This window comes from Nelumbo nucifera, chromosome 5 (assembly GCF_055504915.1).
Source record: "Nelumbo nucifera cultivar China Antique chromosome 5, China Antique-T2T, whole genome shotgun sequence".
Lineage (NCBI taxonomy): Eukaryota > Viridiplantae > Streptophyta > Magnoliopsida > Proteales > Nelumbonaceae > Nelumbo > Nelumbo nucifera.
Genome location: NC_142653.1, coordinates 20,039,430 through 20,100,377, shown reverse-complemented (window position 1 = coordinate 20,100,377; position 60,948 = coordinate 20,039,430). Strand labels below are relative to the sequence as shown.

The 60,948-nt window shown below is 40.1% G+C and overlaps 3 protein-coding genes, 1 long non-coding RNA gene, 1 other non-coding gene and 1 pseudogene across 11 annotated transcripts; 4 read left to right on the top strand and 2 right to left on the bottom strand.

Moving 5' to 3' along the window:
- The first annotated feature begins 5,050 nt into the window (after window positions 1-5,050).
- Window positions 5,051-5,123, top strand: TRNAK-UUU (transfer RNA lysine (anticodon UUU)). The gene has a single exon. It is a non-coding gene; the product is annotated as a tRNA-Lys (tRNA).
- A 351-nt stretch (window positions 5,124-5,474) lies between these two features.
- Window positions 5,475-6,816, bottom strand: LOC104595934 (putative GPI-anchored protein At4g28100 pseudogene; annotated as a pseudogene).
- An 821-nt stretch (window positions 6,817-7,637) lies between these two features.
- LOC104595650 (uncharacterized) lies at window positions 7,638-12,177 on the top strand. The gene is made up of 4 exons (XR_734921.3): window positions 7,638-7,745; window positions 7,844-7,878; window positions 11,456-11,541; window positions 11,737-12,177. It is a non-coding gene; the product is annotated as an uncharacterized LOC104595650 (long non-coding RNA).
- Window positions 12,178-19,932: 7,755 nt separating this feature from the next.
- Window positions 19,933-20,325, top strand: LOC104595648 (uncharacterized). The gene has a single exon (XM_010256477.2). It carries the CDS (start codon window positions 19,933-19,935, stop codon window positions 20,323-20,325), a length of 393 nt encoding a protein of 130 aa, XP_010254779.1.
- A 4,387-nt stretch (window positions 20,326-24,712) lies between these two features.
- LOC104595647 (uncharacterized) lies at window positions 24,713-44,834 on the top strand. 4 transcript variants are annotated; one of them, XM_010256475.3, is made up of 5 exons: window positions 24,713-25,104; window positions 25,825-26,010; window positions 39,747-41,462; window positions 41,555-41,580; window positions 43,799-44,834. In XM_010256475.3, the coding sequence occupies exons 3-5, from the start codon at window positions 39,887-39,889 to the stop codon at window positions 44,576-44,578; spliced, it is 2,382 nt and encodes a 793-aa protein (XP_010254777.1). In that variant the 5' UTR covers window positions 24,713-25,104; window positions 25,825-26,010; window positions 39,747-39,886; the 3' UTR covers window positions 44,579-44,834. The 4 variants fall into 4 exon arrangements, with proteins under 4 accessions (XP_010254777.1, XP_010254778.1, XP_010254776.1 ...); XM_010256476.3 differs by having other exon boundaries at window positions 25,773-26,010; window positions 43,811-44,834; XM_010256474.3 differs by having other exon boundaries at window positions 25,773-26,010.
- Window positions 44,835-52,787: 7,953 nt separating this feature from the next.
- Window positions 52,788-59,144, bottom strand: LOC104595933 (SNF1-related protein kinase regulatory subunit gamma-1-like). 4 transcript variants are annotated; one of them, XR_016076222.1, is made up of 9 exons: window positions 58,900-59,141; window positions 58,630-58,802; window positions 58,009-58,116; window positions 57,666-57,824; window positions 56,888-56,970; window positions 56,033-56,224; window positions 55,028-55,404; window positions 54,741-54,953; window positions 54,069-54,206 (listed from the first exon to the last, which is right to left on the bottom strand). XR_016076222.1 is itself a non-coding variant. In XM_088887657.1 (8 exons), exons 1-8 carry the CDS (start codon window positions 59,078-59,080, stop codon window positions 54,004-54,006), a joined length of 1,392 nt encoding a protein of 463 aa, XP_088743783.1. In that variant the 5' UTR covers window positions 59,081-59,144; the 3' UTR covers window positions 52,788-54,003. The 4 variants fall into 4 exon arrangements, 3 of the variants coding, with proteins under 3 accessions (XP_088743783.1, XP_088743784.1, XP_088743782.1); XM_088887657.1 differs by lacking the exon at window positions 54,741-54,953 and having other exon boundaries at window positions 52,788-54,206; window positions 58,630-58,718; window positions 58,900-59,144; XM_088887658.1 differs by having other exon boundaries at window positions 52,788-54,953.
- Window positions 59,145-60,948: the final 1,804 nt, after the last annotated feature.

The following is a 60,948-nucleotide window of genomic DNA, read 5'->3' as shown; positions in this document are numbered from 1 at the left end:
TCTATTGGGATGGGACTTGGTATATAGGCTATCTCAAACCAGACCTGACCTGTTGACAACACTAAATATTGGGCTCAAGGGGAGAGAATAATTTTTTAGTAAATGATTTCTAAATAAATAAATAATTTAGTAAAATAAATAAATAAATGTTTATTGAAAACTATCTCTTAATGTCACATCTCTTTTATTCTACCGATTTATTTTATTAAAATAAATAATTTATTTAATTTTATTGAATAAATAAAATGTTTAGATAATAATAATAAAATAAATAAAAGTTGAGATAGAGAATATGAGAGAGGGAGAGAAAGAACAGGAATGGCATTTTATTTATAGGATGTCATAATCGTAAATAATTGTATGCGGCACTACTATAATTTTCGAATGACATTGAATCAATTAGATAAAGAGATTTGTCTTATATGTGGCATTACTATAATTTTTGAATATTATAGAAACAATTATATAGGAAGGTTTGTCTTATATATGAATTTTTCAAACAAAGAGAGGTGGGAGAAAAGAATAAATAAAAGATAGGAGAGAGAGACATGTGTCAATAATTTAGAGAAAAAAATTATACAAGTGTCAACCTCACAATGTTGTCGTACACCCTCCTAATGCTTTAAGCATATAGATAGATTTTCAAATTAAGTGGGTAAATTCGAAATTGAAATGTTTATTACCACTTTAATACAATTTTGACACAAACATGATTAAGGTGAACCTAAGTACACCAACTTCATGTCATAAACACCAAAGATCGCTTCAAGACTTGTTTAATGGCCAAGGTCCCAATCAAAGAACAGGTATAAATTATGAAGAGACCCTTTAACTCTGTAATCAAGCTTAGCACTATTTGATTTGTTTTCTTAAATAGGACCCACAAGTCTACTTTCAATAAGTAATGTTGCCTTTCTACACTTTCTTCTTAAACCCAAACTTTACTTTCGATGGAGGGGGTGACCACTGAAATTTTACGTCTCTTTCTACTTATCCATTACTCTTTTTTTTGGAGATTGGCTTCAACCAGGGCAAACCTGTGCCTACACCGTTCTAATAGCCTTTCCCAACCTTGCATTGGGAATATCACCCCATGAAATAAAGCACATAAGTACGAAGATATTCTCAATGTAAGGCAACAAAGGCTGCTTAGACAGACTTTGCCTTGACTGAAGCCGAATTCTTTTTTTTTTTTTTTTTTTTGTTTGAAAGGTTTCTACTTATCCATTACAAGACCTGATATTGGTGTCCTCCTTGCAAAAAAACATATCATTCGTCATCTTAAACAGACTTTGAATTTTGGGATTCATATTATCTTCATTCTTCTTTGGTTCAGCTTCATGACTTTTTTAGATGCCATACACTCACAAATGGGCTTTTGTATCTTCATAGGCCTAGATCTTTTCTCTTAGGCTCTGTTTGGTTTATGGGATGGGGATGAGAAAAAGAGAATATTCCAAAAATATTCCCTTTTCTCTTATTTATTTTGAGGGAAATAGAGGGATGGGATGAGAACAATGTGGGATGCCAGATCCCAAAATCGTGGAAATGAGGTCGCACCAAAACAGTGCGACCTCGGTGGAAAAACTCGAGAAACCACTGTTACCACTGTGCTGCTGCTACCTCCCCTTCCCCGTTTGAAACCAGAAGCGGAGCAGCGGCGGCGGCACCCCTCTCAGCCACTCCCTTCCTCCCTCTCTCCTCTCTTCTTCTCTTCTTCTTCCGTCTTTTGTTTTTCGCCCCCAAAAAAAGCATTGTTCATCATCTTCTCAACAACGAACACAGGAAATACCAGCGGCGGTGACCAGGATCATTTATCTTCTAGTACCTCTCCGTTCTTCCATTTTCTCTACTTCCATGTTCTTCCCCCTTCCTTTACATCTTCGCTTTCCATTGGCGAACTATTGTTCGTCTTCCTCTTGGTGAAATAGAGCACCCCACAAAGGCTATACTCCACCTTTCTTACAGTCTCACTAGTTTTGACTAGTTCCTCCGGTCATCCATTGTTTCTAGCTTCGTAGATATTCGTCTTCCTTCGGCTTCGTCTCACCGGAATTCCTACTCTCAGTCCTTCTTCTTATTCTTCCCTTCTTCCCTTTCTCTGATCGCCGCTGCAACTCTTGGCAGCGGCGATATGAGAATCTCAGTACTCCCATCTCCCTCTCATTCCCTCATTTTCCCTCCCTCTCTAATCGTCACTGCAATCATGGAGCTCTCTTCTTCATGAATCCGATGAAGAAGCAGCTCGTGACAGTGCTTTTCCTATTATTTCCCCATATATAAAACCAAACAATGGAAAGGTAAATTTTTACACTTTCCCATCCCATCCCACCCAAATCTTCCCACAAACCAAACGGAGCCTTAGAGTTTGCACAAACAAGCTACTATTTCTTGGTCAAGTAGCGAAGTTGAATACTAAAGTGTAGTCATTGCTAAAACTGAATTCATGTGGCTTCTCCTATTATTTTAAGCAATGTTTTTGACCCACCATTGACCTGGCCAGTCGAACTATTTGAACCGCCACCCAGTATATATATGCGATGATATGGCACGGTTTGAACTATTCGACCCGGCTGGTCAAACTAGTAACCCGTGACCCAAAGGCAAAAATGGTTTTGCCTTCGGGTTGTTTTTTAAAACATTGATTTTACGAGCTGCACATTCTAATTACTCAACCCCCCGTGCTATGATATTCCTAGTGCAATATATATCAACCATCAATCCTATTTGCTATGCTTGCATCAAATATATAGAAATTGACAACCACTTTGTTCATAAGCAAGTGGTCTCCAAGTTTCTTATTATTTGCTTCATTTGCAATTGAGGCCAACTCGCAAATATATTCACCAAAGGTCTCATGGTGGCGTGGTTTAGTTTCTTTAATATATAGTTTAAAACTTATATTATCTTTATTGATTAATTTTAGTAATTTAATATGTGGATTATCATAATATATTAATATATGGTTCAAGACTTATCATTATAATTTAAATTTTGTAAACATTACCTTTTACATTACGTATTATAGACATTCATATATTAAAATGAAAATAAATGATCAAATCACTAAGTAACTCAATGGTCAAATAAGACAATAGCCTTTGTAACCATGAATGCTTAGGTTCAAATCTTCATGTCATCAAAAAATATTTTGGGGTTTATTTCAAGGCAACTTCGGTTCCACCAAGGCCAACCAAAGTTGTTCATCAGGTCGGTTTGAGTAGGGTAAACCTCTAGACCTTGGATTTGGCCTAGGTGGGGGTTAGTTCCAAGAATTTGGAAACAAACCTTACCCTTTAATATATTGAGTAGGGTTGGTTCAAGACCAATTTGAGATAAGTTCCATTTGATTATAGGTAGAACCTATCCATTTGCTCACCCCTAATACCACTAAATAATGATTCTACCAAATCAACAACACAAAGGTTATCAATGCATTTCAAGCACATAACAAATGGAATAAAGTTGTGAACCAATATAATTATCTAATCTCTTGTAACTATTTTATCATATGTATAAATTCAAAATTCAAATTCATTGAAAAAACTATGAAACAACTCAGTGAGAAGAATTCCTTAAACATTGTCTCCATTAGGACGCGTTTGGAAATGATGCAAATGGAGTGTAAATCCTGGTTCATGATAAATTTGCACTTTGGTTCACTTTTGCTTGTGTTTGGAAACATTACATTTATGCATTGACAAATGACATTTATGCATTACATTTGTACATATTTACATTACATTTATGCATATTTACATTGATAATAAGATGTAAAAGTACATCAATAAAAAGAAGTAAATTTGCATTCAAGTGGACTTTTGATAAAAAAAAAACATAATCTTTATTGGAATTCATGTTTGCATCTATTGTAGCCTAGGATGGGCTGCAACAAGGTAATTCCGCTTTCGAGCCGAGGGTTGATTGAGGAGTCCAAGGTCTATCGTGGCCGAGGGCCAGTAGGCCAGTCCTGCAAGGAGAGAGAGGGAGAACGTCAAAGGCCTCGATGAATACTCGAGGCGGAGACTCCAACGATCAAGTTAGTACGGGTGCAACGAAGGGTGGACGAGGCTTGAGGTTAAGATGCTCAGACGAGGCCACAAAGGGAATAAGGGAGCTCTTAGTAGTCCAAAATCTAGATGTTTACCTTGAGAGGGTTCCCCCTATTTATACTTGAGGTTGTTTGGAGGTAGGTGGGCGTGGCCGGTTAGGATGTGGTCCGACCTTGAGGAGCGTGGTCATTCGAGGCCGCCACGTGCGACCGTGCTATTGGCCCCGTGTCGTGCACCGGCCTTTGCTCTATGTGTGCCCTCATTGGGTCCGCCCTACATACCGCCGTCTGCCATGCGTGTGCATGCTATTGGTCTAGGCTATGTGCGCCTACATCAGCATCCATTACAACTAAAAGTCTATTTGGTAAGAAGGTAAATTTGTCGGTATAAAACTGACTCAATTTTACAATTTATATGAACAATTTTATACTCTACATATTTGCATTCACACTTATTTGCATCGTTTCCAAACGCAGCCTTAAAATCTTTTACTTTTGGAAAACTTCGTTACAAACTTCTAAATGAATACATGGAAACACCATCCATCCATGTAAACCCACAAGTGGTGGACCAGTACCTTTGGGTGACTCCAAAAGCTTCCTTTTTCATTAAAGAAACATAACTCCATAACCATCCACTTTCCCTCTATGTGTTTTTGTGTTTCTTTTGATTATTTGTTCTCCATAAATATATACTTAAATCAGTCCAACAAAAATAAGTAGCATTCATAGTTTTCCAGGCTTTTGAGTATGTTTGATTTGATTACAGACATTAGACATCTTTTTTTTTTGATATTAAATCACTCACATTTGCCCTCACATAGCCCTATTTCAATTTTTCTTGACATAGTATAATACTTTTTCTAACAACATTAATAATTCTTTTGAAAGGTAGTGAGAACCGATAGCAGGGGATGCAGTGCTCGAAACCACAACATGATGTTGTTATTGAATAAAGTTCCTTACATTATATGTACGAACCTTCATTCTTACGTGAATGCCGTCTTAGCTCAGCTGGTAGAGCGCATGGCTTTTAACCATGTGGTCGTGGGTTCGATTCCCACAGACGGCGTGTTTTTACGCTTTTCTCCGCCACCAAATTCAGTCGAATTTCCTTCCCAATAGAAAAATGAAAAAAAAAAGAAGAAAAATCTGTGCTGCCGAAAACATTAGGAACGGGCCCCTTTCTCCAAACAAACTCCCATCAATTTTGATAAATATCACCTTATCATTTGTTTTTAGAAAATTTCTGATACATACCCTTTATTTTAGGTTAAGTATCAATTTAGTACCTAAACTTTAAAACAGGACAATTTAATCCTCAAATTTTTTAAACGCGACAATCTAATATCTAATCATTAAATGAAACGTGAAAAGACAAAACTGTCCTTAAACTATCATTTAGTTTTTTTATCAACCTATCCGTAATATGACAATATAAACGTCTCATAATCTCGAATGAACACGAGAGTTGTAGCTTTACTAGTACCTGCCGTTAACAACGGTTCATCTCGATTTCTGCTGTTGCTGGACATCAGTGGCGGAGATAGATAATCTTTAATTTTTTTCTCCTTTATTTTTTAGAGAGAGACTGGAAATTGTTTTGCTGGCTGGGATCGATCCGTAAGAGCTGAGTTAATTTTTTTGGTTCGGCTTGGGAGTTCTGGGCAGATTTGAATTTGTAGTGGTGCTTTGCAAATTTAATTTTGATGAAGCATCCTGCTTCCAGTGAGATGGAGTGTTAATTGGTTGTTATATCTCGATTTAATTGGTTGTTAATTTGTTCTTGGTATGCTTGTATGGCGCACGTTAGCAATAGGAAATATACAGAAGAGATGACAGAGCAACAGATTTTTGTTGACAATTCGATTGCCGTTCAAGTAATGACAGATGATTGGAAATTATGAAGAAAGAAAACACCAATGGGAAGAAATAAACGATAAGAAATAGTAAAAAAAAACTAACATTTTCAAGGGCGCCGAGACACTTGGTGCAGCCGGAGTAGGACGAATTCCGGCAATTCCGTTCCAAATTCTTGACGGCAGCCATAAGAGTTGCGTTCCTGTGGGAGGTAAGGTTGAATGTGGCGGGGCAACTCAGCGAGGTAATCTGATGGAGCCGAATGCCACAGAAACAGAGAATGGCGTCGCATGTGGAGTTGGGCTATGGAATGTTTATATTATGACTCTGCAACGAGCTCTAAAGTGAGTTGACGCACTTCTGGCAGTCATCTGGTACCATCACATCGTCTGACAACGTGGGCATAGCTGACGGTACCTGTAGTGCTGACCTAGCATGCACAGCGAAGAGCCAGGCGACGAGCATCGGACAACAACGGCTACGATCGAGGTTGTGCCCGCATGCCTCACTGATGCCGTCGAAAAGCTCTTCGGAGAGGTCGAGATGGCATGTTTGTACTTGCGTTTGGACGGGAAAGGTGGGAACGATGTTTGTACCAGAGAAATCACCCGGTTTGATGGGCTACTGGGGACCGCTTTGAGATTCCGATGGGATTGCAGAAAGGGATATAGAAAACAAAGAGGATAAAGCGATGAGATACATGAATCCGAATAACGAGAAGTCCATTTTATTTATGTCTAAAATGTGAAGATTCAAGGAAACTCTGCCTTTGTGAGGAGTTGTTACTCTGCTTGCTTCAAGAAAGATTCAAGATTATCTGTTTTATTTTCGTGAGAAAGAAGATAATGAACAGTGTTTTATTTTAAGGGTAATTTTGATATTTTCGAAAATAGTAAATCACACATGTGGTCACATGATGTACATAACTGAAGGTCCATTACGTATATATTAAATTGTTTCATTTCGAAAGTTGGAGTATTAGATTGTCGAATTTTAAAGTTTAGGTATTAAATTGGCACTCGACATAAAATATAGGATACCTATCAGGAATTTTCTCTTTTTTTTTTGGTTTTAAAATCAAATAAAAACCGTTTGGGTTGGAAAGAAATTGTTTTTTAAAAAAAAGGTTGTATATATGTTTTATATTTTCAATATTGAAACACAAAACATGTTATTGAACTTCTGATTTAAAAAAATATATATTTTCATCAGATTACTTAATATCATGTGATATAAATAATGTAATTTTTACATTACAAAATTTGATTTGTTTTAAAAACCATTGTTTTAATGGTTACAAAAATATGTACCAACTTGTTTTTCTCTTTTGAAAACAAAGAAAAAAGAATTTAAGAATATGTTTTATTTTATTTTTTCGTTGGAATTATAATTTCAAAAACAAATGAAAACAAAAAACATTTATGTTTTAGAAGTCCACTAAAATATATACCAAATTCATTATAGTTTAATGGATCAACCCCGTGCATTATAGTTTTTTTAGTTATAAATAAATACAACAAAATTGGTATTAACGTGTCGACAGTTCAATTGTTTGGACTTTGGATCGACAGGTTATTTATCAGGTCAGCAGTTTTTGTAATACAGTGGGTGGGTTAAACCGTTAAAGGTTGATCCAAATCGAGATTGTAACAGACCACCGGTCTGACTGGTTAGACTGACAACGGGTTGAAAACACTGTTGCATTGAATTGAAACCTGAAGCAAAAGTAAATCAGAAATTGCACTTTATACTCTTGCACCGGTCTCACTCCTTCCTTCGGCAGAAAGTTCGAATTACTGATCTGAGCCGAAACTCCGGCAACGGTGATGATGAGGTAAATCACTGTCGATTTTTTTTTTCTATCCTCTTTCCTATTCTTCTTCTTCCTCCTCTCCTCTCTCTCTGTTACTTTATTTTTTCATTCCTCCTCAGTTTTTCCGCTGCAGACCAGACCAGACCACAGCAAGGTATGTTTTCCTCGATTTTCCTTCTAGCAAAGTATTTTTTATATAGATCTTTAGTAGAAGGCCTGAAATGCATGTTAAATTTGGTTGTTTCTACTTGACCTCGAAATGCATGTTAAATTTAGCAGCTCTTCTTTCAAATATTTAAATGTGTTTTGATTTTTTTTCCCAATTTCAGTTTGGAATGCATCCTTATGTAAGTAAAGCTGTTTGGTTGTTAGTTCCGTATGGTGTTTGAATTTTTCTACATTTATTCTGTTGTTTACCTGATTCAACTCTATCTTTGTAGCTAATAAGTCTGAAAGATCTCTATCAAGTTGATTAGAGTATAATAATATTCTAATCTAATTTCAAATTAGATAGAAGTCTGATTAAATATGAATAATGACAATAGCAAGCAAGAGTTTGAAATCAACAAATCAGAAACAATAGCAAGAGTTTTATAAACCAAATCTCGTGTACTAGAGTCCAGTAATGAGCTTTCTTCAGAAAAAAAATCAAAGAAAAAAAAAAGAAAAAGAAATTAGGACCTTTTAGATTATGCTCATGTTGTGCATTTCCAATGGCAAGCAAGCACAGATCGGAGGGGGTCATGTCAAATCGGGTGCTGGTTGAAAAACTTCTGCCAAACCCCTTCATATAAGTGCTGATTTGGAGTTTGAAATCCAAGCAAAGTCAGTATTCTTATGTTGCCAATCCTAAACAGTTGTTAGAAGGTACTAGTGAGAATGACAATGGGTAGTATAGTTGGATCCATCAGCATCTCAATGATAAATTTATTGGTAATATTTAAATCTACTTTCTATTTTTGTTGCCTTTATTGTTTTGATACAGTAAACCATAAAATCTCAGAGCAAAATTATAAGACAAATTAATATGACATAAGTCAACTACTTTGTATAACTGTTGGTGAGTTCAACTCTTTTCTTTATTCCCAAGGGAAAAAAACAACAAAAAGTTTATACATAGATTGAATTAGCAAGAAGAAATTTCCATTCTTGTAACTTGATTAGAGTATTACCATTCATGATAACAACATAGTAGAACTTTAAGACGAATCAATATATAAATTAACCTTTTTTTATCATGTATCACGAAGAAGTCAACAATGTAATTTCTAGCAAGTTCTCTTTTCTTTTCTTTTTCTTATTTTTCTTAGGTTGAATTTATTTTGATATATAAGTAGGCAGAAAACTTTGTTCTCACTTTTCACCATAATAAGGGGAAGACATATGGCTGATATATTTCAAAGTGAAATTGTTTTTCACCTCATTTGTATTGAAACAAACAAAGCCAAGCAAAATATCACCAGCCAAAGTCTATATGGAGATTAATTTAGGCTATTGAAACATTTAATAAATTGCATTCTAGGTATTTAATCAGTGTACCAACAACAACTAACTAACTAAAGCTTAAGTGCATGAGATTAAGAGCATGAACTAGTCATCATACCTAGGCACTATGGTTCATCTTAAGCATCTGACCATCAGTTGATGAGCAAGTAGCATCATACATGCTACCAAAATTGTCTGTGTGGAGCTGAAGTTGGGAAACCTTGTTGGCTTCTCTTGGAGTGGTGCCTATTGCACTTAAAGTAGACACCAGATCTTGCAGAATAGATGCAGAACTAGAAACAGTTCCTTCTGACTGTGTTACAACAAGAAGACCCAATTCCATATGTCAGTTCCCTCAGCTTCTTTTCCAAAAGAATACTCAAGGCATCACCTCCTATCACATTTAAACCAAGGGAAGGCAATTTGGAACTTTTTGCTGCAGCAGGGAGATTTTTACAATGAGAATCTAAAGAAGAGCTACTACTATTTTCTACAACCTGACAAGAGGAGTGTGATCCTGGAATATATTTTATCATAGGAGAGGTGAATGTGAATGAAACCACATCCATGCCATTCCTACTATTATCTTCCATCCACTTTGGGTGTCCATCTCTTGCTGCATTGGATTGGATAGGTTTTCTCATCTTCATCAACTGAAACAGTTGATGTTGCAAAGCCATGCTAATGAGCATCACTTTCCTCAATGGATAGAAGAATGCTAAGTTGATGACCCTTTGGAAAGGATGGAGAAACAAATCAAGGGTATTTTTTTTCATGTAAATTAATTAATATGATAACTGGTAGGTCGGGGTTAGCTTTGTGGTTAACTAAAAAATATAGTGCATGTGAACACTTTATTATAATTAAAAAATATAGAACCACAGGAACTATTGTCAGCCCGATCCCTTTCCAAAGGGTTTGTAGTTCAACCCCTCCAAGGGGTCCACCTACTGTCCATCTTCCCCAACCCATTCATCCACCCAACCATCAACACCACGCCCATTGGTTTACACCAAGAAATTGCTGATTTCCCCCTTGTCACATAAGATGTTCACCATCAGAAATAACACCCAATAGCAAACATCATCCCAATTAAGAAGGATCAATTGATAAACTTGCATCCTTTGTAGCATCCTTGATTTTTTCTGTGGTCTCATGAATTGGATGTCTAGAACCACAAGTAGTAGATAGGAGATCTCTGGGATGTTATTCCATCAGGGTTTGATAAAATCCTCTGTAAGTTGCTATGCTGAGTGTTGCTATTAGTAGGTTCTCAGACTGTCAAACAGACACCAAGTAGATGCCAACTTAGCAGTGGCACACAACAGTAATCTACTGCATCAATTAATTGCTGAAAGCATTTCCTTTCTTCTTGTTCAGTCAACTTCTTGAGGTAAGACTGGCAAATACTGCAGACTTACAATCTAGAACCAATAATGAACAAATTGGAAATCCTACAATCTAGAACCAAATTATTCTATTGAGGCCTTTAAGTTTTCTTTAAGGTCCACTTGTACAATTGTGGAAATCCTGCAAAATAACAACTGGACCTTATGTAGGAGCTAAAATGTCAAATTGGAAATTTCTCGATTTTTATGATTTTTTGTATTTTTAGACAGTGGGGTATTTTGGTTACGCTATTGTCTATGGGTTCTATCATATTATGCTTATGGTGAGTGATATCCTTAAACCTTAGAGTGATTCTAGCTGCTCATTGAATGATTTTGGGTTTTCTTTCTCTTTCTTTTTTAAAGGTAAAAATAAAATTTTATTAAAGTGAAAAAGGAGAGTACAAGAAAGATGACCAGCAGTATGGCTGACTGTTCATCTAGTTTTCAAGGTTTGCCAATGCCTTAATGCCCTTAAGAGAAATACAAAAATCCTAGTTATTGAATAGGGAGCCTTATTTTTTCTTTGGGGGAATCATAGAGTTTAGCTGATTGTTCTCTTTGATCTATTGCTGATATCAATAGGCCTTCATCCAAATGTTGACATGGTTATGGGTAAAATGTAATGAAGGTTGACTTGGAAGAGTCAATGTGACTTGGGTAGGAGTCAAAAGGAATTGTTGGAATCAAACACTTGATTGATTCAGGTACTGAAGGATCAAGGATCCACAATGACTTGGTTCCGTATGCTTGAGAGTGGAACCAATTTGGGAGGGAGTTGCGCATAACACAGACAAATAAGACTGGTATATTCCTATTTTTTTTCTAACATACGGCTTCATTTACCTGGTTATGCAGGCTCATCCAAGTGTGTGCAAGGGAGCTTATATGTCCAGCTTATCATGAACCATGTAACACCATATCAGCACCAAATTATGAACTATGTAAGTTCAGTCCTTATTTCTTCTTCATTTTTTTTTCTTGAAATTTCTTCAAAACATTTGAACCATTAATCCAATAATTATATAGTAGATTAAAAACATGAAACATCAATTTTGCCTTTTTAAGTTGAGATGGGCTTGAAACTATCTAATTTCAAAATTTTTCTAGTCAACTAATACATATCTTATATCTCACAGGGACCATTATAAACAGAAGCAATTAATCCCTGCAATTGGATCCAATACCAATATGTCTCATATCCAAGGAACTGTTATTTGTTCCAGAAAAGTAGGTCTGCAACCTAGAGGCCGAAGTGGTGGCCACGACTACAAGGGACTTTCATATGTATCTGATGTTCCATTCATCATTGTTGACCTGCTAAATTTTCGATCTATTGATGTTGATATAGAAGATAACAGTGCATAGATCCAAGCTGGATCAATTCTTGGCAAAGTTTATGGTGGAGAATGATTTTTTTTTTTGTAATTTTTGTTTGTTTATGTGTTTTTCTTTTCATATTTTCTCCATATATGCACTTGTTAGCAAGTTGCCAATGTGTGTATATGTTGAAAAATATATAATAAGTGGCTGTTTTTGAGGTTTTTTTTAAGAAGGGCAGAAATGAAAATTTTGGCTGATTCCGATTCCAGTTGAACCAAACAGTAACAATCGGAATCCGATTCCAATTCCTGACTGAACCAAACAAGTACCAGGAATAGGTGATTCCGATTCCGATTCCAATCCTGTCCATGAACCAAACACACCCTAAATTGCAATTGGTTTCAGTGCAAATTTTAACCATGTCCAAAATTAATTTGTACTTGGTTCAGTTTTGTTTTCAATTATTTGTGATTATGATTTGCATTCCTACCTGGTAAAAAATTTATACTTTTTGTCCTTTTTGCACTCACTGGTAATGCAAATGTTGCACTCCAAAAAATTGATGCAAAATTTGCACCACCTTCCTCCTATCTCAATTTTTTATTATATAAAGTGGGGACTACATCTTGCATCAAACCTTATTCTTAGACAGATAACCCTCCACCTCTTTTCTCTTTCATTTAAAGTAGAGGTAACCTTATTTTGATTTTCACAAACAAATAAGGCAAAGTCAAATTTTTAGCAAAGGTAAACCAGAACTTGTAGTTTTATACAGCCCTTTTGAACTACCATACATTTATATCAGTGCAAATGAAAATTGTACTGCAACCAATGCAATTTGTAGTATTTTAAACCCTCAAATTTCTCATATTTTACAATTTACATGAATTTGAAATTTTGAATGGGGCTAGTCGTTTGAATTCTGCAGAATTGAGGCGAGAGCATAAATCCACAGTACCACACAACCGATTGCAGCAACTACTAGTAAAATCGCAGGAACATGCTAAAGGAAAATTTCCCAAGTATTCTTGATTGAAGACATTTGCAGTGCTGGTCCATTAGGTATCCAAGCCCATCTGACCATCGGATAGGTTTGGGCTGTGGGCCAAATCCAAGCTTGAGGAGTGAGGACTATGGGTTGTTAGCCCGTTGAGCCATGGTAAGTGTGTATATTTTAATTCACGATGTATATACAGTTGGTCTAAATAGTGGCCTGGTGTAGACTTCTTCTCAGTCTGGTAGACATTTGATTTTGTTTGATGGATGAAAGATTGAGGGCCCCTTTGGTTTATACAGTTGAAATCAGAATTGGAATTGAAATCCTTTAAAATTGGAATCAAAATCTGTTTGGTTAATGGAAATTGGAATCAGCTGGAATATGATTTTATTTTTGGAGGAAATACCTATTACCTCAAATGGGGGAATATCATTCCACCAGGAATTGAAATAAGATTTTGATTCTGTCCAACCAAATAGTTGGAATAAAAATAATTCATTCCAATTCCAATTCCAGACCCCTATTCCTGCAAATCAAACAGGCCCTGAAAATTAATAGTATGACCTAACATGAAATCAAAACATTTGGTCAATGTGATCTACAACATGATTTTGAAAATTGGACCAAATCAGATGGTCAAACCAATTGACCTAGGAATCAGTCATGGGTTCAGGGCAGGTTTTGGACTCCAAAACCATCCAACACAGTTTTGGACCGGAAGGTCAAACCGTTTGATCCGGGAACCGGTGGCAAAGCGGTTCCATTTTCGATCAGGTTTTCAAAACAATGATCCGCAGGCTAACGTACCCAACCGGTCATTTTAATACGCTGCAGAGCTCGAAATTGTTCTAACAGGTTTCATCATACTCTAGCTGTGGATGCTCCTGAATATATGAAGACAACAGGTTTAACGGTCGGGGCTTTCTTGCATGATCTAATTACGTACATTCGGAATGCTATTGATTTTTTTTTTTTTTTGTAGGAAAAAACGTATCATTAAAACTTTAAAACGGGTGAAGAGCCTCATAGTCCAGGTTTACAATGATGCTTAGCCAATTAAGCATTACATTGGGGAAACTGTGTAGTGAAAGCTTTCAGTCCTGGCCCGATTGGCTAAGTCACGAACAGCCAGCCCTATTTGCAGAGCTGTTGACATATCGATAGAGTTGTGATGACAAGAAGACAACAGATGCCTGAGATCGGAGATAATGTTCCCTTCCTTGGATACTATCGTCATGATCTTCTATCGGTTTGTGTAGATGTTTTCTGTGCTAGAGATATTCTCCTTGATCTTCTGACCTATCAAAATTTTCGTCTAAAATCCCAAGTGTGAATTTAAGATGAAGGGCTCTTCTCTCTTTCTTTCGGATGCTATCGTCATGGAACAGTTAGATCCACTGTTTTCAAAACCGGACTGGACCGGATGGTCGGATTGGAAAAACCGGGAACCAGTCACCTGACCAGTTGCGTTTTCCTCTAAAATCGTTTTTTTCCTCAAAACTGTTGATTTTGGTCAGCAAATTGCTGAATCGGCTGGTTAACCGTTCGAACCGTTTTGACCGTTTTCCAATTTTTTATTTTATTTTTATTTTTTTGTCAGAATGGGCCGGTCGTTCAGGTCGAATAGTCGGACCGTTCGTACCGGTAATGGACCCCTGACCGGTTCGTTTTTAAAAACCATGGTTAGACCCTTTTGAAGTATTGGATTGAGGTTTGTGGCTCGGCGATGCAAGTCACAATGGAGAGAGAACATATCCCATTCAAGTAAAATATCACTCGGTAATTAATGGGATTGGATCTAGTAAGCACAACATAGAAATCATGTTCAATGAGCACTTGATAAATATTCTGACAATTGTCAAAAGGTGTCTTTACTCTTTTTCAAGGGTAGGTTGGGGGTATTTTAAGGAACAAGTGTCAAAAAACTTCTGAAATGCTCATTGAATGTGGTTACAATGCTGTGCCTACCTTATCAGGACTCACATATAATTATACTCTAGGAATGACCCCGTACTAAGTATGAGACCATTAATCTGAATTATTTCAACTTTTTAAATTATTTATATTAGATATTTAGGTTAGGCTTTTTATTTGATTTAAGAGACTTGCCATATTTTATCTAGAGAATGACCCCATACAAAGGGGCAACTACAATATCATTTAATTTGAAACTAGTGAATAACCTCCTACTAAGTACGGGAAATCAGTAATGTTAAATTTGCATTATGGAATCAATAATGTTAAATTTATATTTATTAATATTTTAAATAATTATTAAAATTTTAAGGAATATTTATTTCAAAAAATAGTTTTTCAATAATTATTAGAATATGGATAGTTTTCTTTTGTTATGATACGTAGAAGGTTAATGATTAACTGAGATTGATAGAATGTAGGTAGAAGTGGTTGTGGATAACCACTTTTGCATTTTTTTAGGAATGGATTGAAAATGGTGGTAGTGGGTTGTGGGTTTTAATAGCAACTTCTCAGAAAATGCCACATGTCTAACCTTCCAGAATGGTCGGAGGCTTTAGCCTACTAGTGGGTTGTGGGATTTAGCAGGAATTTCTTATAAAATGCTACGTGTATAGCTTTCTAGAAAATGAGAAGCCTACTTGTCTGAATGATGGTATTAGACTGTGGGCTTTCACAACAACTCCTCAGAAAATGCCATGTGTCTAAATTTCCAAAAAAAATGAAAAGCCACGTGTATGAATGGTGGGGGCTATAGCCTCATGGGTCTTACATCTTTGTAATTGACAATCTATTCTGGCCTACTTTGTTTGAAAATAACTTTTAATTTATGTTGTTTTTAATATAATTTAAAAGATTAAATGAGGTCTTATTTGTAAGCAGTAACCCACTTTAATTGGTATTTACTATTTATTCGATAAATTTATTTTTAAAAGCTAAATCAGGTTATGCTTCCAAAAAAAAGTTAAATATGTTTTGCAATTAATAAACTATTTCATCTAAAAGAATGAAACTAATACCATTTGTATTAATCGTTTAGTCATTTTTATGAATTTTATTTATTTTTATCCATTTAATATTTTGAATATTTTTAAGTTAAATTATTTGTTTAATTGTTACTTTTGAAGTGGGTGCGTTTGAATAAAATTTAGTTACTACTATGACATTTGAAGTGGCTACTTTTTAGGGATTAGGATGCTGTGTGTGTACATTTTCGAAGTGGAATTATCACTTTTTTGTGAGTTGATAGACTTTTTTAAGAGTGAGAGTTTAACCTCTTCTAAGATTCTATCTATTGAAATTTTGCAATGCCACATGCCTGAAGGGTGGGGGTTGTTGCCTATATATATTATGGGTGTGTCCTTGGATGTGTTTGCATTCCACCCATCTGCTTCATAAACACAATTATATTCTAATTTTTTAAATGATATTTTGATTTTTTTATTGGTTCTAAAACTAGCAAATCGTGATTTCAAAACCATCAAATTAAATGGGTGTTTTATAGTGTAGATGAAAAATTGGTTGGTGTGTTGTCAACCACATCACACATAACACATCATGTCTCATCAAGATAATTGTTATGTATTGTGGACAAAAATGTGTGGATTGAATTTTAGGCAATAATGTTTTGAACATTATGAAAGACACCTTTTTGAACATAACCACATGGTTAAAAAAGAAGGCTGATGCAACCATGTGATTCTTCATTTTGGACAATATTCCTATATTGCATAAAAGGCAACCTATATTTTTACATGTAACAATATATATCTTTGAGCTTATGATAAATAAATGGATGTATGATCAAAGCTGAATAGTGATATATAAATTGCTGAAGTGTGGGCTGCTTGGGAAGCCCACAATCTTGCTCTCAATTTCAATGGAAAATCCGTCATCATTAAGGGTGATTCCAAGTTAGTTATTAATAGTTTGAAAAAACAAGTGAACCCTTCGTGAAGACTGAGGAGGATCATTGAAGGCTGCAGGACTTTGATTGAGAGGATGGATGACGTCGTTGAATATGAGCACACTTATTGGGAAGAGAATCGAGTTGCTGATTGACTTGCAAATTGTGCTCATTCTAACCTTTCTTCTCTTGCTTGTTTTCCTTTATCTTTAAAATGTATTTCTTGTGCTGACATTTGGGAATGAATTACCCCCGCTGTGTGTAGCCTCTTCTTCGTTTTATTATTGATTTCTTGCTTCTTATTAAAATAATAATAATAATAATAATAATAATAATTTAATATTCTTCATAACGCTTCTTCATTTGCAGCCACTTTGACATTAATTAAGCTTGAACAAGTATGGTGTTAGGTGGTATAATTAAAACTATATTTTGACCTTGTAGCGGAATTAAATTATTTCTGAGATGAAATGGTCTTACACTCTTACTCTTTAGGCCTTAGCACGAGTCCCGTCATAGCTTTTGTGGTTGACTCGGTCAAATTTAAATCTAACCGAGCTTGGCCACATGAACTAGTATTGTATAAGTTAATAATAAATGAATAAATTGATGTCTTGATAAAATTAAGGGTAAATTATAAAGATCCCCTATATTATGACCGTGAGACAAAGACCTTCTTTTGTTAGTTTTTCGTTGAACTCCGCTGTTATAATATTTTTTAATTCCTAATTATTTTCGTAATAATTATTGAACAATTGAAGAAAAATACTATTCATCTTTCCCGATTTTATGATACACGAACAGCGGCGGCAACAGACTTCCGTTGAAGTCCTCTCTCTCTCCCTCTCTCTCCCCTATCTCTCTTCTTCCCCTTCCCCTTTCTTCTTTGAGATTTTCTTTGTTTTCCGTTCCTTGCAAATGGAGAAAAATCGGACTGGACACACCAAAACAAAATTTCTGGGTGAACATCGACACCGGAAGCAGCTTGAGTTGGGTCCGATGCCAACCCTGTACTAACTGCTCCAAAATTATAGTTCATCTGATGATTATATAGAGTTACAACAACAACAACTATGATCTAAGTTCATTATGATACTAACCCATCTCTGATTTGTGACTATGAGATGAGGAGACAAACGTTCACAAATTTATAAAAGGTTTTGGCTGATTGGCTCATGGCTGTGACTCCAAGCGATGGGCAGTAGTTAGATTGTTGGAAAGATTCTCTGGCTCTCATCTTCTCCTCACCAGTCACCCCTTTACACACTCCATGATTACTATGTCTATGTAAGTCAAAAAAGAGTCACAAGAGAGAGACAGAGAATATATATGTATTGTTTGAACATGACAACTGATCCATCCATTCAATTTCCAAGTAGCCCTTAAAAACTTTACCTCCATTGATACCCATCTCCCTATCCAGCTATCCTCCGCACCTTGCTTTATTCTTCCCTTCCTGAGTCCCAACATAGCCAAATAATCATGCTAGCGAAAGAAACTGGATTCTTGTAATTAATCTGTCATCATCGTTGTTTGGTATAGATTGAGCTTGATTGGAACAATACTAGACAAACGAACATGGCTAGTGTAGGAGGATGGAACAGAGAGGAGGAGAAGGCATTCTAGACCACAATTGCGATGCACTGGGCTGCTAACAACTCAAAAGACCGATGGGAGAAGATTGCTTCCATGGTTCCAAGTAAGACTGTAGCTGAACTGAAGAAACACTACGAGGTTTTGGTCGAGGATGTAGATGCAATTTAGTCGGGCCAAATCCCGATTCCCACTTACGTCAAGGAGGAGGCTGCCAGCAGCAAAGATCAACACCTCTTTCCTGCTTCTGCTTCTGGGGCTGCTGATAAGAGGTTGAGCTGTAATTTTGAAACTGGGTTTTCTGGGTTGGGCATTGATTCAAGCGGGGTTGGCATCGGACCCAACTCAGGCGGATCAAATAGGTTTTAAGAGAAAAGGGGCACAAAAAGAAAATAAAAAAAGTTTAATAGGATATTTTGATAATTTAACCATTTTATCATTTGACTTAAGGGAGTCTTTGTTGCAAAACAAAGTACAGCGGTTTTTGTCAGAAACCCTATAATAGGGATGTCTTTGTAATTTACCCTAAAATTAAATCAAACTTTAGTATTAATTTTACACAGAAGATGATTTGATTGTTTAATATATAGAGTAGCAAATCTCAACCGGATCTTAAGTCATTAACAACCCCAACGCAAAAAGTATGGACTTTTTGAGTTCAAGCTCAACACGCAATGATGATTATTCTTGGAATTCTGTTCACATCTTGTGCCGGATTAAAGAGCTTTAGTACAAAGAATGAGTATTAGGTGGACCCATGCCTTACCATAGGCAAATTCTTGTACTGATCTCTCAACTAACAAATGAATTGATCAAAGATGCTTGCTTAAGGTGATGGATGGTAATTTTTAAATTCCTAAAGATTTGGCTTACCTGTTCTTAAAATTAATTATTATTTTTTATTAGATTTCCTTGCTTTGTTTTTATTTTATTATTAGATAGGCCTAGCATTGTGGGGGCAAGGCGGGCTAAATCTTCTCCTATTATTACAAATTTTTCTTTTAAAAATGATTAATAAAATTTAAGATAGCGGCCCCTCCACACTTGCAAGGCCAACACGTAATGACAATTGGGTAGAGTACCGAGTCAATCAAAATATGGTTCGAAATAATAGGTAACCATCACTTGGGATGGGAGGTACAGAGGTACGGGGTACCATCATCTTTCCCATGTTGTTTGATATTAGATACAATAAAGCTAATTAATTTGCTGGTATATTTCCCCAAGTCAATCAAGATCAGGTATTTGAATTACATTTAATTTTATTATCTTCTTTCTACAAAGACTGCAATAGCCAAAAGAGAAGCATTCAAATTTCAAATCATGCATTCTCTACAATATGCAAGAAATAAAGATATATAACAAGTAATCGAACAGAATATATATGACCATTTCAACCAAACTAATATTTAAAGCTACCAATTAGAATTTAGACCGACATTCCTGCACAATATATAATATCATCATCTTCTACTCTCAAGTTGTTCTTCATCATTTAATTTACTTGTGATGACTTGTCTTCAGTTGCGCGCGGTGACATCGATGTTGTCTTCAGATAATCTAGCTGCCGATCAGGTTTTCGTCTACGGATCAGGTTTACATACCAAAAGAAGTCACCGTGGCTATGAGAAGCTACATAATGAGCACTCTACTGATGTGTCTACGTCCAAATTGATCAAGGTTGCAGCAAATTTGCTTGTAAAATTGTTTCGATCATCTACGAAGAAACATATACAGGAGGTAACAACCGTAGCTCATCACCAGGCAAAGCAAAATACAAAGCTTAGCAAGATTCACCCGCTCTTTAATATTCTTGATCCCCAACGAAGCAAGAAAGCCATGGCAAAGCCGGAGTTCTTGAGGTATCTGGAGTATATGAAGGAGGCTGGGACATGGGACCCTGATTCAGATGGGCCTGTTTTATATTTCAAATGACGTGTTTTTTTTTTTATTTATTTATTTGTAATCTTCTTCTCCTTTGTTTTAACTTTGTTCCCCTTGTGTGGACATTTTAGAATTCAGTGAGTCTTTGATTTGGGCTTGGTCGGGTGCAGCAAGAGAAAAGATCGAATATTTAGCTTTTGTTTTTAACCGTTTGGATTTTGGAAAAAGTTTTCCTCAGCAATTAATTTTGCATCTTTCTTAATACCGAAAAAAATTTTTTGCACCTTTCTTGCAGAAAATTGGACTTCAATTATATTTATATGGATGCACATGCACTACCTAATTAATTAAGGTTGAGATGGTTTGAACCGTGAGTAAGGGTGTCAATGGACCGATTTTGCCGTCCGATCCAAAATCAATTTGAACGGATTGGACGGACTAACAAGATATATTGGACTGGACGAATCCAGTCCAAAATATTTATTAGATTGGATTGGACCTGGTCTGTCTGTAATAAATTTATATTGTATTGAGTTGGATTAAGCTAATATCTGGTCCATTGATATAAGATAAGAAAATATGTGTTAATAAATTGGGTTTGGGTTGAAACCAATCTAAATCAAAATAAATTTAAACAGATTGAACGGTCCAAACATTGAATTAGACCGATTGATCCAAAACATTCATTGGATTGGATTGGACCTGATCCATTTATAATAAACTCACATTGGACTGGAGCAGCTGCTGCAGCTTCAATCGACGAAAAACTTGCATCTATTTTATAGAAGTGATAGTATATAATATACTCTGTGAAACTGTGGACGTTTGGAAGTGGCCAACCTTCCTCTTGTTCTGGATCGGTCACAGTGCAAGCATGTCCTGCTGCAATGAAATCATTATTTGGGGGTTGGAGCAACAAAACGGAGGGCATCTTTGTAGGATGATAAATATGGACCATCAACAAAGATCTTATGCATATTTTGTTTCAGATGGTCATGCAAAGTAAACGATAGATATGCATATCAACAATTGAATTGCTAGATTTCAGAATGTGTAAGCAGCCATATTCATCAACAACTGCATTAAATTTATGAACTAATCTAATGTAGTCCAGTTGCTGTGTTTTGGATGAATTCACTTTTAACGACATCTAACATGGTCTTTGGAAGTGTGGGCATTTTTCAAGAAAAAATGTCTATGCTTCTAAAATCTATTTTTCACAAAAAACGTTTCTGTCACGTAGGTATTGAGTAAACCTGTTTATGGGCTGGGTAGCCTGACGGGCTGGCCCGGCCCAGCCTGACCCCTGAATGGGCTTGAGCATGTGTTTTAGCCCATGGGCTTGACCTCGGGCCTAAAAGCCCGAGCCCGACTATTTTACAGGCCGAGCTCGAGATTTATTAAAAAAGCCCGACCCGACTTTTCCTAAACTGCCTAACCCTAACCCTAAGTACTTAAAACTTTTTCTTTTCATTCTTCTTTCTCACTCTCACTCTCAGAAGTGGCTCTCATTTCTCCCTCTCAACTCTCAGAACCGACGAACCCAGTTGCACCTGTGAACTCAGTCACCGGTGGCCGACATCACCAGAAGTAGTCATCTCTCTCTTCGACGATGATCTCTTTCTCTCTCCAGCCAGCACCGCTTTCATCTTCTTTCTTCTCATTCTTAGTTCTCTTTCTTCTTAGAACTAGGTCTTCCATCTTCTCAGTTCTCTCTCCAGTTGGTGCCTCCAGAACCCAAGTGCACTGTTTTCATTCTACGAACTCAGGCACCGGCGACTGGTGCCACCAGATCTAGATTCTCTCTCTCTCTCTCTCGAGCGGTTAGTTCTCTTTCCCTCTCTCTCTCTGGCCGACATTGTTGTCATCTTCTATCTTCTCACTTTCTCAATTTCTATTCTCACTCTCAGACTCCTAGGAATCGGCGAACTCGGTAGGCACCGTTCTCTCAATCCTCAGAGGGCATTGGCACTCAGACTCCTAGGTCGGGCTTCAAACTCGGGCCGGGCTTCATGCTTTTTATGAGGGCTGGGCTCGGGCCCAAGTTTTATACCCATTGGTCAGGCCGGGCTCGGGCTCAGACCTGAAAAATTTATGTTAATAAAGAGCAAAATCCTGGCCCGACCTATGAACAGGTCTAGTAGTGAGCAATACTATGTTGTTTGGTAGGGTGATTTTCATCATTGTTTTTCATGTATGTGCTGGCTGACAAATAAGCACCACATAGGATACACATCAATCAACAATTGGGGGAAATGGTTCACCGGGCGTTTCATGCATCAATGGGGTTCCAATTTTCGAGGCATGCCCTATTTTTTAATAATTGGTTGAACCAAACAATAAAATACATGAGCATTTATTAAAATGCCTATATAAATCCAACTTGACACCATTTTTTTGAAAAACAACCAGGGTTCCAAACATCTCGCGGGAGTGTTGGGCAATGATTAATACTAAAATAACTTACGGATTTGGGATAGTTTTATGACACCGGGTGATCCGGGTCCAACGGATCCCATCAAATAGAGGCTGTTCTTTTTTAGAAAAAAGGAATTAAATTTTTTTGGTTACTTAATTATGGGCAGTTAACTAGTTAAGTCAGCTGATCTACTCACATACAAGTTCCAGACTGACTCTTTAAATGTTTTGAGATCACATTGGCGCCTACAGAGCGCGCCCCACTGACGTCTCACGCCTCATGGAGTCATAGAACATTTAAACAGTACATTGGAAACATCTCCCAATAATAAGTACGGGAGATATTCTCAATGGACGCTCAGATGTCTATGCGGGGGCGCAGATGAATTCAAATGTTTTACTTGCCATTCCTTGTCATCCTCGAGGAGTTCGGATTACTCCTCACAGGTGCACCTCACTCCAATTTCAAAGCACATTTCAGCATACATCTAGAACATTTCTTATGAATTAAAAATTTACAAATACGAGATGTTTAAAATGCAGGGCTGATATGTCCTGTGAGGCTGTGAGATTGTCTTCGAGAGGTTATGGCCATGTTTAATTCATTGCTCTGGACTTTATTTTTTTAATTCTTGCTCATTCTAGGTAAGAATGAATAACATTAGAGTGTTTGGTTATAAAATTCTTGCTAAGAGTCGCATTCTTTTTAGAATGAAAAATTAAGTCTATAGCACAAAAATTGACTAACCTGCAATATGAAAAATAATAATGTCACATCTTGCTCATTTCATTCTTTAAGGAAACTCTACTTATAAAACTGTTGCCATATATTTTTACTTTTGTGAAAGTACTTTTATAAAAGCATTTTTATAAAAGCACTTTTATGAAAACATTTTTATGAAAGTACTTTTATGAAAGTACTTTTATAAAAATACTTTTATTAAAATACAAAAACACTTTTAGGAAAACATTTTTGCAAAAATATTTTTATAAAAGCATTTTTATAAAAGTACTTTTATAAAACATCTATGCCAATTGATAAACATTGATTACTGAGACCTAAGCCAGTGGTTTGTGAATATGGGTACATTTTTTTTTAAGAATAAAAATGAACAATATATGACACTTGTCGGTCTAAAAAAAATTTATTTTTAAGAAAAAAATGTTTGATTCATACCAATATTTTACCGTGTATGCTGTCGGACCAATTAACCCAGATGTGGGTCCCATGCTGAGATGTAGCTGCCCTACCACCAGTTTGTAAGTAGCACCTAGCACGTGGTTTTCGCGGATTTGTAAAGACAGTTTACGCTAGCTAGATATTTATCTCAGATATTTTCAGGATTTTAACAATTATTTCCTTCAGCCGCCAGTCTCTGACTCCAGATTTTCGGTTGACATGTTTCGGGAATAAGATTAGGGCGGTGTTTAGCATGGTGTCGTTTTCTGAAAAAGCAATGTCATTATTAGAAAATGCGGTGATTCAGAAAATAGTCGTCTCTTCAAAACAAATATTGTTTGAGATGAGATGAAGTGTGGTTAGAAGAAATGTTTTTCGTATTAAATAAAATCATTATTATTTTCTTAAAAAACAATTCCATACAACCTTTCCCTTTCATGATGTATTATTTTTCTTCACCCACAAACGAGGAAAAGAAAGGGAAAAGACAACGAGGAACAAAAAGATGAAATGCAGAGATAAAAGCATGGGCTTACATACATTAGCAATGTTTGTTCTCATATGATGTCCTCCTTTAACCGTTTTATTGCTGTGTAATATTATTATTATGGGTGTTACTCCAGTTCCAATCCCTTGGATTTGAATCTTTGTGATTTGAACCCGCAAATGGATACAAGGAATGGTAGGTGGGGGCCGCGTGAATGTGGACGTTTGTTTTTGGACCACCATTCATTATTTAATGGTTTGTGGTTGTTGTTGACATCGTCTTTCCACTGCTTTACGTGGCTCAGGCCATAAAGAAAAAAGGCATCGGCCGTTCATACTTCATATTTTATAGTTTATACCAAATTATCAACTAGACTACTAGAGGGTAGAGCCGTAGAGGCTGCTCTCTCCATCCCTTTGACCCTTCGCTTTATGATTTCCCTCTCTCTCTCTCTCTCGTACAAGCCTCATCCACTCCTAAAATTCCCAGTTCGCACCACAAATTGTCTTCGAAATAAAAAGCTGTAGCAGTAGTAGCAGCAGAACTTGTATTCCACTCTTCCTCTATCAAATCTCATCTGCAACAGATCTTCCAATTCTCTTCTTCTTCATCATCACTCGTCTCTCTGTCTCTCTCTCTCTCCCTTTGTGTGTATCTGGATCGGTTGCTAATTGGTCAGACGGTTTATCCTGACTGTATCTGTTTAGCTCTCGAGCTCTGCATCTTGTTGCTTTCGTTGATGGAGGTCAGTTTTATTTTATAGCATTTTGTGATCTTGATGCTGAATCTTCTCTTTTAGTTTTCTTCTTTGATTTACCTCTTCTCTTCTGCGTGACGGCCCTTGATGTTGTTTTCTCCCTGTGAAACTTTAACTATGGCTTGATGTATCTTCATTTCTCTTTTCTTTTAGAAGTTGGAACAAAAAAAACTTTATTTTTCTAAGTCAATCCATGGCGGAATTTTGTGCCTTTCTTCTCGATTCGATTTTCTTTGGAAACACCTGTTTCGGAGCCGAACTTCCGTCTCGCTGAGCACATACACTTACTCGTTTCTACTGCTAAGAGTAATCATTGCTGCTGCTAATTGTGCTAATTCTGCCACTTTTTGTTTGGGTTTCGGTGGCGAACTGGTTGATTTAGATTTTTGACCTTTCTGTAGAACAAACACAAAGAAAAGAAAGAACTGTGTTTTCAGTTCAAAGTGTTATACAAAATTTCTCCTTAAAAAAAAGAACCGTGCTTTCAGATATTAGAAGTACGCTCTATTTTCATCTACTCACTTCAATGTTCAAAATTGTTTTGTTGAAACACCATCACCATTTAACTTTAATAATTCTGCCTAAAAAAGAGAAAGACAGGTATTTCAGCCTTTTTCCTTTTTCGATTTCTCACATCACTCGATCCTCTAATGCAGCTTGTTCACTCGTACGTTTTCCTTTCTAATTGAGGTTCGTTCTGTGTTCGAGGTTCGCCAAATTTTCACAATCTCATGAATACCATCAAAAGATTACCACCAAGTATCAGATCAGCTCCTCCAAAAGTAGGGGTGCAAGTCGGGCGGATTGAAGGTCAACCCAGCCCAACCCTAAAGGTGTAAACCTCAGGTTCTGGCCTGGCTCAATCGGAGAGGTGGTCGAGCCTGGCTTACTCAGGTTGGTTGGGTTTGAAAGAATTTATGAATACATTTTATATGATCATCTTGCATTGGGTTTTATTGTCCAATTTAAGAGTAAATTTATTGAAAATATGTACAGTTTCATTTACAAATATATGTATAGATGTTTTATACATACATACGTGTATATATAATTAGGAAAAAATATAGTTTTCTATAGATATAATGCATGCATGTATATATATATGTTTGGGCAAGCTCGGGTTGGATTGGGCTGGGCTAGGGTCAGGCAAGGCTACCCAAAGCCTCAACCCAAGCTCAACTGAAGTTTAGGCTAGGCCCAAGTTTTTTAGCCCAAGCCCAGTCTTTATCCTGAAAATGCAGGCCCAACCCATGCAAGAACTCAAGTTGGGTCAGGTCAGTCTTGGGTTAGGCCTGCCCAAGTTGCACCCCTATCCAAAAGTGGAGAAACCTCTAAGCAGGGCAGCAGAGGACCTTATCTTAAGACACTATTGCCCACTTTTTAGTAGGGGTGCAATTTGAATGGGCTTGGGTTGGGCTTTTGTCAAATTTTGAATGGGCTCGGCCCGAGGCAGTGTAAAATTCTAACTCGGGCCAACCCAAGTTGCACCTGTACTTTTTAGATCCTTTTATGTGACTATTTATGAAGACAATCTATGCTTTTGTCACCATTTATAACAAAAATTAAGAGTCCTGTTCTTTCAAGGAATTCCAACTGCAAAATAACATTAACTGTTTAACTATGAACCTACTAAAAACACTCAAAATTAATAGATTTAAGCCTTTTCTTTCTTTCCTCAACCAGAATTATCTTGGAAATTCTATAGCTAGCTATGAGCAAGTAGTGAAACAATTTCTTGATTATCAGGTTCATTTTTCATAGAAGTTGATTTACTTAATTTAGAAAGATAGGATTGAGGCATGGATTGTGGCAAGACTTTCTCAATATTGGGGGGCTGAGTTTGAGTTTTTTGCACTAGTTTGTCATGGTGACTGGTGGACTATTGAAGCTTGGAGTGGCTAAGATCTGTATCTACACATGGGCTATGATGCCTAGATATGGGTACATATATGGAGATAGGTATTGGGAAATGGAGATATGACTCCAATTCTTATGATCTTGGACTTGGATATGATTATGGTTATGCACATCTCATGCTCCTATGTCTAGTCTTTATAGCTAATTGCTGTTTCTCAATACTTATATCTCACCAAATTCATTTAAACTCAGAACATATAAAGATTCTTTTTCAAGTATGACATTGTTAAAACATACAATTTTACATATTTTGAAAGTGTTGATGCTATAAAATGTATTCTAGAAGTTTCCATTAAGTATCTTCCTAACAGTATCCTGTATCTTATCAAGTCAAATTGTGTCCCAAAGGTGAGGCTCATTCTGTGGGTGTGTGCCTTGGCTGAACAGAGGTGCACCTCACCTGGCTTATTGCTAGGTTTTTATAAATTAACCTTTAATTTAATGCTGAATAGATAATTAACTATATTGTAAATTCTACCTATGATGTTTAATTTAAAGAGTTTAGCCTATGGAGGATTAATGTACAATACAACATTCTTTTGAAAAACACTATTGATGTAGCACAATCCGGTCACTCCTAGCTGGTGCTCGCGTGGCTCCTGAGAGGTACCTGAAATGAGAGGAAAGAGGAAGAACTCCCGGGGGGTTTCCCGGCAGGAACGCTCCGATGCTTAAGTTAGTATTGTGTGCAAGAAGCTGAAGGAGAACGAAAACTAAGAGTGCAGGTTGCGCTAGTCATTCAAGATACCTTGTTCCTTGAGAATAAGCTCCTTATAACTGAATTCCGTTGCTTCAGGCCCTCTGACTTCTGACAGGGCAGGTATAACTGCCACTGTCAGCCTGCCACACCCGTTACAGGCAGGGCTGAGGTGGCACACGCGGGGCCGTCGTGCAGGGTACGTGTCTGTCAGGTGTGGGACGCCTTTCTAAAGGTGGCAGGCGCGGCGAGGGGACATTCCTGCTGTTCGCAGGTTTGTCGGGTACGGTGGTCGGGCAGGAAGCCCTCCTGTGGTATACCGAACTGTTCTCTTGCGAATTACCCTGAGTTGGGCTGTCTTTTGAGTGACGGGCTGCCTGTAGCTGGTTATGCCGAGCTAGCCGACCCGAGGTCATTGCGCCTTGGGGCGTCCGAAGAAGAATCGGTGCGTTCTTGCTTGGGGGTGGCCCGAGGTCCATTGGGAGGAGCTCGGGTCTCAAAAGGGGTCAGGGTGCCCCGAACTCGGGACCCCCCGAAGTGCCTTAACCCCGGGGAGGAGGTGCGGGCAAGGCGGCTTTCGGCGAGAAGTTTACTTGTCGAGTTGCCGTGCTGAACTCGATGGGACTTCCCCTCCGAGTTGTGCTCACGTCCGTTGCGCTGTCATGCTGAGTCACTGTTTGAGCAAGGTCACGCCCACCTGTACCTGAGCTACGAGGTTGGGCCAAATCACCCTCCATCAATTGCCCCCCACTCCCTGCGCTGGTGGCGGTGACCCAGCGCGGGGAGGTCATGACGCGCCGGGTTGATTCGGCGTCGGTGTTTATGCTGCGTTGTCGCATGTTCCGTCCAGCTGTACCAGTCTAGCGCCCGGCTCGACCGAAAAGAGATTCGAGTCGCGTCCAGATTACGTGCGGACTTCACGCGACTTGGACTTCGCGGACATCAAAAACTCGCTAAATTGTTTTCGCCTTGAAGAACCCGTAGTCGTGGCTATAAATAGGGGGTCCCTTGGCCATTTTCTTCGCCACAAAGCTTTCGTCGTTAGTGTTTGAGATCGCGCCAGGGGTCTCTTAGCTCGGGTCCTCCAGGTCGTTCTGTTCTTCCAGTCTGGTTGCGTTTCTTTGGTGAGTCCTCCCGAGCTTCCTTTTCCCTTCTAGTTCGTTTCTTTCTTTTAGTTCGGTATGTTGTCTAGTGTAGACAGTCTCATCGATGAGCCCGAGGTAGGTACCTCGGCTCGGGATGTCCCCTCCGCTGCCCAGCCGTCCGAAGTACGGGTGGCTTCGGGTCATCTGGCGTCCACCTTCCACCGAGGTCGGGAACCAGATCAGTTCGGGCCTTCCATAATGACCTCGGAGAGGCTTCATGACCTCATACAGAGGTTCCGCCTCCCTAGCGAGTACTCATATAGTCTTCCCACCGGCAACTTCCCATGGGAGCACGGTCCCAACGAGATCGTGATCTTCAGGGAGCAACTGATAGCCGGGCTCAGACTTCCACTTCACCCTTTGATCGTTGAGGTGTTGGTACACTTTAACATCACCCTGGATCAACTCCACCCGAACTCCATACGGAATGTAGTGGGGTCCATTTCTCTTTGTTTTGACCGTTCCCTCTCCATAGATTTAGATGTTCTCAGTACGATTTTGGCTATAAAGAAGAGCGCTTCGGGCGCTCTCCCCGGGCATAGGCGGTCTTACTACATGTCCCCCCGCCCGGGTTTTAAACTCATGCACAAGCTCCCGAGCAAAGTTCCAGCTTGGAAGCGGGATTACTTCGTAGTCCGGAGCAGTACGGGGTGGCCCTTCCCCACCGATTGGAGGATAGCCGTTCAAGACCCTGGTATCATCCTGGACGGGAAGACCAAGAAGGAGCTCCAGTCACTGGCTCAACTCGGGTTGCATTATAAAGACTTCACTTCTGAGGAGAAGCTCGTCTGAGCGAGCTTGAGTCCGGGTAGATTTTCCCCACTTTGGCTTTCTGCTCATATATTTGCTTCGGGTTACTGATGTCGTGTTTCACCGCAGGTCCCATGGAGGCGGAAAAAATAGACAACCAGAAGCTCTTCCACCAGATGAAGAGGAAGAAACGCGTGGCAAAGAAGGCGCACGTTGGGTCCCCGCAAGCTTCAGCCAAGCCTCCACTTCCGCAGACTTCAGCCTCGGGGCCCGAGGTGGTAGCCGCGCCCGTCATCGACTTGGAAGAGGGGGCTGTGCCTAAGGGACCCGAGGTGATGGCGGAACCTGCCGCTAAGCCCGCCGAGCCTGCTGCCGAGCACACTAGACTTGCCAGAGAAAGCGTTGTCGAGGCCAACGCTGCTGCTGCCGGGGCTCATCTTGCTGAAGCTGCTGCCGAGGTCTCCGAGAGCTCTACTAATGATGTGGAGATGACGGCTTCCAGCTCGGAGGGTCAGGGGAGCCAAACTATCTTGAACCCCTAGTGTAGCCTGAAGAAGAGTAAGCTGGCTGCATACTCGGGGGAGGTCAGCGAGTGGACCGAACTCACTCCTGGTCAGCTCGGCACCCGAGCCGTCACCCATACTATGGTGGTGAGTTCCCCTTCTTTTTCTCTTCTCTCTTCTTCTCTTTCTTCTCTCTTTTTTTTTTTGGTGGTCTCCCTCTTAATCGGTTCTCCTTTTTGCAGGTGAACTCCGCCATTCCCGCCTTGACCCTCCAATCAGATCGACATTTGAGGTGGGCTCTAGAGGCTGAGGAATCGTCTCGCGTAGCCCATACTGAGTTGAGGGCAGCTCGTTGTTAGGTTCACCACTTGGAGAGCGACGCCTTGTCTCAAAAGAGTTTCATCGAGGTGTTAATGTCAGAGAAGGGAGAGCTGGCTCGAGATAAAGACAAGTTGAGGGCCGAAGTGAACGGTCTCAAGGTCGGTCAGGAGGCCTTAGGGCTCGAGGTGAGCAGCCTCAAGGCTGAGCGGGATGCCCTGAGGCTTGAGGTACAAGGCCTCAAGGAGGCGAAGGGGAGACTGGAGCATGAAGTGGGGTACCTCTAGAAGGACATAAGGGAGAAGACTGCAATCTTTGAAGGTGCTCTCGAGGAGGCCAAGACCTAGGCCGTCATTGACTATGTCAACTCTTCGAGATTCGACGATGTGATGACGGAGGCCTACCGTAAGGGCTTCAAGCTCAGTCGGTGGCTGATCAGGCACCTCTACCCCGAGCTGGACACGAGCACCATTACTACTTCGCGGATTACTGACGACATCGTGCATCAGTCAAAAGACGACCCCGATTCCGAGGATGAAGGTCCCGAAGATGGAGCAGAGGATGCCGGTCCAGACACTGTCCCCGAGGGGGTCCCTAATAGAGGCAGCGGGCCCCCGAAGTAGTTTGCTCTTGTAACTTAGTCTTTTTCCTTTCTGAACTGTGAATGTACTTATCCTGAGCCTTTGAGCTCGGGTAAAAATTCTTGTACCTGAACTCTCTTTTTAATGAAACATAGTTTCTTTCGAGTATCTCTTAGTGCGAAAATACTTCTAAGTGTGAGTGGACACCGAGCTGGTCAATTTAATGTATAGGTTACCCGAGTTGTGTAAGAGCAATAGGGGTGTAGACGCCGTAGGATTCATACCCGAGCTGTCTTTCCCTTAAGGGTTAGAGATAACCAGGTTTTGTGAGTTTGGCGTTTTGTGGCCGTTAGGCTTTGGGAGGGATTCGTAGTCCGTTCTTGAATTTCCCCATGCTGGAGTGGCACTTGGCTTTTTCTGGCGCGCTCTTTATTTTTACTAAGGCGATCTTAACACCCAAGCTATTAGAGTTGCATACCCGAAGTGAGTGACAAAGTAGGGTACATGCCCGACCTGTCTGTACTTAAGCTAAGTTGACATTGGCTGTCCTTAACGGGTTCGACTCGTTGCATGCCAGGGCGGGCTATTCGTTACAAGGTTTGTGCCCGAACCGCCTGCACCTTGGGCGTTGTAAGTACTTAGTTCATGCTGATGAGGCCACTAAGTCCTGTATGCTACCGAGGTCTTTTCATTAGCTCGGCGTTTTAGCCCTTAGGCTGGAGGAGTTGGCTCGTGGCCCACTCTCGGGGTCTGCTCATGCCATAGAGGTGGCTGGGTCCTGTTGTGCCGAGGTCATGTTAACTCGGTATTCTGTCCCTTAGGCTTAGGGAGTGGTTCGTGGCCTACTCGATTCTTATAGATAATATTGCCTCAGGTTGACAATATTCCATGCTCGAGGTATTTGTTTCCCTTCGAGGGTCTCGAGCTTGTATGCTCCTTCCCCGAGCACTCGTTTCACTCGGTAAGGACCTTCCCAGTTGGACCTGAGCTTGCCAGCGCCGGGCTCAGGTACCATAACTTTACGAAGGGCCAGGTCGCCAACGCGGATGTTCCGCTTCTTGACCCTGGCGTTATAGTACTGAGCTACTCTCTGCTGGTAGGCTGCGGTCCTAATGTACGCGAGGTCCCTTACTTCGTCGAGTAGATCGAGGTTGGTACGTAGCTCATCTTCGTTTGTCTGATCACTGTATGTTTCTGGCCGCAACGTAGGTACTTCGATCTCTGCGGGGATCACTACTTCAGTGCTGTAGGTGAGGTTGAAGGGTGTTTTTCCCGTGGCGGTCTTCTCCGTGGTTCGGTAGGCCCATAGGACACTGGGTAGTTCATCTGGCCACAATCCTTTAGCTCGGTCCAGCCATGCCTTTAGTCCGCGGAGGATGGCTCTATTCGTGACTTCTGCCTGGCCGTTTGCTTGAGGGTGCGCGACTGAAGTGAAATTCTGTTGGATCCCCATGTCTCGGCACCAGTCTTGAAATTTGATGTCCTCGAACTGCTTGCCTTTGTCGGAGATCAATACCCGAGGTAATCCGAAGCGGCACACGATGTTCTTCCAAAAGAAGTTTTGGACATTTCGGGCTGTGATCATCACGAGGGGTTCAGCTTCTACCCACTTGGTAAAATAGTCCACTGCCACTACTAAGAACTTCCTTCCACCCATTGCTGGCGGGAATGGCCAGAGTAGATCGATACCCCACTAAGCAAAGGGCCACGGGCTGGTGAGATACTTGAGGTCGACAGCGGGTTGGTGGTGAATATTGGCATGTCTCTGGCATTTGTCACATTTTCTGACGAGCTCAATAGCGTCTGCCTTCATTGTTGGCCAATAATACCCTTGTCGGAGTGCCTTTTGGGCGAGGGCCCTGCCCCCTAAGTGCCCACCGCACAGACCCTCATGGGTGTCGCGGAGTACGAGCTTGGCTTCGGTAGGTCGCAAGCAATGCAAGTAGGGTAGCGTGTAAGATCTCCAGTATAGTTGTTCGTCTATCATGACATATTTGGTTGCCTAGCGCTGTACCCTTCTAGCTGCATTGCGGTCTGCAGGGAGGGTCTCGTGTAGCAAGAAGCTCGCGAGCGTGTCAATCCAGCTCAATTCTGCTTGGACGACGGGAGCGACCTCCTCTGCCCCCTTGAGAATGCTAGGTCGAGACAGGTCCTCTATGTATACGGTTCTCATGGTGATGTCGCTGGTGCTGGCTAACCTGGACAGGGCGTCGGCCTCTGCATTCTCTGACATAGGGATTTGTCTGATAAAGTGTGACTGGAAGTTGAGCAGGGCCTTTCTGACTTTGGCTAAGTAGGCGATCATGGTTGGCTCGCGAGCTTCGTACTCGCTAGTGACCTGGTTGACCACTTGGGCCGTGCAGAACTATTCCGGCTCCGCTGCCTTGCTGGTTTGAGGAGCCGTCTACGTGAAGGATCCTGGGCTCCTCATCCCAGCTCGGGCTTGGCCGAACTAGGAGAGATGCCACACTGGTTACTACCTCACGGGGCTTGCTTCTCTGGCTAGAGCTAGTCCAGCTATCAACGCCTCGTACTCCGCTTCATTGTTAGATGCCGTGAACTCGAAGCGTAACGCATACTCCAGTTTCGTGCCACTTGGGCCGTGTAGAACTATTCCGGCTCCGCTGCCCTGCTGGTTTGAGGAGCCATCTACGTGAAGGATCCTGGGCTCCTCATCCCAGCTCGGGCTTGGCCGAACTAGGAGAGATGCCACACTGGTTACTACCTCACGGGGCTTGGACTCGACCGGCCTGGGAGCTTCGGGCTCACCCGAGTTGGGAGCCTCGTGCTTAACCGGCCTGGGGGCTTTAGAGCCAAATGTGCACTCGGCGATGAAATCTGCCGAGGCTTAGGCCTTAATGGCAGTTCGCGGCTTGTAATGGAGATCATACTCGTTGAGCTCAACGGCCCACTTCGTCAACCGACCAGAGACCTTGGGCTTAAGTAAGACTTGCCTCAAAGGTTTGTCAGTGAGAACGATAACAGTGTGAGCCTGGAAGTACGGGCGGAGCTTCCGAGCTGCAATTACCAGTGCGTACGCTAGCTTTTCTATCTTCGGGTATCTCATCTCTGCTCCCTGCAATACTTTACTAACATAATAGATGGGTCGTTGGACCCGATCTACTTCCTTTATTAGTACCGAATTGACTACTTCGTCGTTTGCCGAGAGGTACAGTTTTAAAACATCGTCCTCCTCGGGCCGGGTTAAGATTGGCACACTAGCAAGGTATTTCTTGAGCTCGTCAAATGCGAGCTGACAGTCTTGGGTCCACTCGAACCCTTTGCTCTTGATTGCCTTAAAGAATGGCAGACAACGGTCTGCCGATTTGGACATGAAGCGGCTAAGGGCGGCTATGCGGCCATTCAACCTCTGAACCTCCTTCAACTTACGGGGTGGTCTCATGTCTAAGATGGCCTTAACCTTATCCAGGTTGGCTTCAATGCCGCGCCGGTTAACGATGTATCCTAGGAACTTACCCGAGGTCACACCGAACACACACTTGTTTGGGTTCAATCTCATATTAAACTTACGCAAAATTTCTAAAACGGAATGCAAGTCTTTTATTAATTCATGTGAGAATTGAGTTTTGACGACCATGTCGTCTACATAGCATTCTACTTTTCTGCCGATTAACGGCGCAAACAATTTATTTACGAGCCTTTGAAAGGTTGCTCCTGCATTTTTCAAACTGAAGGGCATAACCTTGTAACAGTAAAGGCCGAATTCCGTGATGAAGGCAGTCTTTTCTTCGTCCGTCGGGTCCATCTTGATTTGGTTATACCCCAAATAGGCGTCCAAGAAACTTAGCAACTCATGTCCTGAGGTTGCGTCCACCAAACGGTCGATTCTAGGGAGCGGGAAGCAGTCTTTCGGGCAAGCCCGGTTTAGGTCGGTGTAGTCGACGCACATGCGCCACTTTTCGTTGGCCTTCTTTACCAGGACGGGGTTGGCTACCCAGCTCGGGTAGTGGACTTCTCTTATGAAGTCTGCTGCGAGGAGCTTCTCGACTTCCTCGTCGATCACTTTCCACCGTTCCGGGGCTAGGTTGCGTTTCTTCTGTCTAACGGGCCTAACTACAGGATCAGTGTTCAGCTTGTGAGTTATGAGTTCGGGGTCTATACTGGGCATCTCTGCCGCGGACCATGCAAAAATATCTAAATTTTGAAGTAAAAAGCTTACCAATTCGGATCGTAGGGGCTCCTGGACGGAAGCGCCGATCTGAAGCGTCCGAGCTGGGTTTGCTGTTGAGGTCGGGACCGCGACTGTTTCTTCCGTGGGCGCGGCTTGCTCTTCGCCTTGCTCCGTGGGTCGTTCCAGTTCGAGGTCATCGACCACCTTTGTTTTCCCCTTCAGGGCGGCAACGTAGCACTTACGAGACTCGAGCTGGTCGCCCCGCGCTACTCCCACACCGAAGTCTGTTGGGAACTTCATAGCCAAGTGGTAAGTGGAGACACCGCCCGTAGGACATGGGTGATTGGTTGACCTATTATGGCATTGTAGGGGGAGGGGGTCGCTACCACCAGAAAGTTATGTTCGAATCTGACCACACAAGGCCATGTGCCGATCTCTACAGGTACTGTTACTTTCCCAAGGGGGCGGACTTCCTCTCCACTGAAGCCCACTAAAGAGGTGTCCGTAGGCCTCAGGTCGCTTCTCTGCAACTGAAGTTGGTCGAACGCAGCTTTGAAAAGGATGTCGGCTGAGCTGTCTGAGTCCACGAGTACGTGCCTGACCTCGAAGTTGTTGATTCTTAGCTTTATTACGAGTGCATCATCATGGGGGTAGTGGACCCCTCGCGCATCGTCTTCTGTGAAAAAAATTGGGTCTCCCGTCTTCGGCCCCTTTGAGGGGTTCCGCCCTTCCCGGGTGGCCTCACGAACTGACGTCCGAGCTGCTGCTGAAGTGCAACCCGCAACGATCGAACCTCCCACTATCATGTGGATTGTCCCCCGAACTGGCCTCTCCTCTGGAGGCTGCCTCTGCGGTTGTTCGGCTGGCCTGTTGCTGGACTCGGGAGCATCTTTACCATGCTCCCCTTGCCGACCTGTTCTATTAATATTGTTATTATTATTATTTTGTACAAAGTTTCTCAAATATCCGCGATGGATGAGCTCCTCTATCTCGTCGCGGAGATTTTACAGCTCTCGGTACTGTGACCGTGGTCTTTGTGAAAACTGCAATACAGACTTATTTCTTTCATTGGGATTCCCCCTCAAACGGGGTGGCCACTTCACGTACGGGGCGTCCTTGATCGCCATCAGGATTTCGGCCCGCTTCGCGTTCAGTGGGGTGTAATCAGCTCGGTCCAGTATAGGAGCTCGGAACAATTGACTCGGCTTTACCCCCCGGATTGTTTCCTTTTTTCTTCGGCTGTCCCCTTGACTGGAAGGCTCTCCTTCTCTCTTTCTTTTTTCGGGTGCGCCCTCGCCCTTCTGGTTGATCTCCTCTTCGGTTGCTATGAACTTATCCGCAAGTTTCAGAAACTCGGTTATGGTCGCGGGTTGGTTGACGACCATGTGCGACTTGAACTCTTTGTGCGTCACGCCCTTCTTGGCTGCTGCAAGGCGTACGGCGGGGTCCAGGCGCGGTATCTGCATACAAGCGTCGTTGAACCGCTTGATATAGCTCTGGATGGACTCTCCCTCTCTTTGTGCTATGTTGAGGAGGCTTTCTTCAGTTCGCAGGCACCGTTTGCTGGTGACGAAGTGGGACGTGAAGGCTTGTGCGAACTGCGCCCAACTTCTTATCGACCCGGGTGCCAAGTTCCGGTACCACGTGCGGGCTGCTCCCCTGAAAGTAGTGGAGAAGGCCACGCACATGCACGACTCACTGGCTCGCGCTAGGTGCATCTGTGACTGAAAGGCATCTACATGATCATTCGGGTCGAACGACCCGTCATACTTGTCAAGAGGGGGGAGCTTGAAGTCCTTAGGCATTGGGACTGCTAGGAGTTCGGAAGACAGGGGGGACAGAACTGAGAGGAGGGGAGCTTTGGCTTCGGCCGAGCTGACCTCTTATTTGCCCATGAGCTCGGGCAAATCGCGGGTGACAGATCGGCGAGCTCAGCGGTGGCGCCTCTGCTTCTTGGTGGGCTTGGCGTTCGTGCTGCTCACCTCTGCGCTGTCCGGAATGGTCTGCGCAGGGAGTAGCCCGGCCTGCTGGTGATGGCTGTGGACAGAGGTGTCCTGCTTGGAGTCTGTTGCCAGGATCTCGAACCGGTTTTCAAGGATCGGGGTTCCAAACTTCGACTGTCGAGGCGACGTAGACCTGTCGAGCCGGGGTCCTCCCGACCTGTCCGCCTGCGGCGAGATCGGGGTAGCCGATCTATCCCATCTGCCGTGGGGGGAGGCCTAATTTTTTGGGAGATTTTGGGGGGCCTCTCCTCGGCCGGAGGGGTGCTTGCTCTGGCGGCGAGACTTGGCTTGCTGTGAGGCTGGGCGCTGAGGCGGGAGCTGAGGCTGCTGAAGCTGAGGTTGGGGCAGCTGGGGGAACTGCTGCTGATATTGATACCGGGAGACCTGGTGCAGTATGTGTTGTTGATAGAGCTGAAGTTGTTGGAACTGTTGCATTTGAGCCTGCATGGCCCTCATGCACTGCATCAGGTCCTCCAGTTGGTTCGGGCTGGCCGCTGGGGGCACGACCGAAGGTTTGGTGAACGCCGTTCCGACTATAGCAGGGAGTGGGGCGATGACAGGTGCCATTGTGAGGGGCACGTTCAAGCTGGGGATTCCGTCCGCTGAGAGGGGAACGATGAACTGTCCGATACAGGTAGTAGGAAGTTGGGGTTGTTCCCTGGAATTTTCCATTTCCGTGCTTCGTCCGACGTTGCTAGAGGAAGCCATGAGCATTGGATTGTTTCAAGGAGGAAAAAAAAACTGAAAGAGTTTAGAGAGAAAAGCCTTTTGAAGCGTTTCCCACAGACGGCGCCAAATGATGTAGCACAATCCGGTCACTCCTAGCTGGCGCTCGCGTGGCTCCTGAGAGGTACCTGAAATGAGAGAAAAGAGGAAGAACTCCCGGGGGGTTTCCTGACGCTCCGATGCTTAAGTTAGTATTGTGTACAAGAAGCTGAAGGAGAACGAAAACTAAGAGTGCAGGTTGCGCTAGTCATTCAAGATACCTTGTTCCTTGAGAATAAGCTCCTTATAACTGAATTCCGTTGCTTCAGGCCCTCTGACTTCTGACAAGGCAGGTATAACCGCCATTGTTAGCCTGCCACAGCCGTTATAGGCAGGACTGAGGTGGCAGGTGCGGGGCCGTCGTGCAGGGTATGTGTCTGTCAGGTGTGGGACGCCTTTCTAAAGGTGGCAGGTGCGGCGAGGGGACATGCTTGCTGTTCGTAGGTTTGTCGGGTACGGTGGTCGGGCAGGAAGCCCTTCTGTGGTATACCGAACTGTTCTCCTTCGAATTACCTTGACCTGGGTTGTCCTTTGAGTGACGGGCTGCCTGTAGCCGGTTATGCCGAGCTAGCTGACCTGAGGTCTTTGTGCCTCGGGGCGTCCGAAGAAGAATCAGTGCGTTCTTGCTTGGGGGTGGTTCGAGGTCCATTGGGAGGAGCTCGGGTCTCAAAAGGGGTCAGGGTGCCCCGAACTCGGGACCCCCCGAAGTGCCTTAACCCCGGGGAGGAGGTGCGGGCAAGGCGGCTTTCGGCGAGTAGTTTACCTGCCGAGTTGCCGTGCTGAACTCGGTGGGACTTCCCCTCCGAGTTGTGCTCACGTCCGTTGCGCTGTCATGCTGAGTCACTGTTTGAGCAAGGTCACGCCCACGTGTACCTGAGCTACGAGGTCGGGCCAAATCACCCCCCATCAACTATATTCTGACCCCTTGAGCTAATAGACTTATTTGAAATATTTTATTTATTTTTCAAATTTAGATTTGTAAATTCTTGTATAGTAAGATTTTTATTTTTTTATAAGTGTTGCCTCATTTGTTAAGGCATGTGCCTGATTTTTCATCTTTCACATTTAAAACACTATCATACCCAATACCAATATGCTAGGCATGTATAGGACTATGGGTATCTGTATATCATAACTTATGGGTTGCTTGATGTGCTAATTTTCCATTATTCTCTCTCAAACACATACATGCAGACAGACAAACACAGATTTCCTTTGTTTTTGTCTATTTGGTCCTCAAACTTGTAGGAATTGCCATATAATTACTATATCAACACAACATAGAGTTCCTATATATGCTTGAAGTTAAAGAACCCTCATGTGGAATTTCCAATTACCAAACCCAAACTTAAATCTATCAAAAATAAGGGAAAAGGGTCAAAACCAACTATCAACTCATAATTCTTTTACCTGTTATACCATATTTTGGGTTAAAAAATTATGTTCACCCACTAATACCTTTTTGCCTATTTTGTTCCTTGAAACAATAGCCTTGGGGATAGAAGTTGTTGATGCTCAATTATTCTCCAAAGCACAAAAAAATGACCTCCCAACCTTTAATTACTGATAGGGAAAACTAGAAAAGAAAAAACAATGATAAATGCAAGTTTTGATTACCAGCTACATATATCCATCTTTCCTTGGAAGAAACAGAAATTGCTCTCTTTTCCCCCTTTCAATCTAAAATGAAGCAAAAGGTTGCTTGATCCATTTCTTGTTTCAAGTAGGTTGTTATTTGATTATTTTATTGCTGTATCCTTTAAAAAAATCTTTTGATAGTTGCTAAACAGAAGTATCTTTTGCCCCTTTCCCCAAGCAGATCATGTATCATAATGCACTATTGATTGAGCCTGGTCTCTGACCATTATCTTCTTAGCTGCATTGTGAGAGGGAAGTACTGGCATTCTGATGGGGGATCATTTTAGCTTCAAATTGTTTTAGATATTATTCTAACTCATCATGTCAGACCATGTTGTGCAAAGTTTTCACGATGGTGATACAAAAGTCAGGGAGTCATTACACCCATACCAATCTGTGTGGATGGCCCATTGGATGAAAACAAACTGTGACTCAGCTTCACGGGTTCATAACCATATCTGTCCTCACAATGAAAGCAAGCAAGAGCATCATGATACTAGGCAGAGCCCCATGCCCGTGGAAACTGATGAGCCTAAGGTCACAGGGTCAGTTGTAGATGTGCATCCAGACAATGTTTTGGATCACATGAATGAGTGGGGACGTGAACAAGGCTTAAAGGTGGAATCCAGTGTTTCCCAATATGGAAAGCGAGTTGAAAAAATAACTGAAACTGGAAGAGTTGAAATGGCAGATGAGATGGTGGCAATGAACTTAAGAAATTACAGAAATGCAAGTTCAACATGGCAATCCTTTCCAATTTTCAATTTTGATAAAAAGAAAGAATATATTTTAGCTTCAAAAAACAATCAACCTTTCAATGACAGGCAGCCATCCAGGTTTCAATTCAATGACAACACTGGGCATGTTACTGCCATGGATGGCAGAACTGAGTCCCATTTTCACTCAAAAATGCTTGAATTATGTACTTCTGGATTAGAATGTTCATCTAGAGAATATCATCTGACTGAAGATATATCACAAATTTCTGGGAAGCTGGTGAATTCTCATAAGATTCTAGAAAAGAAAACCTTCCCTGCCTGGAGGCCATTGTGGGGTGGTCATATGGAGTCGAGATATAATATTATGCCTTGTGATTTTAAGTCTGTACAGATGCCATTAAAATCCGTTGGCTACAAAAATGAAGAAATTGATCAGTACTCTGGATTATCATCCAAAGAAAACCTCAAGAAAAGTAAACTTCATCATTATGAAACATCTAATTATGGTGCCTCTTCTAAGTTTTTAATCTGTGATAAGGAGATGGATAACCATCCAAATGCTAGAAATTCCAGATATCCATATTTGGAGCAGAAGAGTGAAATCTTGAAACTGCCTGATCCTTCAATTACTGATTTGAGTCCCCCATTTTTAATTGGAAAACAAGGTAAGAAGCGTAACTTTCCTATTTCTGGAATTTTACCAAGCCACAGCAGCTCTGCTGGGGAATCCAAGTTGGAGGAGTTAAACTATGGATATAGATCACTACACAGAACTCCAAGTTGTTCTTTTAATGATGTAGAAACTCTGAGAATTTGTACCACAGTTGATTCTGTGGAAGGAGTCCCTGGTGGCCCATCAAAGTTTTCTCAGACAACTCATCATTTGTTGATCACAAAAAAGACTGATGTTAACATGTTGAAGGGAGGCCAAATTATCAGAGAGTCAATGGTGTCTACAAAATTCAAAGGAAGTGCATTCTATGAACTGCTTACATTACCTTTTAATTTTGGTTCGCATGGTAAGCAAAAGCTTGAGCCTCTAGAGAACTCCACATACCAAGAAGGAAAAGAAGATGTTGAGGATGCCAAAACTGATTCACTAGTTTTGAAGAATGAATCATCAGATGAAACTGACACTATGGACATGGATGTTTTTCATTCCAGGAGCTCTCCTCCAGGTATGCGGCCTTGTCAGTTTTCATTTGTGGAACACCATCTATGAGCATAAATTTTCCCGGCCTAATGTCCCTTACCTATCTATGATTTGCAGGTGAAGCTTTGCATACATCAAATAAGGTACGCAACAAATCCTTCCTCTTGTATGTTTTCTCAGGTGGACCTTGCTAATTTCCAGTTATTCATTCTGCTTCTTTTTTCGTTCCTCGTTAAAAAATTTAATCTATTTTTGTTCAGTCTTTTATCCTCATTTAGCTTTTTTATTTCCTGTGTACCTTGGCCATAGTTCTAAGAATATTACAATTCATGGATAAAATCATGAATCCCAAGGATTTGGATTCAAATCTTACAACTGATTTTTTTAAATCTTACATTATTGTTTGAGTCTTATGATTAATTCATAAATCTCACAATTTACATGATTCATGTGATTCAAACCAATTAAATTTGGACCTAGTTCTCTATTTTGTCATTCCTTTGTTTTGTTTTAAATTTTTAAATCCTTACTGGTTAGTAGAGTAAGATTTATTTAGGCTATTGGGAACTTGTTAAAACTTAGGGACATGGGCCGACATAGTAATAAATGATTTAAGTGCTCTAATTTAACAATGTACATGGCATTAAACAGAATTGAATGGCGAAACATGATTTATGTAGCGGACCCCATATAGTTAGCACTTTTTTTAAGAGTGGAGACGTAGAGTTAACTACCTTACTTTTTTCTTAGAACGGGTAGAGATGTGTCTAAGGAAGAAGGCTTTTATTTGAAATTTTGAGAGTGGAAGTATCCACTTCTTGGATACTTCTTGAAAAGATAGGAAGCCATGTGCCTAAAGGAGTTCTTTAGTCAGAGTATATTAGATTGGGTAGCAGGGGTAGAATGGTCATTGTACAACATCATTATTTTAATATAAATAGATGGATAGGGGCAGGCAACATATCTTTATACTTTCCTTCTCATTCTCTCTTTTTTCTCAAGTATTCAAGGGCAGCCCTGTGCACGTGGTTCTTGCCAATATCAATATGCAAGATCTTTAGGTGTACGCAGCCTTGCTCCACAGAGAAGCTGTTCCAAGGTTTGAACCCTGGTCTCCCAGGTTGAACGCAGCAACCCAACTGTTATGCCGAAGCCCACCCTCAAATTCCCAAGTATTCATGCATCTCTAATTTTGACATATCCGTCACAATATGTTTCTCATGGTATACTCATTTTATGAATTTTTTCTTAGTCTACTTCACAGACCATCTTATTCTACTTCATTTTATCACCTATTGAGGCTCCTAGATTTCCATTTTTTTTCTTTTTTGATAATCGGCTCCTAGATTTCCAATTGTGCAATCTTTTTCCAGTTTTAGCCTTTCTAGTTTTGTCATGCATCCATCTCAACACCTAATCTCAAGTGTGTTCGTTTTATGAAATGTTGTTTTTTGAATGAATTGCACTTTGCTCCATATGATAGATACCACAGGCCTTAAAGTCATCGTGTAAAATTTTTCTTCTTATCTGATTGGACCCCATTAAATGAGATCATGGTTCCTGTTAAGTAAAGTTTGAGATCCCCTCATCTGTTGAGACCCCCTTATTATTCAACATTTCAACCCCTATCTACATATAATTTCTAGAGTCTTTTGGAGCTTTAATCATATCATAGTTGTCAAGGACGACATTACTTCAGGGAGGATACAGGTAAGTGCAAATTGGAAGGATCTCCTAAATTGGGTGCTAAGTTTGTTTAGGAGGAAATACCCTCAAAATGAACAAGGGAAAGAACCCAAGCAGGTTTCCCAGGAAATGTCTATTCATGTTGTACACAGGTTTCCTTGTAGCAATCAATGCCTTTGATAATTTTCTTCCCACGAAGTTGCAATCAGCTACTCTTTTTTCTTTCTTTTTTTTTATGTTTTTTGTTAAAGGTGATTAGCTACTTTGAGCTGATATCTAGCGCAGGAAATCCAAGATGGGGTCCCTTTGAATATTATAGACATATCAAGCCATGAGGATGAAACTTTCCAAGATAAGAATTCCCGTGAACATAAATCACGTGACAAGAAATGTAGAACATAATACATACTTGCATAGGCAGTTTGATTGCTGACATCACATGTCTAATCGTGTGTGATCAGGATTCAAAACCTGTGTTTTCTAAACAGCGAACCGCCCCCCCCCCCCAAAAAAAAAAAAAAAAGTCTCTGCTTTAAAGTATGGAACCAAAATTTTATGAAATAGTTTATAAAAAAATTACTATTTCTAACATTGGCCATTTTCCATCACATGTATCTATGCCCATCATGTGGCGAGGCTAATTTGGAAAATGGATAACTCAATCATCATCAACAGCATGTTTTGCAGTGTGTCATGGTCGACCATGGTCCCACAAAAGCTGAAGTAAAGACGGCTTCATTTAAAGAAATTGAAAGTATAAAAGCACAGACAGAAGTTTTTGATAGGAGCCAGGAGGCTCCTGCCTCTTCAGCTGCAGCAGGCACAATGGATAACGGAGGGTTGAGCACATCAAGAACTGAGAGTTTGGATGTGGATTACCTTCTTTCCCACACTGAGCAGCCTGATGATTCAATCTTTAGTCCTCAACAGGAGAGCGCTCAAGGCCTGGATCCTGGCAACAGATGGGTTAAGCGTCTCAAGCCAAGTGCTTCCAATTCTCTTGCTCACGATACCAAAAGTTCAAAACTGGGAGATGCATCATCCAATGTAAAAGTAAATAAGTTGTTTGGCACAGTCATGAATTATGGCAGAAGTACCTCTGAGCCCATATTGGGTAAACGTTTTGGGAAGGGACAGATGGAATCAGATAAAGCCGTGATGTTATTGACTAGTGGGGAATGTTCTTCCATGGGTTTGATGAAGGAAAGTTGGGATCTATCACATTCTTGGATTCAGAGATGGTGTCGCCATCATGCAGTGGCGCCATTGATGAAGCCAGCATCAACTTATGTTTGTGAACCACACGGTTCCAAGGCAGCTTCAGAGGAACTAGAAAGGAAGCAATTTCCAAGTATTGCTGCTATGGCATTGGTGGGGAAGGCCATGAGTGGTTTCCGTCCATGTGAGTTCAGGAAAAGAGGGTCGTCTGTAGTTTGGAATACAGAGGGGTTCTAAGGTTACTCTAAGATTACTTGCTGCCTGATGGAAGAAGATGAACAGTTAAAACTCCTCTCGACTTTGTGAGATCAGAGAGGAACTTTTCAGCAATTATGAATTATAGTGTGACAAAGGCAAGAGGATCAATCATTTTGCAGTCACTAAAAACAAATTGGAAGTTTGTTGTCTGGGATTTGGAGGCCTGTGTATTGTATTGATATATATTCTGCAATTCCTAGTTCCGCATCATAATTTGATTTCTTTGGTTCTCTCATATTTCAACTTTCCTGGAAAACAATGGTTTTCCTCTGCTGGCATTTGTAACTTACATTTATTGGCTTTTTTTTTTTTTTTAAGTATGAATTCAGTCTTCACAGAACGGTCCTCACACCATGATCACAGCCTTTCGGAGCCGTTCATCAGGAAAATTTCTGTATTGGTATTTTTTATTTATAGGGAGATATTTTCAATACATGGCGGTGGTGTTCTGTGTGTAAGGATGTGGGAACACTCTGTTGGTAACAGACCCGGAGCGACATTGGAGGGGGATTAAGAGGTGGGAAGTGGGAACAGGATACGTGAGGGATGCCAAGCGAAGTGACGAGTTGGGAATTTGGGATCTGTTCCCAACTAAAAGTCATCCGAACACGTTCCACCATGTCTGATGTGCGAACATAGATCGTGTTAGAATGATCTTTTATTGGGAGCAGAGCCAATAATTTGATTGGATTTACAGTTTACGCATTCAATCTATCTGATCCTACAGCTCAAAAAGACTGGCTTTGAAAATTTCCCAGTACTTGACGATGATTGAATAAAAAAAAGTTTAAAAGGGAAGCAAATTCATGGGTCAGAAATCAGAATTCTTCCGGTATCATATCTGTTCGGCATCATAGATTTTCCCGTTACGATGACAAAATTTTCTTCCTCAGCGATAGAGGCAGGAGAGCTGAAGCCTTTGTTTGGGGAAGAGAGAGCATCTCACGCACTTCCTTTACGTGGATGACTGTTTAACATTCTTAAGCACAAGTCCAAAATGCTCGTTGTTTAAAGCAGATTCGTATGCAAAAGCCTCTAGCCAAATTATTAATTTCCATAAATATGAGGTAAATTGGTTTAAATACCCTTTCCCGTTTTAATAAGGGTAAATTGCCGATTAGTATCATCTACTTTGGGGGTAATCTCATTTAATGTCCGAACTCAAAGACATGCCACTATAGACTATAGTATTGAACTCTCAAAAATTGCCACTTTAGTCCAGTAATGAACATTACAGTGGATAGTAAAATTATCAAATTATCCTTTACTATCATAATAAAACTACCAAGCTCTTCTACCAATTTGATTGATGGTGCCCTACTACTTTGATTGATCTCTCTCAAGACTTATATGCTCAGAATAAACTGAATATTGGTGGGTTAAGTGGTGGTGTTTTCCCCCTTGTTGATGGTCCTACATTGTTCTAGAGTTCTGTTCCAACAAAAGAAGCAACAGGGAGTGGAAACATAATGCCAAAATGGAGTGATGGCGACAATGCTTTTTGTTCTATTCTTCCTTCAGTCTCCTGGCTTCCGTTAGTTTTTGAAAAAAAGAACTGAAATAAGGGTTTTATTCTTTCTTTATTCATCTCTAACCCATTTTCTTTTCATTAACAAATGCTGATATCTCTAGCTAGATGGGTATAAACTACGTTCAACTGGTCGGGCAACAATCACCCATCACCATCTTTGTCCATCAAGTTCATCAAAACCTTGGAACTAGGTTGCGTTACGATGTACAATGCAAACCCCAAAATCCTAATTATCCTCATGCGGACCAATCATGGTTTTTAAAACCGACCCAAAGACCGAACCGGTTAGGGGTCCGATTATCGGGTCAAACAGTCTGATCGTTCGAACCGAATGGTCGGTCTGTTCTGACAAAAAAAAAAATTAAAAACAATCAAAACCGTTCGAATGGTTAACCGCCCGATTCAGCGGTTTGCTGACCAAAATCAATGTTTTTTTTTTTTTTGAGAAAATCCGGTTTTGGGGGGAAACGGAACCAGCCACTTGGCTGGTTCCCAATTTTTCCGGTCCGACCGTTCAGTCTGGTCCGGGACCAATATCCAAGTATCAATAATGGTTCCTAACCAGCTAATCTCCAATATCCCTTCTAGATAGGTTGTCGCAGACGAATGGCTAGGGACAAATTTCGTCCCTTTCTGTTTCAAGACCTTAATTCGATACTTCATTGTTGGCAATGGAATTTTACTTCCAGCTATAACATTTGAAACATCAAAGTTGGGAGTTGGGACACCAATCACCATGGATGTACTAGAAACCAAGGTTCTAAATAGGGAAATTTCTGATTAGTACCTTGTATTTTAGGCCTAGTGCCATTTTGGTCTCCGAACTTTAAAATGTGACAATTTAGTACCCAAACTTTTAAAACATGACAATCCAATATCTGCTTTTAACTAATTGTTAAGTAACCGTTAAGTGGCATTTGAAAAAGACACTGTCCTTTGAGTGTCATCTAATTTTCTTTGTACATGTTTGGCATCGATGCTGCATATGCATAGAAAACGGTGCTGCTGATGTGTGGTTGGAAGCACTGTGCCTTTCATTTTTGTTTGGAACCATTGCTGCTAGGTAGGACATTTCCTAGAGCAACAACAACTTTTTCTATTTGGTACCAATGCTCCAGGAAATGTTTTCAGCACTGTACCCATTATCCAGTGCCACATCATTGCCCTATTGGCAGCAACGAACTGTAGTTCCAGGAAACGCCAAATTTGGCGTTGCTCCAAGCCATGGCTTACCGATTTCCGAGGCATGGCTTGGAGCACCGTTTTTTATGGAAAAACGGTTCCAAACAAATGCCCATTTCCTGGAGCACCATTTTTTTTTATGTGGCGCCATTGCTCCAGGAAACGACAACGATGGCAAACAACCGCTTTATCAACCATCCAAACATTGACAAAAAATTAACATTCTCAGATCCTTGCCTCTTCTATTCAAGAAAGTTGGGGTCCCTAGAATGCCCACTCAAACATAACCCTAACTTTCTTGAGTGGAAGAGGCAAGAATTTGGGATTGTTATTTTTTCGTCAACGTTTAGATGGTTGATAAAGAAAATTAAATAACACTTGAAGGGCATCTCTGTATTTTTCAAATGTCACTTAATGACTGGTTAACAACTAGTTAACGACAAGTACTTGATTGTCGCATTTTAAAAGTTTGGGTACTGAATTGTTGCATTTTAAAGCTCGGGGACCAAAGTGGCACTAGGCCCAAAGTACAGGGTACTAATCGGGAATTTTTCCTTCTAAATATCGGTATGCCGGTAGAGAGCCTAGAGGCATATCGGGCAGTATCAATACTTTTTTTTTACTCTTTTTCAAATCCGGTTTAGGGGGGCCGATTTAAGGTCCACCCCTTGAACTAGTCAAAACCCCGATACACCCTCTATAGGGGCGTATCGGGGTGCTCCTGATATGATACGTATCGATACTTTGAATCTTGCTAGAAATAACTTCCTACCTTTGATTGGAACATTTTGGTCTGATATGGTCGTATCGGTGATGAAGCCTTTGCTTTAATTCTTGAATCAAACCAAATCGTTTTTCTTCCTTCATATCTACCCTTACTTCCCTTGGTTCAATGACTTTATGTGCATTAACCTTGATTATGCGCTTTTCAGAGAAAACTAAATCTATACTAATCCTTAAAGTGGATTAACCTACACCAACCTTCTTGACTAGATGCTTGACTCATATTCGAATTGAATCCTGATGAGGGATAATTTGGCCTATCCAATGAAGCAATGACATGTGGAGTGACGTAGTGATATGGCAACACTTTAGCAATCTCGGACACCTCAGCAGTCCTACTCACCTCGGGTCACTCAACTAAGACCAGGGCTTGAGCAGCTTGCCACACTCACCAACCTGCCGAGATGCCACATAGCCTTCTTTTAGAAGCAAGCTAGTTGTCTCCGATCTCCTCATGATCATGGCACACGTCAATGGGTCTTATCTTCACCGTGCCCAAACTGAATGGACCTGGATAAGCTTTATCAACTTACTTGGAGTCCATCTTCGGGTGCAAAGCTAACTCCGGGCTAGACAGGTCGGTGATCTCGAACATACATTGTGAGGCCCATAGTAGCTTGCCTATATAAAGACTTTGCATCTAGCCTCACATGGTACATGCGATTTAGCTCTCATATTCTCATACTTACAAGCAATTAGCTCTCTTTAAATCTCCTTTGCTAACTTAAGCATCAAAGTGCCCACGCCGAGTAAAGCACCCCTAGAACACTCTGATCTTTTTGCCTTGCAATTTGACCCGGCCACGTAGCTAGTCCGACATCCGAACTGCCTTCCAGCAAGGAGCGACTAGATCGCAGATCATCAAGTCCCTACTCGAGGTGCCTTGTAATCCTTTATCTCTTGCTTGGAGACTTGATTGACATCAACAACATAGGGTGGAGGGAAGATGATGAAAGGGAAAAGAGAGAACAATAAGAGTGGAGAGAGGAGGAATGATTGTGGGTTTAGGCTTTTGAAGGATTACGGTGGTGGTTTTTGAGAGTTCAAGTACTGTAGTGGCACATTTTAAAGTTTTGGTACTAAAGTGAAACTACCCTAAAGTACAAGATAGTACTAATTTGCAATTTCCCTTTAAAAAATGATCTCCAGGTGAAGCAAAAAGGAGGTATTTACAAGCAAAATTAGTGGGTTGAAGAGAACTTTATCCTCAGCGAGTTGGGAGGTTCTTATCAAGGTGAAAACTCCCTTAACTACTTGATGAACATATTTAAGCTCTCAGAATCCATTTGCAAGCAACTAAATAGAAAATTTGCTACTTTTTTCTGGGGTCAAAAATCAAAAGCATGAAGAGAAAGGAGTTAGGTGGATTAAATAGATTAGATCATGGATAAATTGCTCAAACCTCCCCTCTGTACTTTGTGACAATTATGGTTCATTACCTACTTTATGCTAATAGCACTGTCCTCCCCTGAACTTTCCTGACATCATTGCATCCACACCCCCTTTTGTTATCTCGCTAGAATGTTATCTGAAATTGAAGATGTCATTACCTTAACATTTTTAAATATCAAGATTGACCTTAGATAAAACATATGGTTTTATACTAACCAAAATACCCTAAAAAGAGTAATCTATATCCTGCTTGAATAGTGATAAAATTTTCAAAAAAAAAAAATCACATGTGGCTTCCAAAAACCAAAACATATGCATTTCATTTTTTTTCCTTAGAAATTTCCTTTTGTTTTTAATACGAATGTTCATCCTTTTTTTTCTTAGTTTGTGCTTGAGAACACATATCTATTGATGCCATTATTATGTTCGAGCAAGAGAGATTCCAATATTTTGAAAATTTGAAGAATTAATAAGGATAAAAGAAACTTCTGATTAATCTATTAGACATAACATCAACAGGAGAGGTTTCAATATTTATGAAAGACCCAAACTTTAGGAGAGATTCAAGTCTTTACCCTAAACTAATAAGTGTTGAAAATATATTCCCAAAATTTTCTATAATTTTTTATGTTTTTATATTTATAAAAATAATTCTTATTTGACACATTTATCTGAAATTGAAGATGTCATTACCTTAACATTTTTAAATATCAAGATTGACCTTAGATAAAACATATGGTTTTATACTAACCAAAATACCCTAAAAAGAGTAATCTATATCCTGCTTGAATAGTGATAAAATTTTCAAAAAAAAAAAATCACATGTGGCTTCCAAAAACCCAAACATATGCATTTCATTTTTTTTCCTTAGAAATTTCCTTTTGTTTTTAATATGAATGTTCATCCTTTTTTTTCTTAGTTTGTGCTTGAGAACACATATCTATTGATGCCATTATTATGTTCGAGCAAGAGAGATTCCAATATTTTGAAAATTTGAAGAATTAATAAGGATAAAAGAAACTTCTGATTAATCTATTAGACATAACATCAACAGGAGAGGTTTCAATATTTATGAAAGACCCAAACTTTAGGAGAGATTCAAGTCTTTACCCTAAACTAATAAGTGTTGAAAATATATTCCCAAAATTTTCTATAATTTTTTATGTTTTTATATTTATAAAAATAATTCTTATTTGACACATTTATTTTTGTTAAATACAATGATTATACTATATTAAAAATGTGCCTAAGCGCTTTTTGCATTTTTGTATTATATTATTATTATTATATCAAGGATTGACACATTTGGCCCAAAATATTGAATTTTAACTTGCCACTACATATAAAAACAACTCCATTTATTGTTAATATTAATTTTTTATCATCAATAAAAACAATTATTCTTTGTCACACTTATTTTGTGGTTATTTAATATAAGATTCAATGAATGTTGATGGGAGTTTATACATTAAATATAAGACTTAAGGAGAAGAATTTGAATGAAGAAAAAAATGGTTATTCAAATTACATTTTTGTCTTTTCAACTAGAGAGGGACCAAATTCAAAAATTAGGATATTTTAGTTATAAAATTTCCACACTTTCATTCATACGTTTAACATTAGTATAAATATAGATTTAAATATAAAACTAAATAAGAGAAATTTGAATAAGTAAAAAATAATCATTCAAATTACATTTATGTCCTTTCAATTAGAAAGTGACCAAATTAAAAAATTGAGATTTTTCTTTTGGTAAAAATCGAATTATTTTAATCAAACAAAAGTTCCACTCTCATTCACACATTTAATAGTAATTTATGGATATAAATATGGATATAATTGTATACCTAAATTACCCTTACTTGCTCTACCCTGTCGTTAATTAGTCTGTTAATATTCCATCAAGATCCGTACACATATGATACCACGTTTAACTTTTTTTTTAAACCCAATCTCACCTTCGTCCCCTTCCTCTCGATACCCTTACTTGCTCTACCCTGTCGTTAATTAGTCTGTTAATATTCCATCAAGATCCGTACACATATGATACCACGTTTAACTTTTTTTTTAAAACCCACTCACCTTCGTCCCCTTCCTCTCGATGCAGCGGCATAACATCAGCACCCTTTCCTCCTTCGACCTCTCTCTTTCTCCATCTTCCCAAGAACCCATCATGGCCAACAGGGAGAAGGTGAAACCCTTGGCACCATTTGCCAGGCAGAATTGGCGGCACCACCAGTGGAGATCAACAAATGCATCTCAAACTTGGAGAGCACCATCACTCTTGATCCCAAAGCGGAAAATCTTTCGAATCCTAGAGATGCCATGTACGATTGGAAGATCAAAGTCATTGAGAACCTCTTCCCAGCGTTTCAGACAGATTTACAACCCTTGCCTGAAAATCCCCTACTTCGATTCCCATAGTTGCACTGAGACATGAAGGAGAGTGGGATTCTTGGGAGAGGGACAGGTGAAGAATTTCTAGGTAGTCTGGCTAGATTAGCGTTCTCTATAGAGATAACACAAGCAGGTGAGGAAGAGGCTAGATTAGGGTTCTCTATAGAGATAACACAAGCCGAAGAAGAAGATTGCAAAGGTTTGGTGACGGGTTTTAGCAATTTCTTGAATGCCATTCGATGAAACTCCAGAGAGAAGGTGGATATCAAAAGTATTGTAGACAATCTCTGATATGAGGAGACGAATGCTTCCTGGTGGTTACCACTAACGTGGATATGAATTTGAAACCGCTGGAATGGTTCGCTTCTCACAATTCACCAGCGTTGTCGATGCCTCATCCAATCTAACTCACTCAACTTCAATTATTCGGAGATCCAAGAGAAAATCCTCTAACGTGTATATGGATTTGAAACCGCTGGAACGGTTCGCTTCTCACAACTCACCAGCACTTTCGATGCCTCATCCAATCTAACCCAATCAACTTCAATCATCCAGAGGTCCAAGAGAAAATCCTCTCTAAAGTCCTCTGTTTTCTCACATGGTGGCCGTATCTGTAGAGTACCAATTGGCTTTAATTGAAACAAGGGTTTAACTTTTTGTCAAAGGAAGGCAGACCGAGGATGATTACCATGACAAAGGGGAAGAACAGAGAGAGAGAGAGAGAGATCTGCTGGAGCGTGATTACCATGACAATTGCAATGGCGGTGGTGAAGAAATTCCGATAAGGCTTGCATGAGGGAAGACCTTGCTCCAGAAGCAGAACAGCTTCGTAAAAGACCTTGATCCAGAGAAAAAAGACAGTTGATTTGACGGAAGATGAGAAGGTTTAGAGGAAAGATAGGATTTAACGGAAGACTAAAATTGACATTTCATCCTGTTAAAATTTTATGACGATGACAAAGACAATAATTAAACAATAAGGGTATAATTGCTCAATTAGCTAAACCATAGAGATAGTTTAAGAAATTTGCCCTTTTCTAATTCTGCAGATATGCAATTTGAAAGTCATGACCAGGAGCCTCAACATCATCGAAGCCACTGACACTGTTTTCTTTTTCTCTCTGGAGGATTCTAGAATGATATCTTTTATGTCCATCTCCGAACCTGAGGCACCCCTTGTTTAGTTTAAGAAGTCCTCAGAAAGACCAGATGAAACACACTCTGTCAGTTGGAAATGCTGTTAACGAAGCATCCTTTAATTGAATGCTTGATAATTCTGAGGCAGAAGGATTCTCTGTTCTGTAATTCTCTATGCACTCAATTTATAGTCATCGAAAACCGCTGGATTGACAAAAGATAAATCTATAACAGCCACCTCAACAACTTCTGAAGTTACATCTTCCTCATCAGTAACTAGTATCATCCCCTTTCAAAGCCTTGAATTCCATATTTCTAACAGACGCATCAGAAGTTTCTTCGCTTGTGCCCTTGGCAATAATTTGATGTACATGGTTTGAGATTCCAGAGGAAGAGAATCCAGTGCTTTGAGCTTTTGTATACAAATCATGCCTTCAATTCTCCAAGCCAGCCTTCTTGCCACTTAAATGCTTATGCACACGGGACTCCTGTCTGGAAGAGTTCCAATCAACAAAGGAAGATGCTGAAGCACCGCCATGCCCAATTGAGCATCTCTCGCATAGGAGGGATCATCATAAGGTATTCTGGTAGCAGCAAAAGTCCTCCCTTGAACAACAGGACACTTAATACTACTTGAGCTTTTCGAAAGTACAGAGATACCTGAACCTTCTGAAACATTAAATTTTAAGCTTGGATGGTTATGAGGATGCTGTAATTGCTGGTCCATAGTGTCACTGTTACTCTGTTAGATTGGCTGGAACCAACTGTTGTCTGGCCAACCACTTCGAGATGGTTATTAAAATGCTGCAATTGCCTGTCTGCAGTGTCTTTGTTAGATTGACTCAAATCACCTGTTGTCTAACCAACCACTTCCTGACAGAATGATGCTTCCCTTCCTCCACAATTGATCTTGGAAGAGAATTGCCTGGCAAGAAACTTTGAGAATGATAAATATTGCAACTTTCATCTAGCACAACATTCTTTATTTCATTTCATTCTGAACAGCCATGGCTTCTCTCCTGCTAGGACTTTCTGGCATTTCAGATGCTTCCATCTCAGACCCAATTTCATGTAAGGATTTATTTTCTTCCAAATTTATCCCAGAGTGAACTGTGGTGCTCTGAGACACAAACATTGTGGTCTCTGAAAAGGCCAGAGTGAGAGATACAGTCTTCCCACGGCAATCTGGACAAAGATCATCTTTCACTTCCATAGGCTCATCATAGTGAAATTTGTTTCAACAGAAAGAAAATCATGCCAAATTTTCTTGATAATTAACCAACTTTTGTGGGGTCAATTTCAGCAAAAAAAGGTTCAGAAACATTTGGGGCAATGGTAATATCAGCATTAAGACTGCTAAAATTTTCAGATTCATCTGACTTAACTCCAAGGCCACATGCGGGAAGAGCCAGCAAGCATGGCAAGCCATCATAAAGTCAAGTGCATGTTTTGAAAATTTAAAGAACAATCAAAGGCATTTTTGTCCTTAATTTTTTTCCATCAACATTAATGGTTAAATGCTTTAGTAAGGTATATTTAAGTGGGTTTGGAAACCATAGAGTATATTTAATTAGTTCAATGAAACCACACGTATATTTAAATAATTTGCCCCAAAAAAAAACCCTAGTGTACCAGGCGATTAGGTAGATATCTACAAAAAAAAATCATGAAAATGCCACTAACCATATATATTCAATGAAGCAGAACTGGCAAATTTACCTCAATCTTGGATCCCTACTCTGCATGCAATTCAGCTTTCTAATCCACTTCTAGTTTTTGGACCTGCCGATTCTTTCTTCATAAAGTTATCTAGATTTTAAGATGTTGAGTTGAGGGAAAAAAAAGTCATGCCACTAGAGTCAAATGATATTCTTTTGTATATGTACTGTCTCCAGAAACTGGTGGAATTGTCAAAGATGAGTGGTTCTGTGACTGAAAAGAGGATAAAAGGAAAAAGGTGATGCAAATGCAAGGGGAAAGAAATCAACGGTGAGTTTTCATTATACCATTTTCCATATGACAGCCTGCCTGCTCTAGAGCGGATTCAAAGAAACCACCTCCATTGATTCTTGAATCTATAAGTGGGGGAGCGAATTGCATGATTATGTCTCTCAATGTCACCACTCCTACTATGCTCTGGAATTCATCAACCAGGAAGCTACGATTGCTAGCTGACCCTGTCAGAACCTCCATGACTTGCTTGAGTGTGTCCGTTTTCCTATTGGTAACTGGGAAGTCCATTCTTGTGTGGAAATCATCCTTTATGCGGAGATTACCAGCAGAAATGAGTGTCCCTAGTTCTTTGTTGATTGTGAGATCCAAGGTGGGGTCTTTGCTTGGGACATCCACATCCAAATGAATGAACTCCTCTACATTCATAATCCTGCATTTGTATTGAAACATGCATCATTTCAACCATCATGCTCCCTGTTGATATTTTTTTAATGCTAGTCTTTACTGTATTTTGTAGTTTGTACCCATTACACTGTCAAACAAACAGCACATTTCAACCCAATAATCATGGTAGACAGTGTTTTCATAATGCCCTTGTTTCATAATACACCTTAGTCCGTCCAGTTTATGGTCCTCTTTCATAATACAGATCAAGTAGGCACTAAAGAAAAGGTATTTTCTTACACCTTGTCATTGTTCATTGGGCCATGGGAATAGAAACTTCCCTTGGGGATTAATCATCAGAGGTCCATTAGTCAACCCCAAAGAATTAGGATGGCAGTTAGGTTGGGATGAGTAGATCTATAGGTGTATTCGATGAGTTGATGGTCATTGCAAGGTGTTGGACACCAATGGATACCCATCGGGTAGCTAGCATAATAATTGCATTTCCTTTCACCCATCTGTCATTTCTTAGATCTTAGATAACCAGCTCTTATTGTGAGATCCAATCTGAACTATCCAATTGTTCAAATACCCATTGTTCTCAATCATCTAATGGGATGGTAAATAGCTTTATCAATTACCAAAAGAAATAATAAATCAAATATCAAACTTACTTTCTGTTATGAAATAACTTAATGTTGTCCAGTAGAAGATGGACATCATTGCTCCTTACAGTGCCAATTAACTTCTTTGTCTCCCTGTTGACAACCGGAATTCCATCAACCTGGTTTTCCCACAAGATATGCAGAGCATGCGCTAAACTCTGATCTCCATATACATAAGAAGTATACCGCCCTCTCTCAAACCTGAACAGAATAATTCTCATAAACACTTTTTTCAATAAGTTAAGGTACTGCATTATATGGTTTTATCATAATCTGATTTCACTGGAATGAGCACCTTATTTGTATATCCAAAATTGTGCTCTAGAAATAATTTATAATTTTATACTTTTACAAAAGTTTATTATTTCCTCTGATATCCGGCACATAAACCTATTTTTGTCCAGTTTGTATTGATTCTCTAGCTGCTAGACCATCTCTCACCCATACCTGAAGTTATTTCTTGCTTGGAAGAACTGAAAGTCATCATCCATGGGTTGCAGAGTAGTCTATAGAAATTGGCATGATAAGATGATTGTAGTCATCCATTATATACCACTACATGCTTCATTATGTGGTTGATAGCTTTGACTTCACAAAAGAAAGCAGTTGGTCAAATGGTCTGATAGTTGTTAGGTTATCACACGAAATGTCAGATCTCACCCCCAGCAGAATGGCATGGATAAGGATACTAGAGCATTGCCTAAGTTCATCTATGTATAATGAAATAACTTAAATTCTAATGGTGAACAGTAAACAAGTTATAAGAGGCAATGAAATGAACCAGCAATGGACAACCATCTTATTTCAGCAGAGTCCATTTCATTGTAGCTACTCTTTAGGTTTTTATTTCACTGATCGACATACCGGAACTCTGACAGAGCTTTGTTTGCTATGCGATCAAAAAATTCCAGTCCACTGGATTGAAGGAGTAGTTGCACCACTGCATTCTAAAACAAAGGCACAAAGCACATTATCACCACTAAAAATAGAGAGAAAAAAAGTTGAAGTGTTCAACAACTGTTTCACTTGGTCTTTGCCCTGTAGTTTTCCCATGGAGGAAAGTTACATGGAAAATAACCAAGGATTAAGGAATATGTGCATATACACACGTTCATTTATATACCCCCACCACCTCTAAACTCAGTAACCTTGTAATATTGATTACCGTAAGCATTTGACTGCATTTTAAAATAAAGATAATTATTCCGACCAAAAAAGATAATCATTTGTCAACATGATCAGAAGATGTTATGATTATTAAAGTATATCTTCCAGCAATTTTCTTTCACCACATTAGAGCTCTTTCATGGAATTAATGCAATGAAAGAGAAGGTACGTAAGTACTTGTTAGATCCCAATACAAAATAACGAGTCCATCTACGCTCATGTTTACTAGTTTATCTTATTCCATTTTCATAGTGCCCTAGTACCTGATTCCTAGTGGAAATTAATGATCTAGGCTGCTCCTAGAGAACCTAGCAGTGGTTAGTTTTTGAGTTACCACTAACACTGTGTTATTGTCTGCCCACTAAGTGGTGAGCCAGTTTCAGTCTAAAATTGAACAGGTCAATAACCTGAACACCAACTAATACGTTCAACTGCAGTGCTATATATAGACATCGAGCCACAAAGATTAGCATACCTGCGTAACAAAACCAAGGACACAAGAATTGGAACGCTCAATGACTGGCACAACTTGAAGCCGATGCTTTGAGAAGAGTAATAGGACATGAAAGAATGTATCATCTGTATATACAGGGAGGAAGGGGTACCATAGAAATGACTTTGCTAGATCTCCAACCTGTTCATGACTTTAAGTAAGCATCTCTCTAAATCGTTGGCCCGGAAAGAGTGGCCTGATAGTTTTTGAATCTTTCTTTAGAAAATCCACAAAACTCTTGATATAAATTCATTGCATGCAAATATAAGTATTGATAATTATTGTGAACCTTTCTTGCATGGTTGCATTAAACATATATACGTACCTTGGTTTTCCCAATTTGAGGGATTTGTTCCAGCATGGAGAAGAACTCATTGATATTTATTGTCTCCCCATCTTCGTTTATTATGTCAGCATTTGTTTTCTCACGTTCCTGGTTTGCACATAAATGCAAACAACAGCAGTGTCATAAAACTAGCACTTGAAAGGCTTACTGATCAATTCTCCCAGATTAAACCATCAAGTAATGAACAAGAGAAAGATACTTCTAATCCCCAAAGGCTACATGACACACGTTAATGATCATTAAATCGAGATGGCTCTTGGTATTTGATCAAACGAAGAGATGTTTGTCTTTACCCATTATATATATACTGGTTAGATCGAGGAGGTCGCAAGCGCGTGAATTCTTGTTTTGAATTTGAGCTACAGCATGAAAGAAAAAAAAAAAACGTCTACATTCCATACAACTTGCAATGAGGGAAGCCGAAACATGAATTTTAATTAATTCCAAGTCTCCGAGAGAGTATAAAAGATGAGGGATACTTGACTCGAACAGCACATATATATGAGATCAAGACACCGTGAATTAATATTCCCTCCTCCTTTGACAAAGATCTGGAAGACGGTGATCACTAATAAGTACAAGGTCGTGGGAATGAATTACCTCAAGAGACCATAGAACCATGCTAGCAAACTGAACGAAGCCAACATATCGATCCGAGTATCTCCCAGTGGAATCGGATTCCAGGACACCTGCAATAAGAGCCCCCGATACATTTTTTTCGTACAATAAACGGATTGCATCTTGCAAGCAATCATCCGAGTTCAGCTCCAGAACTATCATTAAATTAAAAAAAAAAAAAAAATCAAAGAGAAGATAACATGCAGAATTCCCGTTTATATAGCAAAAACCATAAGACATCTACGAAATTACCTTGTGAATTTCTGATCCCTACGATTGAATCCACAGAAATATGATCTAGAAACAACTGGAGAGCAGTGCCGAAATCGACTTCATTTCTATCGTCAAGCTTCGAAACCAGTGCTTCTTTCTTCTTTACCAACCCACCGTTCTCCGAGTCTTTCAAAATGCTCTCTACGTGCCTTAGATCCATCTTTCACCTTTCCTCCTCCTCTTCCTCTTTTCCAAAACCTTCTCTGTTATCGTTCCGTCGTCAGAATTCAAATACACCCGTCACCAACTTTCTGCGACTTCAAGACAATGTGAAACGTGTCATGGAACAAGAAGACCGCGAATCGAATGAATCGGGTCAGGTGAATCCTGTTTCCAGACACTTGGCTTGGCTGTAGTGCTATTCTTCCCTTGCTGACCGTAAAAAACCATCAGCACCACAGATCTAGAATATTTTTATGTATACGACTATGACCCGCATTGACCGAAGACGGGCCCAAATATGGCTGTTGCATTGATCAGCCTGACCTGTACGGCCCGCATTTGGCTACGTTTGGTTGTAGTTTTTTTTGGGAAGTAACGTTTGGTTATAGACGGGCCCAATTTTGATTTTATTTATTTGTAATTATGGTTAGTATTTATTAACTAGTCTTCGTTTAGCTAATTAGCTAATTAATACTTTTTTTTCAACGATAATATTAAAAAGACTATTTTACACTCAACTATAGATTACTCAATCTCTCCCATTTCATTCTCTTTGCGGTTCTAGAACTACTAGAACAGCGGATGATGACTTGGATCTCAAATTTGAGAATCAGATCTGGGTTTCTTCGAATCCGCACAACTGTTGTTCCTCGGCTTTCAAATCCGAATTAGTAGATACCGCCCAAGAATCCCTACTCAACCCTCACCGAGCTTAGTTTGCTTAGGATTGTTCAGACTTCAGAGAAGAAGAGAATGGCTTTGCACCTCGTTTGGGTTCCTTAAAGGACCGAACCAGTTTGGTTTGCTGCTCAAAGGAAGAAGACAATAGGGGCAAAATTGGGATTTAAATAAAATATATCACTTATATATGAATTTAATGGAATATTAATGAATGCAAGTGGTAAGTCACTTATATATGAATTTAACGGAATATAAGTCACTTATATATGTCCATCAATTTTCAAATAGTAAGAGTATACTTCATCAATTAGCTAAACCATAAGGGTAGTTTAAGAAATTTACCTATTTATATTTGATACAAAGTTTATTTTTGTTTTATTGTCTTTTTTGTTCTCACTGGAGGTAAAAATTTTATACTAAAAATTGATGCAAAATTTCACCACCTTCTACTTCAATACCTGTTCATTTAAATGGAAACCACACATCTAGATTCCTAGATGGTTAGAGCCCTCTTCCCCTGCTCCCACCAAGGACGGATCCAATCCTCACAAAACCGTATTCATACCGTACTCGGGTTTTTTCAGTGTATTGGGAACATCTTTATATTTGTATCTTTTTATTTATGGGAGATATTTCTAATACATAACTGCAAGGACCTGTGAGGATAATGCAAAGACAGTTTTGTGAAGACCAAATCCAATTCATTCCTACCTCCTTCCTCTTTTAAGCGGAAGTCCTTTGATTTTACTTCTTACAAATAAAATGGACAAAGTCAAATTTAAAATAGGCAAAATTCCTAATTAGTATCCTGTACTTTGGCTCGAGTGAAAATTTGGTCATCGGACTTTAAAATGCAATAATTCAGTACCCAAACTTTCAAAATGTGACAATTCAGTACCTGCCGTTAACCAGTTTGTTAATTAGCTGTTAAGTGACATTTGAAAAGTAAAAAATGCCCTTCAAATGCCTTCTAATTCTCTTTATCAACCATCCAAACATTGACAATAAAATGAATAGTCCCAAAGTCTAAATTCTTCTAAACAGCCACCAACTTTTTTTGAATAGAAGAAGCTAGGATTTGGGATTGTTCCATTTTTTATCAATGTTTGGATGGTTGTTAAAGAGAAATAGATGGCATTCAAAGGGCATTTTTGACTTTTCAAATGTCATTTAATGGCTGATTAA

What these genes read in the sequence shown, in the direction of transcription:
- LOC104595648 (XM_010256477.2), top strand. Translation starts at nt 19,933, where the DNA reads ATGTTGTCTTCAGATAATCTAGCTGCCGATCAGGTTTTCGTCTACGGA.
- LOC104595647 (XM_088887654.1), top strand. Translation starts at nt 39,887, where the DNA reads ATGTCAGACCATGTTGTGCAAAGTTTTCACGATGGTGATACAAAAGTC. An exon ending in TTCCAGGAGCTCTCCTCCAG is followed by an intron (nt 41,463 to 41,554) that starts GTATGCGGCCTT and finishes TATGATTTGCAG; the next exon opens with GTGAAGCTTTGCATACATCA. An exon ending in CTTTGCATACATCAAATAAG is followed by an intron (nt 41,581 to 43,798) that starts GTACGCAACAAA and finishes CATCATCAACAG; the next exon opens with CATGTTTTGCAGTGTGTCAT.
- LOC104595933 (XM_088887656.1), bottom strand. Translation starts at nt 59,080, where the DNA reads ATGGATCTAAGGCACGTAGAGAGCATTTTGAAAGACTCGGAGAACGGT. An exon ending in CTCAAATTGGGAAAACCAAG is followed by an intron (nt 57,825 to 58,008) that starts GTACGTATATAT and finishes AGTCATGAACAG; the next exon opens with GTTGGAGATCTAGCAAAGTC. An exon ending in AAGTTATTTCATAACAGAAA is followed by an intron (nt 55,405 to 56,032) that starts GTAAGTTTGATA and finishes ATACAAATGCAG; the next exon opens with GATTATGAATGTAGAGGAGT.